Raw genomic sequence first — 51,611 nt, forward strand, 5'->3', positions numbered from 1 at the left:
AATTTCATATTTTAAGCATTAAAAGATACAAAGAAATGGACTATAGACAGTTCTTTGTTATTACTACAGGTCAAGGTCAATTATTTTAGATAAAAACTTTTCCCTTTCCATTGTTTCGAATAAACATATGAAATATTTTTAAAGAATAAATGACAATTGTTATATTTTACGTTTGAAAAGAATCATTATGTTTGTATTTTAAATAAATGAATGTTTTGAAGGTCTCTTTGGGTCATAATAACAGTTTTTAACAGAATTTTGTCATTAGCATATCCAAAATGGCGATGGCTTCGGAAAGCTTGTGTCACAATGATCCAAACTTTGCTGTTATATGTAATTTTTGGGATCGCTATGGGGAAATGATTGGTCTAAAAGAGATCTCCTACTCAGATCTCGAACGATGGCTTGAAGACACGAAGCAGGGTATGCATATAAGTTTGAAATCCATACATATATTTTACTGATAATATGCACAATGATCATAATTTTTGTAAGCAGTGTAAATTGACCCTTTATGCATTTTCATATACCTCGCTGATACTTCCATGTATTTGTATACAGTTTAAAGAGCACCTTTTATTCCTCAGTTATTTGCTGAATTTATATCTCAATGACTTGATAAAAATTAAAATGAGAAGGTTATAATAACAAATGGAAAAGAATGGCAGTGGCCAGTGCAGTGTTTACACCTAGAAATTTACTCACACTACAGACAACCCTGTGCAGCTGTAAAAGTTTCAAGGCCTAACATCCACTAAACAGCTGGATATAAAAAAAAATAAGATGCATTTATCTTTTATATATCATGTGGATGCTAGGCGTTAAGATTTGTTGAATTTTCTGAAATTTTTCATGCAACTAGAGCATGCACATGAACATCAAAAAAATTATGTATGCAAATTTTATACTTTCAGAAATATGGCAAATTAAAAATCAGCAAAGTTAAAGCACAATTATATAGAATACATGTCAATATTGCCAAATTGTTCAGCAATTTTTACTTTAAATTATTATATCTCCGTGTTCCAGCTTGAATCTCAGGGCAGAAGGGTGCTAGTTGTCTAAAAGGGCACTTTAGCGTTGTAACCCAGATTTTAAGGGCACTGTTGGACAGTGTATAAATTACATGTACCTTGAATATTGCTAGGCTCAGCTGGAGAACATTAGTTGTATTTAAACCATATTCAGAAATTAATGTGTTCTTGATGTTGGTTCCAGTAAGAATTTTTTTTTTATCAAATTATCATACTATGAAGCAAAGCATATCATTTTGATGTTAATGTAAACAAACTTTTGGTAAGGAAAATAATCATCAGAAATTTCAATGTTTTATAACTTATACCAGTCTAAAATAAACAAGTAGTTTTGAAAGATGGAGTTATATATGCAAAATTGAATGTTTAATGTATTGATAGACCACTTCACAGGAAAAAACTCGTCAATTATGCGCGCCTTTATGACGTCATTTACCAGATAGAGGGGATCGCCTGTATCCCTGCACTATTAACGTTCATCGAGCGTCTTAGTGATCGTCATTGTGCAGGATAAACTAGAAATAATGTTTGTTTTGTAAGTACTTAATCACAATTCCCTAATGACAGTAGTGTTGATTGTCAATTATGAGAATTTAATTTGCGGAATAATTTGTGCAATATAGCATTATAGTTTTCCAACCACTTGCTCAACATTGGAACAGAAGTGACGATGCCCCTAAAGCACGAATGATGTTCACTAACAGTGTTCCAGCTTGAATCTCAGGGCAGAAGGGTGCTAGTTGTCTGAAAGGGCACTTTAGCGTTATAACCCAGATTTTAAGGGCAATGTTGGACAGTGTATAAATAACCTTGAATATTGCTAGGCTCAGCTGGAGAACATTAGTTGTATTTAAACCATATTCAGAAATTAATGTGTTCTTGATATTGGTTCCAGTAAGAATTTTTTCCATCAAATTATCATACCATGAAGCAAAGCATATCATTTTGATGTTAATCTAAACAAACTTGTACATTTGGTATGGAAAATAATCATCAGGAATTTCAATGTTTTATAATTTATACCAAAATAAACAAGTAGTTTTGAAAGATGGAGTTATACATTCAAAATTGAATGTTGAATGTAATTAAATTATCTACATTTAAATTACTTGTTCAAACATATAGTATATATATTATTGAGAGTTATTTATTATCATTTGAATTGTTACAAAAAATTATTTTTAAGTGCACACCAAAGTGCTCCTCAGTAAGGAGTTTTATAAATATAACAGGTGAGACAGGAGATAATCATATTTTATATTGATGCAATTATATATTGCAGAAGGTATAAACAGTTACTTTTTTCTCCATCATTGTTAAAAATAACTTTGTTGAGTGCTCCTATGTCAGGAGGATTATAAAATACAAGAAGTATTAAAAACAGGAAGTGAATCTTGTTATGTTCAAAGTACAAATTTCTTTGATTCCTCTTTAAATTTCATACTCATGGTTATGAAACAAAACATTTTTTACCAATTAAGTCAAAACTATGTATGCCTTTAAAATTGTTTAAGATTTTATTTTTTATGTTATGCCTACTGAGATAAATTTTTTCAGGTGTACATGCTGTACATAAACATTACAAATGGATAACATGTGGACATTTCATTCTGTATTAAATATATAGTATTTGTTCAATTATCTTAAATCCACTAATTAGCAGTAAACAATCATTAACAAAGGTGATAAAACTGCCAAAGCACTAGGTATTTAACTTAATCCCATTGTCAGTTAATTAGTGTTACACAATCAGGTAACAATTTTACCGGAAACGCCGGTAGGCATGAAATTTGAAAATTTTATTTTTTTGAAAAGGCAGAGGGGTGCATTCTTTTACTTTGGAGGGCAGAAGGGCGGGGGTAAGGGCACCAAGGGCGGGCCGCCCTTCTATTTAGGGCAGGCGGGAACACTGACTAAAACCAGAGTATTTGACGGAAATGCATCGAACTCGAAAGTTGTCTATTAAATTATCTACATTTAAATTACTTGTTCAAACATATAGTATATATGTTATTGAAAGTTATTTATTATCATTTGAATTGTTACAAGGAAGTATTTTTAAGTGCACACCAAAGTGCTCCTCAGTAAGGAGTTTTATAAATATAACAGGTGAGACTGTAGATGATCATATTATATTGATGCAATATATTGCAGAAGGTATAAACAGTTACTTTTTTCTCCATCATTGTTAAAAATAAATTTGTTGAGTGCTCCTATGTCAGGAGGATTATAAAATACAAGAAGTAAAACAGGAAGTGAATCTTGTTATGTTCAAAGTACAAATTTCTTTGATTCTTCTTTAACTATCATACTCATGGTTATGAAACAAAACAATTTTTACCAATTAAGTCAAAACTATGTATACCTTTGAAATTGTTTAAGATTTTATTTTTTATGCTTTGCCTACTGAAATAAATTTTTTTCAGGTGTACATGCTGTACATAAACATTACAAATGGATTAAATATCTAGTATTTGCTCAATTATCTTAAATCCACTAATTAGCAGTAAACAATCATTAACAAAGGTGATAAAACTGCCAAAGCATTAGGTATTTAACTTAATCCCATTGTCAGTTAATTAGTGTAATTGGGTAACAATTTTACCAGAAATGCTGGTAGGCATGAAATTTGAAAATTTTATTTTTTTGAAAAGGCAGAGGGGTGCATTCTTTTACTTTGAAGGGCAGAAGGGCGGGGGTAAGGGCACCAAGGGCGGGCCGCCCTTCTATTTAGGGCAGGCGGGAACACTGTATCTTGAATTCTAATATGATGTGTTTCTTTTGCTTTGTAAACAACAGTGTGATAAAATTCTCTGTAAATCTTTACTTACATGACTAAGCGCAGACTCAGAGATGTACATATTAATGGCTGTTATTATTTACCTCCCACGTAAATCCACATGTATCGTAACCTATGTGCAAACACTATGTGGATGTTGTTGTGTTCAAATTGAAATTGAAAAAAGAAACTACAGAACCGTTATTCCTATTCTATAGATAACAAAAAGAATTAATGCATAAGATCTTAAAAAATGTATAAAATCAAAATAAAATAAAATTCCGTGAATTTTCATGAATGATCTTGTCAAAACATGACGTCATACGAATGAAAACTCTAAAGCTGAAGATTATTCCCTTACGTGTACGCTCTAAATTCCGATAATATCACATTTAAATGGAGTTTTGAGGTAGGAGTTGTTTCATTTTCTATTCTATTGCATCATTCACACATTCATGGATTTCATCAAGTCAACATGGCGGCTCACTCCTTAGTTACAACATGTCAACTGTGGATTTGACAGTAAATTGTAGCCAACGAAAAAAAATTGTTTGGGTTAAGAATTATAAGGATTGATCACATTTTTTCTAGTGATTATTTAAGAAATAATTCATGCAAGCCTTAGATTTATTTGAAATTTGTAGCTTTATCTTACAGGGGGTAAAATACATGTATAACAGATACACACTGCAATCTTACCCTTGCTTCAGTTTTTCAAATTACAGTATTTGTCCTATTAGAATCGAAATAATTCATGCAAGCCATAGTTTTGTAATAATTTTCACATGGCCGGGCCATGTGAAAATTTCAAACAAATCTATGGCGTGCATGAATTATTTCTTAAATCATGACCTACAAAAATGCAAGTTTTAAAAAAATTGATATTTTATTGCTTTTGAAGGGGTCACCAAATTTGTTTTTTTGAGTATGAATAGTTGAATCTTCTAAACAGTGTGAAAAACAACAGAAAAGGCAAAAGAAATTACAATGTATGACGACTTTTTAAATATTATAGAGACACTTAAATGATTTATATGTACAAAAACATATTGGTTGGACATCACACATACTGTACGGAAAGTTCTTTATTACATGTATTAAGATACCTCATTTGATTACTGCAATCACAGTCAGAGGGAATTTTTTGAAATGTAACCAGTAAATCTTTTAAACATATTAACATGATTAAAGGATAAAACATTGCAAAGCTCTTGACAATGAATTTGGTACATGTAAGTTAGATGCAAAATGTATGTACAACTGGTGGGGATTCAAGCTTTTGAGAGCCTCTACATAACAAATTTTTAGAATGGATTGAATCAACAAGTTTTTCTATAGTTGTTGCAACTTCTGTTGAATATGTATAAATGGCTGTTTCCATCATAAGTTTGTGTGCACATTACTTTATATACTCTCAATTAATGTTTTCACTGTATAAACAATTATTGAACTTAACTAAAAATGCCAAAATGCTGCACATGCTGTACTTTTTTGTAGGCCTGTACTTTTATTATCAATACTAACTTACAAATTGATTTATTTTCAAGTGCCAGTGCCACTTATTGACCTCCATGTACGTTTGTTACGGAGAATTGGAAAGACATCGGTTACTGCCAACAGATGGGAAAGATACATCATTAAGGTTTGTGTTTTATCTGGTTTTAAATACATTAATCCCAGGTGTTTATGTGGTATTTTGGAAAAAGACTTTTTAAGGCATTTTTCTGATTTGTTTTTTATGGAAAAAAGAATGAGAAAAAAATCCAAGTTGAACATATAATATAAAGTAAATTTTGTGAGAGCAGCTCAGCCATATTGATTATCATATTCCAAGTCTTTGTGAATGTAATTTTTAACATGAGAACAAGATATGATTGTTCAAAAAGACTAGATCTTGCGGAATATACCTACATTGTAATTATTGATGTATATTCTTCTTCAGACACTGGTATCCTTGACCTTCTTTCTAATTGCGTAAACAAACAAGATGTGACACTTCTTTCTAATTATAGAATCAATGCGACATCTTGCTTTTCTTGGAGAAGAAAATTATGAAAATTTTGTGACATCTTAGGCATGGTTAAACATATTAAGTTGTAAAAGCTTTGCTTTGCATGTACATGATGTAGAAAGCTATAAAAAGAAAAAATGAAGACTTTGTTCTATAACATTTCTTTTGAAACATTTTGTTTTATTTATTTCAGTTCTGTCACACATACTCAAATGTAGATGCATGGGAAATAGAGAAATTTGGATATAAGCATTGTAAACTGACAACAAAACTGAAGCTTTTGAAGGTAAGAAATGATTTGACATTCCAAGAATAACATGTGTATATCCTTTTGTATGTTTTGTCTCACCTGTGATGAAATTCACAGAAGTGATGCTTAGGCATGCTGTTTAACATGACAGACAATGACAGAGACAAACAATTGTTAAAGTTATATGATTTTGTTTCACAGAGTTACATATATATATCATTAAAAATACATTTGTAAAGTGGTTATTGTCCCCCTCGCAGGGGGACATAGAAATACCGGGCATCCGTCCTGTCTTTTTAGCACTCTCATGTACAATTCTTGCCAGATTTTTATAAAACTTATAACATAGGTTTATATCAGCAATGTCTTGATCGAGTTCAAAAATCAGTGCCCATGAACTATTTTTAAAAGAGTTATGCCCCTTGGAAACATTAATTATATGAAAAATTGCATCGTTAGTGCTCTCATGTGTACAATTCTTTCCAGATTTTTATGAAACTTATATATCATAGATTTATATCAGCAATGTGTCAGACGTGTTAAAAAAATCAGTGCAGATCAATAATTTTTAAACTATTTATGGCCCTTAGAAATATTAATAATATGGAAAATTGCATTGTTAGCACTCTCATATGAACAATTCTTGCCAGATTTTTATGAAACTTATATTGTTGGTTTATATTAGCAATGTGTCGGACGAGTTCGAAAATCAGTGCTGATCAATAATTTTTAAAAGATTTATGGCCTTAGAATTATTAATAATATGGAAAAATGTTTTGTTAGCGCTCTCATATGAACAATTCTTGCCAGATTTTTATGAAACTTATATTGTTACCTTTTATGTTCCATGGTTTATTCATTATTTATAGTTTACATTACCTGCATCCCAACGACAAAAACAGGTCAAGTAACCACTGTCATTCCGTTCATTCGTCAGAAAGACCTTGGGTAGAAAACTATTGTTAATGTCTTCCCTGTTTCTATCAAAAGGAATGCTTTTATATTTGGTCTGCAGCTTGATAATATGAGTTCTGGGGTGTTAGAAATATTAACATTTGCCATGCAGCCACTTCCTGTTTGCCAATAGTTTGAAATTTTACAACACTCATTGAGCAAGGAAATTTTCATCAAAGTCTTCTTGGCTTCAGTGATTTTAGGAAATGATCAGTTTTGCTTCAGTATACATGTTACCTCAATCAATTGCAAGCAGTGACATGGGTTCAGATATGGTATGGTCTTGTTTATTTTCTGTTGTTTTATCCATTTTTTATCATTTTTATTGTTTTACCCCTTATCGTCTATGGTTTTATCCATTATTTATAGGCTTTTTGGTCTGTTTTGTATTGTAGACTTAGGATTTGTCAAAATATATTTAAGTTAATGTGGCATGCCTTTGTCACTACAATTAGTACAAGAAATGTTTAGTGTATTGGCAAATAATTTTACATGTTTCACATGTAATTGTTTAATGCACAGTGAGTGAGTGTACATTTTATATTCATTTATACAAAAAGGCAAAACACTGATATTAGAGAAATATATTATGTATTATACCTGTCTGTGTCAATATTTAAAGCTATATATATAGGCCATTGTATTTCCACTACATATGCAGAACTCTTAAAACAGCATTGGAAAGTATGACAAGTCATTTCAACAAATGCTTAGTTGAAAGTCCTGAAATCAAAACAGACCCATACATAGCTATAGTAGGACCAGCTCTCTGGCAACACAAAACAAATAAGAAAATATCTATTCTGTCAGGAGTAGTTTTGCTATAAATAATGGAAATGACAAATAATAGCTAGATTACTAGCTCAGAGTTCTGCGAAAACTTTTTTTGACCTGTCAGTCATTGGACTGACAAAGCAAGATTATATGTCAGTCCTACAAAATTTTTGCCGGTCCTACAAAATCTGTCAATTTTATCCTGAAATAAAATTAATAACATATTTTATGGAAAAATGAGTTTTGTTTCACAGTCGTGCTTAAGCCATTCCCTATTCTCCTGCCAACTTGCAGAAAAAGACCGGTCGGGTCTTCGTTCCCCCTCATATTGCTTCCTTTTTATTTGTTTGGCTTTATCAGAAGGTTCCATCGCTGATCGTTTGCCAGGGACGGCTCCGTGAACAAATTTGATAGGCCACATGTAGCTCGCCGCTTTGGTTTGTTTATAATTAAATTCAGAAACCAGTTCTGGAAATTAGCCGCTTGTACATCTGATGACCGATGTAAAAAAAACGTCCTGGAAATTAGCCACGGGTACATCTGATGACCGATGTAAAAAACGTGCCGGCATAGGCACTGCAACAGCTGTTTTTGCATCAGGTCATCGGGACCGCCGCTAGTGATCAAAATGCCGGTCCGAGCCTCATTTTGGCGGACAGGACCGACAATTTTCGCGAACTCTGTACTAGCTAGGTTTTGATGAATCAAAAAAGAAAATACCATATTTCAAGTCACTATATATTAGATTTAATTTTATGATAGTAATTTAATGGTGTATGGTTTTACATTATTTCTCTCATTGCAAACAAATCTGAAGTCTTTAGAAAGAATGAATACAGTGCTCCCAGATCCTTTTTACAATGAATTCATATTTACAACATAGTTTTGAAAGTAGAATTTTCATAAGTTTCCTCAGCAAAAGTAGGCTATTTTATTTGGCAGACATATTCTTGACATTATACTACTATGTCTCCTAAAACATTTTATTTTGCTTAAACTTTTTTTAAAGACCTTATTAGAGAAACAGTTTGATCAGAATTCCACATTTAAAGAAAAGGTGAACAAGCTTGCTCCTGAAGATATGAGATTCCAGCCTATTGGCAGAGATAAAGATGGTCTGGCCTATTGGTATATGCTGGTATGTACATGTATATTGATTTTATTGGCAGAGATAAAGATGGTCTGGCCTATTGGTATATGTTGGTATGTATATTGATTTTATTGGCAGAGATAAAGATGGTCTGGCCTATTGGTATATGTTGGTATGTATATTGATTTTATTGGCAGAGATAAAGATGGTCTGGCCTATTGGTATATGTTGGTATGTATATTGATTTTATTGGCAGAGATAAAGATGGTCTGGCCTATTGGTATATGCTGGTATGGATATTGATTTAAAGGTATACACATAAAATAAATAATTTTTCTATAACCATTTACTGGCTGGCTCATCAGGTTTGATTTATGTTTATTTTTCTTCAAGGGGACATTGAAATATACTTGAGTTAACTGAGTTTTCCAATCAACCGAGTTTAACTCATCAGAGTAAGAAAGGCATTGCACAAACAGGATTTGTTTCAATTACCTCGACTTATCAGTAAGGCTATGATGGATAGCACTTGACGTCTTTCAATTTCTGTGTGCTGGTTCATATACTGGACGCCAGTCTTTGCTCCTTTCAATTGGAAACTCGCGGTGTTGAACACCCTTTGGTGGCCTTGGGCTGTTTTCTGCTCTTTGGTCGGGTTGTTGTCTCTTTGACATATTCCCCATTTCCATTCTCAATTTTAGTATCCAAGTTTTTGACACAACCTAGTTGAACGCTATGAGGTTCCACCGTATATTATCTATGGTTATTTTCTGAAGTTCTGTCTAGATTTACTTTATTTTCATGACTCTTGTCTTACAAATGTACCAATTGGCAAAGATAACATTAAGTTGAAAATTTTTCATTTACTATGAGTACTACATGTACTATGTCAACTTTATCTGGTCTAGAATGACTGTTAGCATGGTTAGGTGTACATGTTGTTTGGCAGAATTTCATTACGATGACCTCAATTTCATGGTTCAATGATCAACGATTCTGATTATATAAGAGTCAATCTTTCTTAATATCCTCAATGAATAAGGTGTATACTAGAATTACTAATGTGATTTCTCATGTGTATAAAGATTTAATTGTCTGGAAAAAGAGGCATGAAATCACCAAAAATATAAGAACTGGGAGAACTTATCAATCTTAAGAACATACCAAATTACTGATTTTATTTTTATTTAGAAAATGAGACATCTTCTGTTCAATTTTGATTTCAAGCAAAAATTTATAGTGAAATTTTGAATACTTTATAAGGGTTTTTGTCGAGCCTGCGATTTTTGTGGCAGAAAGCTCGACATGGGGATAGTGATCCGGCGGCGGCGGCGGCGTTAGCTAACTTTTTAAAAGCTTTATATTTTAGAAGGTGAAAGATCTGGATGCTTCATACTTTGTATATGGATGCCTCATGTTACGAAGTTTCCGTCAGTCACATGTCCAATGTCCTTGACCTCATTTTCATGGTTCAGTGCGCGTGACTACTTGAAAAAAAAGTTAAGATTTTTTGTAATGTTAAATTCTCTCTTATTATAGGTAATAGGATAACTATATTTTGTATGTGCGTACCTTGCAAGGTCCTCATGCCCGTCAGACAGTTTTCACTTGACCTCGACCTCATTTCATGGATCAGTGAACAAGGTTAAGTTTTGGTGGTCAAGTCCATATCTCAGATACTATAAGCAATAGGTCTAGTATATTCGGTGTATGGAAGGACTGTAAGGTGTACATGTCCAACTGGCAGGTGTCATCTGACCTTGACCTCATTTTCATGGTTCAGTGGTTATAGTTAAGTTTTTGTGTTTTGGTCTGTTTTTCTTATACTGTATGCAATAGGTCTACTATATTTGGTGTATGGAATGATTGTAAGGTGTACATGTCTAGCTGGAAGGTGTCATCTGACCTTGACCTCATTTTCATGGTTCAGTGGTCAAAGTTCAGTTTTTGAGTTTTGGTCATTTTTTCTAATACTATATGCAATAGTTCAACTATATTTGGTGTATGGAAATATTTTATGATCTATATGTCGGTCACGCAGGTTTTATTTGACCTTGACCTCATTTTCAAGGTTCATTGCTCAGTGTTAAGTTTTTGTGTTTTGGTCTGTTTTTCTTAAACTATAAGCAATAGGTCAACTATATTTGTTGTATGGAAGAATTGTTAGCTGTACATGCCTGCCTAGCATGGTTCATCTGACCTTGACCTCATTTTCATGGTAGTTTACTTGGTTAATGTTAAGTTTATGTGACAGTTGTAATAAAGCTTTATATTTAGGACTATCAACATAATATCAATGATTAGTAAAGAAGGAGAGACATTTCAGCGTGTGCACTCTTGTTCTATTTTAATGAGGTGTAAAATAGATATATCTGTTGTTTGATATTCCTTAAGCAGCATGCATGTTTTTTATGCTTATCAGAATGGATCATTTAGAATTCACTCTTGTAATTTATTATGATTATTACTTCAGGATAATGAATGCAATTTAAGGGTATATAGAGAAGATCTGGATGACAATGATGATGAAACATGGGAAATTGTTTGCAAGTAGGTATTACTTTGAGGAATGTAAAAATTTACATACAATTTACAAACAGTTTATATACAGATAAAATTTTGAAATGCATGGAAGATATTAAACAAAGTTGAAGTAAAAAGTTAAGATAGCTTTTGTAAACAGTTGATAAGAAATTATGAAAGTATTGCAGCAGAATCATAATCTTTGCAGAAGGTATCGAAAAAAGGAAAACAGTTTCAAGCTTTGTATTAAAAACAAAGGGAGACAATTCAATCTCAGATACATGTAACCAAAATTATTACATATAAATTAAGTAGATGTGGTATTATTGCCACTGAGAAAACTTTCCACCATAGACCTAATAATGTAGGTGTAAGAAACTATAGGTCACCATGTGGCCTTCAACAATGAGCAAAATCTATGCTGCATAGCAAGCTCTAAAAGGCCCTGACATGACAAATTGTTAAACAATTGAAACCAGAAAATCAACAGCCTTATTTATGTACGGCATAATGTAAGCTTTACAACATGAAATCCAAGTTTGTAGAAATGACTTATTTTAGGAGTTCCACAGAGTATTTCTAGAAAGTTGGAAACCCAAAAGCTCAAACAGTTTACAATGGAATAATATATATATGCAAATTGACTGAATTGCTTCATAATTTTTACCCACTGGGAATAGATTATTATGCCCCCGCCGTAGCGGAGTGGGCATTAAGTTTTACCTTTGTCTGTCCACCCATACGTTCGTCCCGAAATTGGTTTTCGTTCTCAAACTTAAGTTTGCCTCAACCAAATGTTATGAAACTTATACACAATGCTTATTACCACAAAACACAGATCAAGTTTTAATTTTGGTGTCATCACTTTCACCGTTCTAGAGTTATGCCCCTTTACAAATGAAAAAAATTGCTGAATTTTTCATTTTTTTCCGTTCTCTAACAAGTTTGCCTTAACCAAATGTTATGAAACTTATACACAATGCTTATTACTACAATACACAGATCAAGTGAACTTGGGTGGCATCACCTTCACATTTCTAGAGTTATGCCCCTTTACAAATGGAAAAATTGTTGAATTTTTCGTTTCTGTTCTCTATCTTAAGTTTGCCTCAACCAAATGTTATGAATCTTATACACAATGCTTATTACCATAAAACACAGATCAAGTTTGAATTTTGGGTGGCGTCACTTTTACCGTTCTAGAGTTATGGCCCTTTTAAAATGGAAAAATTGAATTTTTTCATTTCCGTTCTCTAACTTAAGTTTGCCTCAACCAAATGTTATAAAACTTATACACAATGCTTATTATCACAAAACTCAGATCAAGTTCGAATTTGGGTAGCGTCACTTTTACCGTTCTTGAGCTATGTCCCTTTAAAACGTTATATGCAAGTGGGGGCATCATCTTTGTCCCATGGACACATTCCCCATTTATTTTGTTACATATATTACCCAGCTTCTGTGACATTGAGAGGATGTGTTTTTGGTATACCCGCTGGGAATAGATTATTTTGTTACATATATTACCGGACTTCTGTGACATTGAGAGTATGTGTTTTTGGTATACCCACTGGTAATAGATTATTTTGTTACATACTGTGGATTCATTATTATTCGTTGGATACCAATTTTCGTGGATTTTGTTGTAACCCAGGAACAACGAATTCAAATTTCCAACGAATAACAAATTTTGTATAGGAATTTATTAAGATTTTTGAAAAACCACGAAATCAAATATCCACGAAAATGCAAGTTTACCTCAATCCACGAAAATTGGTACCCACGAAAATAAATGAATCCACAGTACTGTAAATTCAGAAATTATTGTGTGCATTTATTATTGCAATTTTTCAAGAATTGACAAAAATGAGAGTTTTATTATTGTGATTTTGAAAAAAAGTGCATACAGGTCTATATTTCAGTTATCAGAATGCGAGTTCTTATTATTGCGAGTCGCATTATTCGCATTATTAAAAACCTCACAATAACTTCTGAATTTACAGTATATTACCCAGCTTCTGTGACATTGAGAGGATGTGTTTTTGGTATTCCCACTGGGAATAGATTATTTTGTTACATATATTACCCAGCTTCTGTGACATTGAGAGGATGTGTTTTTGGTATACCCACTGGGAATAGATTATTTTGTAACAAATATTACCCAACTTCTGTGACATTGAGAGGATGTGTTTTTGGTATACCCACTGGGAATAGATTATTTTGTTACAAATATTACCCAGCTTCTGTGTTATGGAATGAGTAGATATTTTGTCAGGAACTTTATGATGTTAAATTGTACTGTATATACCATTTTCAGATCTACTAGGCAGTAACTTCTGGTTTAATGACACTTTGAATATTTTATATATGCACTGAGAATGAAATGTTTTGTCAATGTTTAATAAGTAGGGGTATACTTTACATTACATCACATGACTTTACATTACATCACATGATGCTTATTTCTTTTTTTTAAATTTAATGTTCTTTGAAACTATGACCTCAAGGAAGACAAAGGAGAAATGTTTTTTGTTGAAAATAAACTTTTATTGGAATTGTATTTGATTATGACACATTGTAACCTTTATGTCAGATGATATGACTGAAAACTTGTTTACTAAATAAAAAAAGTGAACACGTATAATGCTAGTGCATCTTGAAATTTTAGCCAGGGTGATCTTACTCAACATTTACAATGTAAGTCTAAGATGTAGTGAAAATTAATGTGTATAATGACTGATCAATGAACCTAAAACTATATTAAAAATATTTATATTTCGTGTATTTATTTCAGAACAAGAAATGATTTAGCAGAATTAGTAGCTCGACTAGATAAAGAAATAAATGGAACAACTAAAGATGTAACAGATATACACAGCAGCACATGTAAGTTATATAAAGACAAGATAAAAAAAATAATATCAAATTTTATTATTGATAATATATTCCTTTCAATGGGAGTCAAGACACATTATTATAGTTTATTGGTAGAGTACCGCTACAGTTTATTTTTAGTTCTCCCTCCACGCATCATTAGAAACCATGATGTACTCTTATTATACAGAAATGATATATCATGCTGATAGCAGGGCTTCCAAAATTATTTTTAGCCAGCCGGACATTTTATATATTATCCCGATTTTAATCCCTTAAGACTAAATAAACAAAAGGCAATTATGGTAATCAGTTGCCGAGTTGGCCATCCCAATGATTGATATTTAAAAAAAACGATATTAAACTTTCTTTGATTCAAATTCGAAGTTCTGACGTAAACTGTTAAACTGGCAGTGCATCATCCGAAGTGTGCAACATCAGCGTACTTATATCTGCATTTATAGACTCTTTATTTGTGCAAAATAATGTTGTCAAAAACTTTACTTTCATTTTTAAATCTGAAACCGGATGTTATCTTGACAATGGTAAAACATAGACCAGAGACGGATACGTAAATTCCATGTACGTTTGCAAAGCATGAATGAGTGTAAGTAGCTCATTCTACGTTATTTCTTCAAGAAAATATTCGAAATAAACGTGAGATAAAGGTATCAATGACAATTTAAGCATTTTTTTAAGAAATTAGGATGCATAATTAAATTTCACACCTGCGCACATGCACATGCCCACACGTGTACTAGTTCAAACAGAGAAATGTCTCTGGTTCAAACAACGTGGTTATGACGATTTTTCATTTTCACTTCTTTAATTTTTTCATCAAATCTTATTTGTAAATGTATTTCTGATAATTTAAATCTTTTTGACTAAATTAATTAGATGCAAACCGGTGAAATGTAAGAAAATAACTTTGAATAGACCGATCAATGTCCGGTTCAAAATAGTTTACCTGTCACCTGAACAGGTAAATTTCAGCTGTTCGACAACTAATTAGCCTTGATTAAAATGAGAAGGTATTAAAGTAGGGGTTGTTTTGATAGTACTTAATGATCATGTCATTTTTATGACCGGAAATGTGTGGCTGTTAAAGGCAAAAGGTTGGGTCAAAAAGATCGCGAATTATGTTAAAATTACCGTCTCTTAAGAAAGCCATGAAATCTAAAAAGTAGATGACCGTTTCATGCTTTGCCCAGCCGGACTTTTACCGGACTTTATACAAATGTCCGGAATATATGACCGTTTTGGAAGCCTTGGCTGATAGTCATTCATTTACCTAGTCCATTAACCAACCTTGAAATTTTTTTAGGAAAAAAGGGGAGATAATTCCAAAGATTTGACAATCTGCAGGCATAAATTTGTTAAAATTACAAATAAAATTAAATGTACTCAGAAGTAAATTGAACATAATTTATCCTTATAGTCTTCTATGATAAATAAATGTTGCAATACATATTAATATGGATATATGTAAATTTGTATTGATAAAGTCTTCTAATTCTGAATGGCACATACATATATTTTACCTGTTTATCTTGTTTTAAATGTTTGTTGTGTGTTGTGAGACTTGAATAAACTATTGGAACTGAAACTATTGAATTTGTACCAAGTCTGGAATTTGAATTGTGTTTATATCATCATTTAGTTTGTTTCATTGATAATTTCAAGATTTTTTGCAATAAGCATATTGTGATTTTTTTTTTACAAAAAAATGGAAAGGAAATTTTGTACTTTGTAGTACAATAAAGGTATATCTCCTTACAAAATAATTATGATTAATATTAAAAATATGATTTTACTCATATGCTTTCAGCCAAGAGTGTTAAAAGTGAAGAGGCTGAGGATGAAAAGAAATTAGCAACATCAGACGATTCACAAGATTCTCTGCCAAATGTAAAAAAGGATCCAGAGAAAAAAACTGATCTTGAAAAACATGATGAAGTAGATGGTGTTGTAAATAAAAAGGAAGAGAATGATGAAAAGAAAGATGTTAAAACAGAAACAGAAGAAAGTAATGAAAAGAAAGACATGAAAAAAGAAATAGTAAAATGTGATGAAAAGAAAGACATCAAAATAGAAATAGTAAAATGTGATGAAAAGAAAAACATCAAAATAGAAATAGAAAAATGTGATGAAAAGAAAGACATCAAAGAAGAAACAGAAAAATGTGATGAAAAGAAGAATACTATAAAGGAAACAAAAGATTGTGAGGAAAAGAAAGATTGCAGAGTAGACACTATAGATAATGAGGAAAAGAAAGATGTTAAAGTAGAAATTAGCAATTGTGGTGAAGAAAAGAAAGAGGATAATACAGATACAGGGGATACAATTATTGTTAAAACTGAACCAGTTGACAATAGTTCTGATGAAAAGTTAGAAGTAAAAAATAAGGATACTACTGCTGAAAGGCCTTCAATAGATGTTAATGTAATTACTGTTAAAGATGACAATATTGAAAATGCAGACATTTCACTTGAAGAGAAAAAGAAGGAAATTAAATGTGTTGATGAAAACCAAAAGGAATCGAAAGAAAAATCTCATTCACCAAACATTCCATCTGCTGAAAATTCTGTAATTGATAGAGATGCAGAAAAGGATCTTAAAAAACAGACAGATTCTGTGAAAGATTCACAAAGTAAGAACAAAAGAGAATTGATCATCGATAAAGAAAATGACAGTGACGAAAGTAATGTGTTAAATAATTCTAATGTTGATCGTAAAAAGTCAGAAAGTGAAAATGATAATTCTGAAAACTGTGATATTAAATCCAACAAAAGTTCTCAAATTTCAAAAACTGATACACAAAATTCAGCAAGTGATAATAAATGTACTACCTCAAAATTTCATGGTGCTATATGTGATAATGATGACGAAAATGTAGAATCTACAGAGGAAATTAAATGTGGTTGTGATGACAAAAAGGGAGGTAAGCAGGATATTCAAAAAAATGATTCAGAAATAAATAAAGAAATGAATGATATATCAGAAAACAATGTGAGGAGAAGTAGTAGAACACGTACTACAAGAACTCAATCACAAGATTCACAGGCGAAAGATAATAAATGTGAAAGTAAATCCAATTTAGAAAATACAGAGGTTTTGTCAAAAACTGATGACACTATACCGGTAAATAATGGGGATTTAGAAAAAGAAAATAACAAAACTCCTATTAAATCTAAGTCAAAGGTTAAAGGTAAGAAAAGACCTTTATTGTTTGAGGATAATTCGACAGAGGATTCACCAACAGTGGAACCTGAATCAAAGAAGTCAAAACCAACTAAAAAAATATTAACAAAGAAGTCTCCAGCTAAAGTGAAATCTTCCACTGAAGATACAGACGATAGTGATGACATTCCACTTAGTCAGATCAAAGGAACACCCAAATCCTCTGGGAAAAAGACACCTAAAGCAACTCCTAAAAAACTTACTCCTAAAGGGAAGAAGGGCAAAAAATCTGAACCAACACCTACCAGGAAAAGTTCTCGACCAGTAAAGGTTGGTGTTCTTATTTAAAGATGACAAAGATTTATTTTGAATTTTATTATATTCTGTTGATTTCATAAAAGATATTGATATAGGTGAAAGTTGTTAATCATGTTATTAAAGGGGTGCTTAATATAAGTCATCTTCACCGATTTGACTCAAATTCTCATATTTGATTTATAACATACATGTACTAAAAAGTATATCCAAATAACAAAAAGTCTAAAAAAGACTATTAACAATGCATGGACTCGATAATATGTATCAGCATTTCCTGTATATTTTAGTTTAAAGGACATCTAATTAACCATGAGATGACCTTCAAAGACTGCCGACCGTCATATAACCGGATATAATTGACATAGATATAAATATAAATAAAGAGGGAGCACGTGCAATTGGATTTTTCTAGGTCTGTTTGATTTCATATTATAGGTTAAAAAAATTAGTGAATCATCGTACATTGTACATGTATTTACCTGTAGAAGAATGATTTTCTGGATCGAATTAGTAAATCAAATGGTTCAACCTTGTTTCACTTTCAATGTTGATATTCTTTTCCTAATAATAGCTGAACACGCCTAGTACATGGGTAACCCATCTCCAGCTAAGGAGTTCAATTGAAGTCAGTTATACAATAGCTATGTTTGTGAGCTTATTTTGACAAATTTTTGCCAAACTGACTGCTTATAACGAAATATTTCATAATCCCCTTTTTATTAATACTTAACAGCTTAAAACAAAAAGAATCATATTTTAAATATTTGTCTAAATCGTAGCTAATAATGCCCCTTTAAGTCTCATTTTCAGTCACTTCAACTATTAGAACAATGTAGAATGAAAGATAGATTGGGATGAAACTTAAGTGTAAGCCTTGAATCACGCAGCAGTCATATGCATTGTGGTTGGTAAAAGTTATTTTTTTCTGAAGACTTTATGTAACAATATACATGTACATGTAAACTAGAATACTGTAAATGTACACTCCTTGTAATAATACTATGTACACAACCAGATGTATATTCATTTAAGTGTATTTCACTCAAAATTCCTGAATGAAAACATGTTATACATGTTGTATTTGTGTAAAGTCAAAACAAACATTACAAATGTCATGCTGAAATAATCTTAAATTATAATTTCATTAATTCAGAAAAAGAAATTTGACAGTGATGAAGAGGGAAAAGAAAGTTCATCAAAGTCTAAAAAGTCTTCATCTTCTAAAAAGTCAAAGGTTAAATCTACTGGTGCAGACAGTGATGATGATGATGAAACTCCTCTTAAAGCCTTGCAAAAATCTGAGTCTGAGACAGAGGAAGAGGAGGAAGATAAAGGTGGTCGGAGGCGAAGTTCAAGGGTTAAGAAACTAATGAAGAAGTCCAAGAAAAAAGAAATTACTCCACCTCCATCAAGTTTTGAAGAAGATGAGGAGGAGGAGGAGGATAATCATAGTGATTTTACTGTTACTGACTCTGACGACTCAGATGATGAATTTAATCCAACTCCTAAAGGGAGGAACGCTAGAAGACAGGCTGCAATACAAGGTTTGTAATGTTTTATACATAGTTTAGCTTTACCCTAGGAGTGAGGGCTATATTGCAGAGGAGGGGGCATTAAGTTTTACCCTTGTCCGTCTGTAGGTACGTACATCCCAAAATTGGTTTCCGTTCTCTAACTTGAGTTTGCCTCAACCAAATGCTATGAAACTTATATATACACAATGCTAATTAACACAAAAAACACAGATCTAGATTGAATTTTGGTAGCATCACTCTAACTGTTCTAGAGTTATGCCCCTTTATAAATGGAAAAATTACAAAATTTTTAGTTTCCGTTCTCTAACATAAGTTTGCCTCAACCAAATGTTATGAAACTTATACACAATGCTTATTACCACAAAACACAGATCAAATTTGAATATTGGTGTCGTCACTTAAACCGTTCTAGAGTTATGCCCCTTCATAAATGGAAAAAGTTTCCATTCTCTAACTTAAGTTTGCCTCAACCAAATTTTATGAAACATATACACAATGCTTATTACCACAAAATAAAGATCAAGTTTGAATTTTTGTAGCGTCACTCTAACTGTTCTAGAGTTATGCCCCATTATAAATGGAAAAATTTTTAGTTTCCGTTCTCTAACTTAAGTTTGCCTCAACCAAATGTTATGAAACTTAAACACAATGCTTATTACCACAAAACACAGATCAAGTTTGAATATTGGTGTCGTCACTTAAACTGTTCTAGAGTTATGCCCCTTTATAAATGGAAAAATTGCAAAATTTTTAGTTTCCGTTCTCTAACTTAAGTTTGCCTCAACCAAATGTTATGAAACTTATACACAATGTTTATTACCACAAAATACCGATCAAGATTGAATTTTGGTAGCGTCACTCTACCCATTCTAGAGTTATGCCCCTTCATAAATGGAAAAATTGCAAAATTTTTAGTTTCCGTTCTCTAACTTAAGTTTGCCTCAACCAAATTTTATGAAACATATACACAATGCTTATTACCACAAAATAAAGATCAAATTTGAATTTTGGTAGGGTCACTTTAACCGTTCTAGAGTTATGCTCCTTTATAAATGAAAAAAAATGCAAAATCTTTAGTTTCCGTTCTCTAACTTACAAAAATGTAAGTTGCCTCAACCAAATGTTATGAAACTTATACACAATGCTTTTTACCACAAAACACAGATCAAGTTGAATTTTGGTAGCGTCACTTTAATCATTATCAAGTTATGCCCCTTTATAAATGGAAAAATTGCAACATTTTTAGTTTCCGTTCTCTAACTTAAGTTTGCCTCAACCAAATGTTATGAAACTTATACACAATGCTTTTTACCACAAAACACAGATCAAGTTGAATTTTGGTAGCGTCACTTTAATCATTATCAAGTTATGCCCCTTTATAAATGGAAAAATTGCAACATTTTTAGTTTCTGTTCTGTAACTTAAGTTTGCCCCAACCAAACATTATGAAACCTGTACACAATACTTATTATCTTTAAACTCAGATCAAGTACAAATTTGGGTAGCATCACTTGTATAGTTCTTGAGTTATGTCCCTTTATAATGTTGTATGCAAGCTGGGGCATCATCTGTGTCCATGGGGACACATTCTCCATTTATTGTCTCGCCTGCGACGAAAGTCGCAGAAAGTGAGACATAGGTATTACTATCCGGCGACGGCGGCGTAAACTATTTGTATAAAGCTTTATATTTCAGAAGGTAGAAGACCTGGATGCTTCATACTTTGTATGCAGATACCTTATGTTACGAACTTTCCGTCTGTCATATGGCCAATGTCCTTGACCTTATTTTCATGGTTCAGCGACTGCTTGAAAAAAAAGTTTAGTTTTTTTGTTATGTAAATTTCTCACTTATTATGAGTAATAGGATAACTATATTTGGTATATGGGTTCCTTGCAACGTCTACATGTCCATCAGACAGGGTTCACCTGACCTCAGCCTCATTTCATGGATCAGTGATCAAGGTTAAAGTTACGTGATTAGGTCCGTTTCTCAGATACTACAATCAGTAGGTCAGCTATATGTGGTGTATGGAATGATTATAAGGGATACATGTCTGTCTGGCAGGTGTCATTTGTCCTTGACCTATTTTCATGGTTCATTGGTCAATGTTAAGTTTTTGTGTTTTGGTCTGTTTTTCTAATACTATAAGCAATAGGTCAACTATATTTGGTGTATGGAATGATTGTAAGGTGTACATGTCTGACTGGCAGGTGTCATTTGTCCTTGACCTCATTTTCATGGTTCATTGGTCAATGTTAAGTTTTTGTGTTTTGGTCTGTTTTTCTAATACTATAAGCAATAGGTCAACTATATTTGGTGTATGGAATGATTGTAAGGTGTACATGTCTGTCTGGCAGGTGTCATTTGTCCTTGACCTCATTTTCATGGTTCATTGGTCAATGTTAAGTTGCTCTTGTTTGGTCCTCTTCTCAGATACTATAAGTTATAGGTCAACTATATGTGGTGTATGGAATGATTGTAAGGTGTGCACGTCTGTCTGACAGGTTTCATCTGACCTTGAGCTTATTTTCATGGTTCATTGGTCAATGTTAAGTTTCTGTTGTTTGGTCTTCTTCTCAGATGCTATAAGTAATAGGTCAATTATATTTGGTGTATGGAATGTATTTTATTATTTAACTGCTGATTACTTACATTGAAATAGAATATTTTATAAAAATCTTTAAATAACATTAATAATGATAATAAATAATAAAAACTTTTAAGGGATCATTACTAAACCGTGATTAACAAAAACATTGGAAGGTGTGAAAATGTTAAAATAAGGTCACTCATGCATGATTGTTTAACATAGAATACAGTTCACTCCAGTCCCTTCATAAAGATTAATTGGCTGAATATGTACAGATTGAAGAACTTTTGAAATTTTGTTTGCACAACAGAATCACATTTACTGATTTTTGATACATATGAAATAAGATAAGTATTGAGATAAGTAAAAAATATTTTAGCATAGCAACATAAATAGATAAATAGATAATATGAAAATATGACTTTTTACAATATTTTGATCAAAGATTGAAGATAATTTTAGTTTTTTTTTTTTTTTTTTTTGGGGTGGGGGGGTCTTTCAGGTTCATCTCAAGGAATTGACAAATATTTATCCAGTTTCTGCAATGCCTTAAAACTTTTCCTTGTGCACAGGTTTGTCTGTACTCAAGAGGAAATAAAAAAAAAATGGCCATATTTGTCAATCCCTTCTGATGAACCTTAAATCTAGATGAAAAATTATTTCATAAGAAATTTCAAAGTTTGCTTTTAGTAGTCATTTGACTTAATGTTTCAAAAAAAATTTGTATAATGTGATTTTATTTACTCAAATGTTGTTGCTATATTTGCCTGTGATTTATTAGCCAAAAGTGTATCCCATGTTCATTCATCATTAAAATGTTAATTTAATGTAAAGCTTATATAAACTTATTTTTTTTACTTTCAACATTTATAAATTCAATTATGAACACTAAAACAGGCGAGACATTTCAGTGTGTCCACTCTTGTTTAACTCTGTCAGACACCAACTTTCTGTTTTCCAATAGTTTGAAGTACAAATGGGGATATGCTTAGGAAGACAATACATGCATTATTGTTCTAGCTCTATTTTCTATAAAATGAAATTTTATCCACTGAATGTTTTTATGAAAATCATGAAAAGATTTTCACTGATTTTCATGTCACTATATCTTTAGTCATATCATAATTTTTAGAATTTTGTGTTAAACATGTTTAAGGAAGATCTTTGATAGACTTTGTTAAGTTAGCATGATTAGCTCTTTTTTTATACGACCGTAAAATTTTGCGGTCGTATATTGCTACATGTGTATTACGTCATTGTCGTCCAAAGACATTTGGTTTCCGGACAATAACTTTAGTTTAAGTGTATGGATCTCTATGAAATATAATCAAAAGGTTCAATACCACAAAAGGAAAGTTGGGATTGTTTTTAGGGGTGATGGTCCCAACTGTTTAGGAATTAGGGGCCAAAAAGGGGCCCAAAACAAGCATTTTTCTAGTTTCAGGACAATAACTTGTGTATAAGTATTTTGATTGCTCTGAAATTGTACCACAAGGTTCAATACCTTAAGTTGAAGGTTGGGATTTATTTTGGGGGTAATTGCCCAAACCGTTCAGGAATTAGGGGCCAAAAAGGGTCTAAAACAAGCATTTTTCTAGTTTTCAGACAATAACTTGTGTTTAAGTGTATGGATGTCTCTTAAATTGTACCACATTTTACAAAAGAAAATGTCTTCAAATATTAGTTCTTATTTGGGGGGGAGGCATTTTTTTTCCTCAAGATTTAAGAAATTTAAGAAGAAAATTTCTTCAAATATTAGTTTTTTTGGAGGGGGGATCAATTTGTTTCCCCTCAAGATTTAAGAAATTGTCAATTTTCCCAAGAAACATTGGGGTCACAATTTATTTTGCTAATTCTTTGTATATAGTCTGAAAACAGATTTACTTAGTATTGCGCAACAGCACAGTGTATTGCACAACAGCAAGAATTCTTCAATTGAATATAAATTCAAATCATATAACCAATTTCAAGTTCTTTGACTACATTTATTCTGTGTCAGAAACCTATAATGTGTCAAATATTTAATTACAATCCAAATTTAAACCTGTATCAAGCTTGAATATTGTGTCGATTTTTGCCCCAACTGTTCAGGGTTGGACCTCTGCGGTCGTATCCAGCTGCGCTCGGCGAAGCAGTTTATTGTTTAATATCAATGTAGTTTAGAGCTTGACATATTGTATCAATCTCATGTCTTTAGTTGAAGTTCGAGTGTGGACTTCCAGATAAAAATAATTTAGTCTGTTGGGTGGATATCTCATTGAAGTATACACTACAACCTATCTTATTCATAGTGATATCTGATGAATAATTGATTCGATCAAATGACCTTCTATAATGATATTTATTTTCAGATACACAAGAATGTCTAGTTGAAGAAATCCCAAATGATACACCATGTATACATTGTCATAAAACAGACAGACCTGAATGGGTAAACATGATTGTAGTGATATATTTATTTTAATTATTATTATTATTGTTTGGAATGCACACACTTATGGTCATTTGCAAAAAACCTGTAATAGTCAAATTACATTTCTATGTTGCCATTTAAATTGGTATATTAGTAGCCTTGAGAATTGAAAGGTCAGTTGATACCCCATTCATACAAAAGAAGTTGATTAATTTGGCTTAATGTCATTTACCATGTCCAAAATATAGGACAAATCATTGTTATTCCATGACCAAACTGACTGAGTAAAAGTGCATGGTTTATTGACACTGAATTGTGTATGTGTAATCTTGGTACAAAGGTAGCTTAAAGAGGCAGTATCTATGGGTTTCACAAAAAAATCGGTTGACTTTTTTTCAAGAATTTAGTAAATTGTGTATATAAAATATGAATGAAAGCTGTTTTGGGGCAAATCTTGACGACTTTTTGCGATAATTAACTTGTTATCAAGAAGTTGAATTTTTGTTGGTCCAACAAAAACTCGCTTGAAAACTGGCCTTATACACATAACCCTGGATTAACTTGATTACAAAGTTCTATTGATTAAGAAAGCAGGATGTAATTGAGGTAGACCGACAACTTTGACAAATTCGGTTAAAAAAAGAGATCCTACAGAATTTTTAGTGAGTTATGCCTGGACCACAATAAATGTAGGGAGACCGAGTAAATGACAAGTTAAAAGGCTTCAATCAACTGAAAATGGTAACAAATTTTTAAAAAACTCACCTGAATCATAATGTACGCAAGGGGTTAATGAGTCTAGAAAGTGTTTACTATTATTTGTTTAGAGATTCCATTGAATAAATAAGATTGTGAGTGTGTAGTAGAAGTCATATTCACAAGTAAAGCAATTTTCATACTCAAAACTTAAGATAAGTGTGGAAAATGAGATTTTGCAGGATAATAATTCACTGTAAACAAATGTGGTCAGCCAAGAGGCCTAATAAAGGATACGTGACAAGACAGTCAGAGGTACTACTTGTACAAGTAATCTTTATTTTCTTGAAGAAGTAAAAAAAATATACTTATATAAGTTAATTATAATGTTTGAATAATCTCCCCTTAATTTTCTTGTATAAGTAAATTTTTTTTATAAAATCCCACAAAAATTCTCAAGTTTTGAGATGTAAAACCATGCCTTTAATGATTTTTCCCAGGTTAGCTAATAATTTTTTATTAGAATTCAATGTTTCATCTCATTAATTCAACAAAGAAACTGATTGCGCAAAGATCATTAGTATTTGTGCAAGGCCTTCAAAAATTGCTCCTTGGGGGCTTGTAAATGAGCAGTGTTCTGAAGATAACAGACACATGAGATTTTCATTGTCCATGAAATTACACTTAAATGATTAGTTAAGACATCTGCAAAGGACAAACAATTATTAATTCTATTAGAGCAAAGAAGTCCCAAGAATTCAAGAAAAGAAGATAGGATGACTTTTTCACTTATATAAGTAAAAAAATGTGAATGACTAAGGGACATAACTAAGCCAATTTTTTTTTTACCTATACAAGTAAATAAAATACACTTGTATAAGTATCCTACAAATTTACTTATATAAGTATATTAATATTACTTCTTCAAGTAAATAAAAATTACTTGTACAAGTAGTATCCCTGACTGACAGAAGAAAACATAAAATTGAATAGACACAATAATATAAAAAACTTAAGAAAATGATATTAAAAGTTTGCGAGGAATTTCAAATAGCTCTATAGTAAGAATTACCCCTTCTGTGCCTTATTAATTCTAAATAAATATCCTAACTGATTGATATACTGCACTTTTATTCTACCTTTTGATTATTAAAAATCTTCAAAAAAAGAACAAATGAAATTAATTCAAATCGAACACTGAAGTGAAATTAAAAGTTATTATAACTTTTTATACGCCCATTTACGGGACGTATTATGGTATGTCCGTCTGTCGTCCACATGTCAGACAATAACTCAAATACACTTTAACCAATTTGCATGAAACTTACGTGAACTGTTTATATCTATTGAAGTGAGCTCCCTTTCGTTTTTTATAAATTTTAGATTTATGTTTCTGAGTTATGGGGGTTTTATTCATTAAAAAAGGGGGATTTTCTAGTTTTCGGACAATAACTCAAAAAAATTTCACTAATTTGCAAGAAACTTTGGTGAATTGTTTATATCGATTGACATGAGCTCCCTTTCGTTTTTTATAAATTTTAGATTTTACGTTTCCGAGTTATGGGGTTTTATTCATAAAAAGGAGTGATTTTCCAGTTTTCAGACAATATCTTTAAAGTGCTTTGAGCAGTTTTCATGAAACTTTGGTAACTGGTTTATATCTATTAAGATAAGCTCCCTTTAGTTTTTTTTTGAAAATTTCTGATATGACATTGAGAAGTTATTGAACTTTATTCTTTGAAAAAGCGACGGGCATATCATGCGCTCATGGCTCAGCTGTTTATTGTATTTGTGAACACGTGCTTCAAGAGGGGGTAGGACAAAGTTCATGACTTGAGTGTACATTCTTGCATGATTTTGAGCCTTGGTCTTACAGATGACAAAAAAAATTGGGTTTTTGCCCTAATTACAATCATTCAATTCCTGAAAATGACACAAAACATGTTTTTGTATAGATATCTATAAAGTTACTGCATTTTCATAACTTTGAAAATTCATGACTTTCGTAGATACTGCCTCTTTAACAATATCACAATAACAAGAGAGTGACCTAAAATTTTGGACAAGGTTAATAGCTTGAAGTCAAATTTATTAACTCTTTATTGTTCGATTGGAGTAAACTGACATTTCAATTATCAAGGCAAAATATCTATTTTCTGTAATAATATATATGATAATTTAAATGGCAACATAGAATTGTGATTTGACTGGTACAGGTATTTTGCAATTAGCCATAACTTGAAGTGAATGATGATCATTGGTTAACAATTTGATTTACCCAAATTCAGAATCTACTGATGAACACTTGTGTAACAATGCTTTTTTTGACATTTTATTGGAAATTATAAGTAATAAATTCTTTGTGGAGTTTATTGAAGTGTATAGACCTCTTGTTACAATAATTACTAGTTGATTTATACATGTATGATGTATATTTTTCATTATTTTTACATATGATTTCTATTTATAGCTACTCCTCTGTGATAAATGTGATAATGGGTTCCACACAGCATGCTTACGTCCACCTCTAATGATAATACCAGATGGAGATTGGTTTTGTCCGCCTTGCGAACATGTATGTTTAATATTTGGATTTATTTAATATCCATGTATTTCATTTTTTATGATATTAAGATATAGCTCACTTGACCAATCATAAATCATTCAAATGTTTCTCCTAAAACTATTGCCACATGCCCTGATTTAATTTAAAGGGTCTACAGGAAAAATTTCAAGACTAACTTAACTAGATAACCTTCTTTGCCAAAAATGGTTCACAAAGGTTTGACCTTGTACTTTATGGGAAATACATGTAAACAGCTTCTTTTTGTTTTTGACTCGCCTTGATGGAGTCAAAAAGTGAGACATAGGTATGCTGTTTCCGGCGGCGATGGCGGCAGCGGCATCAACAATGTATTAGTTTGTGATTAGGTCTAGTTTAAGGTGAACCATTAGTGGTAAGTCAATGATATTTGGTATGCAGTTGTATAAGCATTGGAATATCTAATTTCCATGGAGATTATTTGGCTCCCCCCCCCCCCCCCCCCTCAGTCATGGTCTATTGACTTTAAAACTTTTGCTTAGTTTACATGTATTAGTTTGTGATTAGGTCAGTTCAAGGGGAACCACTAGTGGTAAGTCAATGATATTTGGTATGCAGTTGTATAAGCATTTGCATATCTCATTTCCATGGAGAATATTTGGTCACGCCCCCTCAGTCATGGGCTATTGACTTTAAAACTTTTGCTTAGTTTACATGTATTTGTTTGTGATTAGGTCAGTTTATGGGGAACCACTAGTGGTAAGTCAATGATATTTGGTATGCAGTTGTATAAGCATTAGAATATCTAATTTCCATGGAGATTATTTGGCTCCGCCCCCTCAGTCATGGTCTATTGACTTTAAAACTTTTGCTTAGTTTACATGTATTAGTTTGTGATTAGGTCAGTTCAAGGGGAACCACTAGTGGTAAGTCAATGATATTTGGTATGCAGTTGTATAAGCATTTGCATATCTCATTTCCATGGAGAATATTTGGTCACGCCCCCTCAGTCATGGTCTATTGACTTTGAAACGTTTGCTTAGTTTACATGTATTAGTTTGGATTAGATCAGTTTAAGATGAACCGCTAATGTTAACAGTCAAGGGTGTAACTTAAATAAGTTATTAGAGAAAAAATAACACACATTTGTTATTGTGGGCTAAAAAATAAGAAAAACTCTGATAACATATGTATGTAACATGTTTCAAAGGGGCAATATACATCCTTTATTTTTTAAACGACCGCTCGTATATTGGTATCACGTCGTCTGAAGACATTTGGTTTCCGGACAATAACTTTAGTAAATGTAAATAGAAATATATGAAATTTAAACACAAGGTTTATAACCACAAAAGGAAGGTTAGGATTGATTTTGGGGGTTATAGTCCTAATAGTTTAGGAATTAGGGGCCAAAAGGGGGGGAGGACATTTTTTTCTCATTTCAGATTTCAGAAATTAAAAAGAAAATTTCTTTAAATTTTGACTACAGTTATTCTGTGTCAGAAACCTATTATGTGTCAAATATTTAATTACAATCCAAATTCAGACCTGTATCAAGCGCAAATATTGTGTCCATTTTTGCCCCAACTGTTCTGAGTTTTATGTCTGTTTTGCTGAACTGTGATACTGTAAATTCAGAAATTATTGCGTGCATTTATTATTGCGATTTTTGAAGAATGGACAAAAATGTGAGATTTATTATTGTGATTTGAGGAAAATGTGCATTAAGATATATGGATCAGATATCAGAATGCAATGTTCTTATTATTGCGATGCTCACCCAGTCACATTATTCGCATTAATAAAAACCTCACAATAATTTTTGAATTTACAGTAGCACAAACATCAAATTCCATCACACAATATTTTAACTTCTATAAAATTATGTTATTTCTTTGCAGAAAGGACTGTTGGAAAAATTGCAGATTAGTCTTAAAGATTTAGATATAATTATGAAGAAGAAAGATAGATTAATAAAAAGGTTTGTGATACCTTGAGTAGAATGCAGACATAGATGTTGTATGATGATAGCTTATGGATAAATTGTGGCCTCTTGATGTTCCTTTTTGCTACCTTGAGTTTTTTGGGTCACTGAATCATTCATATTGACACTATATCTCCTTTGATTCATTTTACACAAAATACCTTGAAACTTCATGTACTACAGTCACTTTAATACACTTAAAACAACATCAACAATGTCAGCAGCATCAGCAACAATGAATTGTGATTTCCAAGCTCATTTTGATAAACTAGAGGATAAAACTATGCAGTAAGCTTAGAAGTGAATCAAACACTTTATTGGACATTATTACAAAAGTTTGTTATCTTCTTAAATGTAAGCTAGAAAGAACTTTCTTAATGTTTGTGTGAATGCATGTGTGTCTACAATGTAGGTATTTATATATTACAGTATAGACACAGTATAATAATAATCACCACAAAAGTAAGAATATGAACATTACTTGTAAATTAGACATGTAATTGTATTTATCTTTTTATTCCATTTATTTTCAGGAAAGAGAGATTAGCATTTGTAGGAATAAGTTTAGACAATATCTTGAAGGATGTAAGTATATGTGTTTAACCTTATAATTGATATCAAACGACATTTTACATTTGTATGTCAATTACCTGTAAATGAGACAATGGCAAATAATCTGTTGGTTTGTTCTTATTAAACCTGGAACACATTCAAATTATAATTTTCTTTATTTAATGGAACATTAACAGTGAAAAATTAAATTCTCAAGAAATTTCTTAAAAATGCATGTCAAACTTATCTCTTAAAAGGGTTGGGGGCTCGCAGAGGGGATAAGACTGTTGTCCATTTCTAAATTTAAATTACAAGCTAAGTCAATCTCTCAAATTTTTGCATATTTTGACATTCTATTTTCAAGTTTTTCTTTAATAAGTACACAAAGTTTTTAAGCCTAAAGCAAATAAAGCATATATATAATGATATATGACAAATTAGTGTATTGTAAAAATGAGAAGAATATTGTTTGATTGATCTTGAACTCTTTTAAGAGTTTTTGAATTCAAGGGGTGTGAAAAAAGTTGCTTTGTTATACCTTCACTTCCCCTTGTTAAGAAACTTGATGAACATTGTGTCAATTTGACATGAAATTTTGTTTCTATAGGAACACAAGGAAAATGTAGACCCAGATGAGTATGAACAGTACAGTCCAGAAGAGGAAGAATATTATAAGCCAAAAAAGAACAAATCATTTGTTAAGAGGTCTTGTCGGTCACGTAATGTAATCAGCTATAAGTTTGATGAATTTGATGACATGATAAATACAGCTATCAAAGAAGATTTAGAAAATCCTCAGCCTTATAACCCTGGTAAAGGTATGTACTGTACACATGGAAGGAGGATTTTTTTTGCTTATTTAGAGATGACATAAAATGCTCTAAAATATTTCTTTTTGAATAGCTATAGATTGAACATATCAACAATATTGAGTGTTATAAATGTGCACACTTTTCCTTCTGTCATGTCTATGCACAAATTTAAATCAGGAAAATAACAAATCACAAAAATATCAGTTAATCTAGCGTGACTTCTTTCTTAAACAATGATTAAAATTGGGGATATTTATGCCCCCGCCGTAGCGTATACGTACGTCCCAAAATTGGTTTCCGTTCTCTAACTTTAGTTTGCCTCAACCAAATGTTATGAAACTTATACACAATGATTATTACCATAAAACACAGATCAAGTTTGAAATTTGGTGGCGTCACTTTTGCCGTTCTTGAGTTATGCCCCTTTACAAATTGAAAAATTGTTGAATATTTATGTTTCCGTTCTCTAATTTTAGTTTGCCTCAACCAAATGTTATGAAACTTATACACAATGCTTATTACCACAAAACACAGATCAAGATTAAATTTTGGTGGCATCACTTTTACTGTTTTAGAGTTATGCCCCTTTACAAATGGAAAAATTGCTTAATTTTTTGTTTCTGTTCTCTAACTTTAGTTTGCCTCAACCAAATGTTATGAAACTTATACACAATGCTTATTACCTTAAAACACAGACCAAGTTTGAATTTTGGTGGCATCACTTTTACTGTTTTTTTTTTATAATTTTGTGGATTTACTCCAAATTATATTCAAGATATTTTATAAAGAATGTATGTACCATAAAATAAGTTGCAGTACCTGAGGAAAGACAGTTTTAGAAATATTTATAGTGCAAATTATGTTTTACTAGAAAATTTCCAGAGAAGACAACAAAATTATCTTTTAATAGAAGGCATACAAAATATGTCTGACTGTAAGGAATAAAAAAATCAAATCAAAGAATAGCCATTAACACTGAATTCTCCAAATGACAAAAAAAAACAAACATTATTATATGACAAGAGAGGACCACTGACTTTGGACAGGCTCACAGACCTTTGACAGAGTTTTTGGACAGGCTCACAGACCTTTGACAGGTTTAACATCTTTTAGTGTAGACCAGTGGACTAAAATAAGGTACACGAAAGAACAGACAACAAAAATAAGTACAAGAAAATCACTTAACACTAGAATAATAGATATAAAAACACATCTTTAAACGTAACAGTGATGAGTTATACTTTCATAAAACAGCTAAATATTCTTTTAGCATGTTTAGCTTTGAAACTTTCATCACATTTGATGGCATGTTAAGTTTTGAAACTTTCATCACATTTGATAGCATTGATATAAACATGACCATTTCCATAATACCTCAATTTATGATATCAGATTGTGATTAGATCCTTGATTAGTTCAACGTTATGAAAGGCAGTGAAATGAAAAAAAGAAATTTACTTATGACTATTCTTCCCACAAGAATGAAATTTCAACAAAATTTCTTGTTTTAAGGACGATCACGAGGTAAAGACATGGCCAATATTTACATGGCAGAGGGTCGGGAATATGTCAGTGAGGAGGAAGGAAAACCATCACCTGTGGGAGGTCGCAAAAAGAAGAAGGGCCGTCGCCTAACAAATCTTAGTGATGAAGATGACAATGATGAGGAAAGTGGAGATGAATACAAATGTTCTGAGTAAGTCACATGATTAATATCCTCCTCCACTGTTAAGTATTAAAGAAGCATTAGATATCAAATTTGTGTTCACTGATCCGCCTCAAATTTCATACTTATTGTGAACCAAATGAAACATTTCCACAAAGTCATCTCCTCTTGGTCAAGGTATTTAAACTTTTTTCAGTTCTATTGACCCATTGAATAAATACAATAGCTATTGTTCTCTTTGTAGTTTATTCACTTAGACCTTTAAATTTCTTCCAAAAAGAAATACATATTTTCAATTGTGTAGGAATGTGTTATTCCTAAAACCACAAATTCGAAGTCCTTCGAATCAACAATGTTTTAACAAACCAATGAAACTGAAACCTTGAAATAAAATTGATTGATTGATTGGTGATTGCTTTACGCCGCATCACCCTTAAAGAAAAGTACTTAATTATAAGTATCATAGATCATTAACTTAAAGACACGAAAAACAAGTAAACCCAACTATATTATTAATCGAGAAACTCGGTTACTTCCTTTCATATAAATCAGAATTTCCTGCTTATTGAAAAAAATGACAGCACTTATTAAGACAGGAGTGCATCAGCAGTTTTGATCTATAAACTGTGGAAATTGATTCAAATCTTGTGTTATAGAACTACATATAAAAACAAGAAGATGTGGTATGATTGCCAATGAGAGAACTATCTGCCAGAGACCAAATGACATAGAAGTTAACAACTATAGGTTACCATATTGCCTTGAACAATGAGCAAATCCCATACTGCATAGTCAGCCATAAAAGGCCCCTAAATGACAAATGTAAAACAATTCAAAGAAGAAAACTAACAGCCTGATTTATGTACAAAACTATGAACGAAAAACCACTGAATTACAGGTTTCTGACTTGGGACAGGCACATTCAGAATGTGGTGGGGTTAAACTAGTTTGCTGGCACTAAACCCTCTCCATAGTCTGGGACAGTTGTATAACAGTTCAACATAAGAACAAACTATAAAAAGCAGTTGAAAAGGGCTTAACTCATCAGATGGAAACAAGCAGAAAAAACATATCTAACAATAACACAGACTGGAAGTGGCAGGGCATTTATACATCCCTCATACATCCCTCACAACAACAAAAAAGACACCTAAGTACAGATCTGAGAGAACTTGCAGTTACTGACAGCTAGCTATTATATAATTTGCATATGTATAAAAACTTAAATAGGATTGGTCTGTTAATTTTTTTTCCATATTTTAATGAATAACAAAAAGAAATAAAATGTATTGTAGAGCATAGAAAAATGTATAAGATTCAAATAAAATAAAATTCTGCAAAAAGTTCATGAATTATATGACGTATTAAGGTCATGACATCTTTAGAATGAAAAGTCTCATATTGAAATTTATTCTGTTACTTGTAAGCATCAAATTCGGTTAATGTCTCATTAAAATAGAGTTTTTGGGATAGGTGTTTCATTTTAATTTTATGGCCTTGATCAAATATATGTGGATTTCAGCAAGTCAACATTTATATATATATACATGTAAGAGTTTAACACATTTTTTTCAGAGGTTATTTATTCAGTTTCTGAGTTAATCACTTATAATATTTATCAGGTAGTATTCAACTCCTAAAATGGAAGATAACTCTAAACCAAAACCTCCCTTTAGAAAATAAAAGTAGCTATAAGACAACTGACTCCATATAATAATAACGGTGTGTCTGAAGACTTGCAGGATTTACTTAATGGTAACATCACTTATGGAATGGATTATTTCAAGGGTTAAGATAAGCTTGATTACAATTCTTGGCCTATAGCTAGTACTTCTAAAGTTTGTATGAATATAGTTCAAATTATAAGATGTGATATTACATATATCAAGTCAGCATATTAATACATGTACAGTTGATTCCGGTTATTTGCATAGCCTATTTGTCAGACAAAATTATGCAATAAAGCGGAGTATGCTTATATCCGAAATGCCAAATTACGGAGTCTAAAAACATCGATAGAACAGATGAGTAAAGGAAATCCCTGAAGAAAGATGAAAGTCTATAATCACTTACAACATATTAAATGTTGATTTATTCTATTAAAAGTTATATGTCTAGTGTCATACATGTTATTTTATTTTGTATACTTTCAATAAAGATTATAAACACATTTTGTTTTAGTTTATTTGCGTACTGACGTTTCCTTTACCTGGGATACGAAAATAAAATAATTTGTTCCAAAAATAGATTCGTTTCTATGACCGGTATGTACAATGTACATTGTTACGCTTTGATTGAAATATACTGTTTAACAATACTACACAGTTTATAATCATTTTAACAATAGATGTGTAATGAACTGCCTTTGATATGCAGTATTTACAGCTTGCACAGTGATGTAACACTGTTTATTTATCCTTGTTAGTTTCGTATATGCAAAGCAGTAATGGGGCCTTGTACGGGTAATTTGCTGGACACGAGTGTTTAAAGTGAGAAAATATAATAATTAGAAGTAAATGCTCTTTTCTTAAAATATTAAAATTAAATGATTGATGTATAACATTCTTTAACCATATATAAATACCCTGAAATATTTAACATAAATGCAGATCACCCCAAACCCAATTACGATAGTTCACATGGGATAATGATCGATAATTAGCAGGCATTATTGTTTTTAAAATTCACCCCAAATGTAATCTTTGGACAATGTTTGAAATCCAATCAATTATTAACACCTTGTGATATAGAATGGTCAGTGTTTTTACAACAATTACCTGTTTGACATTTTTATGACCTCAAGGCTTAAAATAGAACATGGGAAACTTTACCTGTGTAGACATCGAGGTTTATTTTTAAATCAAATTCCATCATATAAACACGAAAGAAACTGTTTTAAAACTTTATTTAAATAACACAAAAGTAAATTTGAAATAATAACGAAAATAAGGATGCATTCAAGAAAAATATACTTACCAAATTGCCGTTTCCGGTCAAAAATCTCGTCAGTTTTAACTAAGCATATCTAGATGGCGATTATTTTCTATGCAATAAACCGAAAGGCCACTTGTAGAGCTATGCGTATAACCGGACAATTTAACATCAGATGAATGGGAAATGGTTTTGTGCAGGAGAAAACTATTCAATTAACCGAATTATGCTATTAAGCGGTATGCAATTAAGTGGAATCGACTGTATTACCCCAAAATTACAAAAAAAGAGTGTTTCATGAATAAATACCCAGTATTACATTCTAAACATCTGTCTATTCTATTTCAGTGATACTTCAGAACCCCCAGAAGAGGTAGAGGAAGATGATGATGATGTCAGTGATTATAGCCTAGACGGGGAAGGCTGGTGTCGACGGGGAACAAGACGAAGTGCAAGACGTAATGCTAGATCTAAGCAATATAAGGATTTTGGTAAGTTCTGGTGATTATAGCCTAGACGGGAAGGCTGGTGTCGACGGGGAACAAGACGGAGTGCAAGACGTAATGCTAGATCTAAGCAATATAAGGATTTTGGTAAGTTCTGGCGATTATAGCCTAGACGGGGAAGGCTGGTGTCGACGGGGAACAAGACGGAGTGCAAGACGTAATGCTAGATCTAAGCAATATAAGGATTTTGGTAAGTTCTGGTGGTTATATCATAGACAGTGAAAGTTGTGATCAACAGGAAACAAGACGGAAGTGCAAGATGTAATGCTATATCTAGGCATTATAAGGATTTTGGTAAGTTCTTCAAGTTGAAACCTAGGGGGGGAAGGCTGGGGTTGAAGGGTAACAAGACGGAAGTACAAGCTGTACTGCTATATCTAGGCAATATAAGGATTTTGGTAAGTTTTGGTGGTTATAGCCTAGACAAGGAAGGCTGGGGTCGACAGGTAACAAGACGAAGTGCAAGATGCCATGCTAGATCTATCCATTATAAGGATTTTGGTAAGTTCTGGTGGTTATAGCTAGAAAAGGGGATGTGGTGTTAGCAAGGGACAAGACACAGTGTCAGACATTATGTAAGATGAAGGAAAAAAAGAAGTGGGAAGTCAACCTTATGATTGTCAGGAATAAAGTTACTTGTAGTTCATGAGTTTCACATGTTGAGTATTGCCAAAAAACTGATTAAGAATGAAAAGAACATAAATCCATACATAAACATTTACCATTTAAAATTACTAGGATTGTGTTCAGCATACAGTATATACAACACTGATTAAGAATGATAAGTATATAAATACATGTATTAACATTTGCCATTTTAAAGAGCTTGGATTGCATTGAGAATATAGTATATAACAATACACACCAAGCCAGTATGTAATCTGATTGAAAGTCTGACAGAATGTGTTTAGGAGGGTAGATGCTGCCAATTTTTTTAATCAAATAAGATCTCAGAGTTAAAAAAGACTGCTTGTGATATCAGAATTGATGTCTGATCAACAGAATTAAATTATTTTAGATATTATAGATTGAAGTGTGTTCATGGAGTGCTAAGACAAATTAGGAACTAAACTGTTTACATTGTGAAAGAAATCATGCATGATCTGGATCAGCCTTTATTGGTAGGGTAAACAAACATTATGAAACAACCAAATGTCTAAAAAGGAAATAGATGAATAGATGACAATACCAACTGTTTAATCCTAATAAAATTGTCTTTTACAGTTGTTGATGAAGAAGACAGTGATTATGGTTCGAGAAGAAAGTCTGCTCGTTCTACGAGAGCTTCCACACGACAAAGGAGAAAGCACAAAGAAGTATGGAGCGACGAAGAAGAAGAGGAGGAAGAAGAAGAAACTGATGAATCTATTGACACGGAAGACTTATGTTCTGAGGATAGTGGCCCAACAAAAAAGAAGAAAAATAGGAAGGAAATAGATAAAAAAGTGTTCAGAGAAAAAGAGAAAAAGAAAGGTAAACATTCTGCAAAGAGAAGGAGAATTGTTGATTCAGAGGAAGAAGGAAGTGAAAGGACTGAAAAATCAGAGGAAAGTGAATCTAAATCAGAAAGTGATGATAGTAGTGTAGATATGGGAAAAATTAAAAAAGCAGCAAAAAGAAAATTGTCCAAAAGACGATATTCTGAATCCAGTAGTGAATCAGAAAAATCTGAATCCTCCGAGCCTTCAAGGAGTAGAAGGAGAAATATAGCTAAAAGAGTTAACTACAAGGCTATTGCAGGTTCTGATTCTGAGGCAACTGAGGTATCAGAGGACAAAAGTGGAAGTGAAAAAGACAAAAGATCTAAAAAGAAAAATATTATTAGAGATGAATCTACTGATACTGATGATTACTTTGACAACAAGTCTGAAAATGCAGAGGAAGGGGAAACAACTGAAGAAGATGAAAAAGAACCAGTTAAACCAAAGAAGCAGAAAAAAGATGAAAATGAGGATGAAGAAGATGATGAAACTGAAGATGAAGCAAAAGAGGAATCTGGGGATGAAGAAAGTCAGTCTCAAATTGTGGGACCAGATAGAGAAATCACAAAGAATAAAGATAAAGATGGTAATACAAATGAAAAAGGCAATGAAAGTTTTCCTAAAGATTCTGTAAGTGAACATGAGACTGACACAGAACCAATCAATTCAACACAGGGTAAGACTGACACAGAACCAATAATTGAATCTCAGAATCGGGCTCAAATCTCAACATCAAGTGTTACAGTTCCAGATAGTAGTGAACAAAACACACCAGTATGTCAGAGCAACATAGGAGTTATAAGGCCAAGTCCACAATACTCAATGGGTCAGAGTTTTTCTGATGGAAGCTTTACCAATCAATCAGGGCAACAACAATTCCAGGGGAGATCACCTCCTTACAGTTCACCACCTCAACAACAGTTCATATCCTCACCTCCTCATTCATCATATCAAGCTCAGCAACCTGGTCACATGATAAGGCAAGGTCCTCCACTCTCTCAAAATTATCCTCCCCAGATGAGGCAAGTAAACTTTCCTGTGTCAACTTCCAGTCAGCCATTTACATCAATGTCTCCAAGCCAGGGGACAATATCATCACCACCATACCCTACAATGCAAGAAAGGCCACAATATTCATCACAGGTTCCACAAAGTCAAGGTCAAGTTTTTGGAAGATCAATTCAAGGTCAACCAATGATGAGAGGTCCACATCCAGGCCAACAGAATGGAGGTCAGATGCAGCAAGGCATAAGACCAGAAATAATAGGGCAAATGAGAGGTCAAGTAACGCCACAACAAGATGGCCAAATGATCAGAGGTACCTTTTATCCAAATCAGCAGCAGATGATGGGAGGTCGTTTCCCAAACCAGCAGCAAATAATGATGCAGGGCCAGTATTCTAATTATCAGTCGGGTCAAATGATGAGATCTCCATATCCTGGTCAGCCAACAATGATGCGAGGTCCATATCCAAATACCAGTCAGCAGGATAATCTCAGAAGTAGTCATTCAAACCAGGAAGGGGCGGTGACAGATCAAAATAGAGAAGAAAAAGATGGAAGAATGAAAAGTCCTCCAAGTTCCCAACCTGGACTTCCAGAAAGGTCAATGATGCCAGGACAACAGCCTGGTTTTCAGTCTGCGCCAATGATTAGGGGTTTGTTTCCAGGACAACCACATAGACCAATGGCTAGAGGACCTTTCTATGGTCAACCTGAAAGACATATGATGCCAGGTCAAGAAGGACATTTTAGACCAGGTTTTCCATATTCCGCTCAGCAGAGACCAGGTTTACACCCCAATCACATAGGATTTCCACATAGACCACTTCAACCAGGACAACAGATACCTCCTTCACAGATGTCTGGTCCACCAGTCAGCAGTCCAACAATTGGAAGCCCACCAGTACAGGAAACAAACCAACAGTTCTTTCCACGACGACAGTCCCAACCTAGACCACAGATGTCACCTTCTCATACTCCTCAGGCCATTGCTTCAGTAGATAGAGCCCATACAAAAGATGTTCACAGTGATCAAAATGTCAAAAATGAATTAGATCAAACATCACAATCAATTTCTGCAAAAGATGTTCATAAAGCTGCTTTGCCAGCTAAAGAGGATGTTGAATCCACTTCTGTTAAGGAAATTGACAGTCCAAAGAAGAAAATACCAGAGGATTGTTTAGAAACAAGAAAAAATACAGATACTGTCGTCTTGGATACACAGACATCCTCTGAAAAAGATAGAAAAGATCAAGTAGAACAAGCTGCAAAACATAAAAAGGAAAATAATCTTGATTCAAATCAACCAAAAAATATTGAAAAGAATAGTTCAGAAAGTGAAAAACATGATGGACAGATTGTTACTGAATTGCTGTCACAGACAAACTCTAAAATCCTGCCACAAAATCAGGTGACATCATCCAGCTCTGACACAGAAACAGATAAACAAGAAGTCTCACAAGAACAAACAACTGGAATTGAATCAACTTCAGGTAATGAGTCCAGTCCAAAGGTTCCTAAATCTGGTATTGAAATAATGCCTGGACCTCAATCTCAACAGACATTACAGTCCCCTCCAACATCACAACATTCTGGCGCACATCCTGAAGAGGAGACCATAAGAGGACCACAGTCTAATCCTCCAGAAGGGTCCATGATTAGAGGTCCACAACCAAATCCTCCAGAAGGGTCCATGATTAGAGGACCACAGCCTAATCCTCCAGAAGGATCCATGATGAGAGCACCACAGAATAATCCTCCAGAAGAGTCCATGATCAGAGGACCACAGCCTAATCCTCCAGAAGGGTCCATGATTAGAGGACCACAGCCTAATCCTCCTGAAGGGTCCATGATTAGAGGACCACATCCTTACCAGCAGGGAATGTTCAGAGGACAGTTCAATGAAATGATGTCACAAATGAGTAATCAAAGAATGCAGTTTCAACAAGGTTCAATTGGGATGCCACAAAGGCCTAGTATGCAAGTGCCACCCAACTTTGTTGGACAAGTTCCAAGAAATGTCATCCCTAGAATGAGACCAGAGCATATGAGGCCTATGAACCCCAATTTCCAAAGGCCTATGTATGGACCGGGTCCAATGCCTTATCAGCAGCACTCTGGAGTTCCAACTGCTTTTAGCCCAAGACTTGAAATGGGAATGAGAATGCCAAAGAGTTCTGGGCCTGATGAGACAAAGGCAGATAGCCCCAGTAAGTCAAAAATGCAGGAAGGCTCTGATAGTTCTGCTACTTCAACGAATGAACCAACAAAAGCAAAAAAACCAAGAAAACCAAGACAAACTAAAAAGGAAAAAATGAAGGCTCAGGCAGAGTCAAAACCTCAAGCTTCTTCAGGTCCTAATGTACCAGGACAAGAATTTCATCCTCAGCAACAACCTCAGATGGTCCCAGGACCACACTATCAAATGCCAATATCAAGACCGATGCATCAACAGCAAGGACCTTATATGAGACCCCCTTTTGATAACTATGGAATGAATGGGATGAACCAAGGTCCACCAGATTACAACCAGATGAATCCTGGGATGTATGGTCCTCCTCAGATGATGCCTGGGAATGGTGGGCGGGGATTCATGATTGACAACCTGTTAGATAAGCATCCAAGAGTCCAACAGCTAGAACCAATCATCTCACACGAAGAGGAAGATGAATCACCAGTAGAACCAGACCAACAGACATATGAGGGAGAGCAATCGCCTTCTAATGGGGAAAAAGATATGGATGAAATGTCTGACATTGGAGATATTGTTAAATATGTTATGAATCATTAATGAGAATTCTATATTTGAAAGTTTATCATTAGTGAATATTTGTCAAAATTAAATTTTGAAAGAAGTATGAATTAAAAAATGTATAAAGTAGATAAACTAAAATTAACAGCCAAATTGGTAAAGAGCACAAGCATTGCCAAAATGATTTATTTTAAGTTACTAGAAAGACACAAAATACACTTCCTATGTAAATATCTCATTGGGCAAGGGTAGTGCTCTACATTATTGCTCAGGATCTCGTTTGTTGAAAGGTCACGATATTTGGCAAATTTGTCGATTGAATTGAATTTTTTTATTTTCCATCACAGCAATATTTATGAAGAAAACATATTTTAAACTTTTGTTTTTATGGAAAAATCTTAAACATTACCATAAAAGATATAAAAAACCATTTAAAACTTAACCAAAGTTATGAAATGTCTATATTTAGCCTATTCTCAAAATTTTATGTGATCTTTTTGTGTAATTTTCTCATAATGCAATTATTTTAGAAATATCAGAGTGAAAACATTGTCGGTTATAAAGAAATAATCATTGTGTATTAATAAAGAACAAATAGCATATTAGCTCACACACAACTTTTCATTGCATGTGTGTTTCATTTCATAGAGATTGATTTATTGAAAGGGATTGATTTTCTATGAAATTACATGTTCAATCTCTTCATTCATTTATTCAGTAAAATATCATTAATTACAATGTTTCTGCTCAATTTAAGTTGACTGTCTCTATTTATTTTGTGTTTTCTAAAGGGTGTAAATATTTAATGAAATTACTTTCAGTCAAAGTAGATTGATACTTTGAAAATAAGTAGAATGGAAGAATAGAATTTCCTATTAACTGATAGTTAGCAATTGCTTCCTAATATGTACTGATTCACAAATCAATTTCTTTTTGTAAAATAAAATAATTAGTTTTTTTTTCAAAAAGTAGTAGAAATGCCATTCATTTTTTAAGTCGTTTTTAATTTTGCATACTGTAAATTCAGAAATTTTTGTGATGTTTCATTATTGTGAAAATTGCAACAGGATAGGTGTTGCAAAAATAAAACCTTACATTTTAAATGTTGATAGCATTATTTGTATGCAGCATTTTCTAAAATTGCAATAATTTATCTCTCGTTCTTAATCATTGCAATAATTTATCTCTCGTTCTTGATCATTGTTCAACAATCATTATAATAAATGGGTGAACAAATTTCTGAATTACAGTATTTGATTCGGCTTACAAAACAGGTCATCAAAGTGGAGAAAATTAGTTTTCAATGCTTTCTTATCAATATTTCATATTTTTACTGGTAATGTTGTAGTCAGTTTTATCCTATTTCCACTGTCATGAAAAATAAACAATGTTGACTGAATGCCTTTAATTCGTTTCTAAGTTTTTCATAGATAAATGTATATACCAGAAGTGCATTTTGTAATTTATTGATAAACTTGAAAATTTGAACTCAATTAATTTTTGGCTTGCAAATTCAGTCTTTTGTGTACTTTTTATGTAATGTAGGGGGCATTATGGTCAGGTCTGTCTGTTCATCCATTTTTCTATTTGTTTGTCTGTCCGTCCCGCCATTGGTCCTGTCACATTTTATAATTGTGAAAAATAAAAGTTATATAATATTAACAAGTTGATAATGTACCATTATAATGGTAACTTATGAAACTAGATTTTCTACCATTTTGATAAAAGATCAGAAAGACATTAATTATTCTGTTATGTTTTTTTTTATATTTTGCTGCATTTAAGGAGAAAGCAACAAAGCAGGTTTTTAATATGAATATGACTTGTTTTCTTCTTGTGATCTTTATGAATTAAAAAGGATGTATATATACATATATCTATATAAATTAGTCTTATTATTAAATCCATTCCTAGTGTTGTACTCTATATTATTTTGTATTTATAATATATAATTTTTAATAGAAATGTACTCTTGATTCCTTTTATATATCTATGTTTTAAAGACATGTATGTATCATAATCCTATCTCAGATTGTTATTTTAAACACTGTAAAGTTTTCTTTAAACAGTATAAGTTCTAACAATTGATGGGTCTAGATAATCAAACACCATTCATTGTGAAAAGATGATTTTATATTTTCATACTTAATGTGCATGAAATATTTGCTACTGGAAGTTATATACATCAGCCAGAATTTTATACATGTATTTCAGTTATATTATTGAGAAGACAAATTGACCACAACCATCAGGTGGTCAATTTTATTTCAAAAGTTAAAACAGGTGTCTGTTAAAACAATATTATTCATAAGTCCCAGAAATATAGCTGCCCATAATTTTGATGAGCTAAATATCTTCCAAAGAGTTTATGCATTTGTTTGTGCAATACTACCTATACCAATTTTATGAACACACATTTTACAGCAATGCCTGTTTTTGTTATTTTTTTTGTGTTGAGTTAAATTTTCAAACCCTACCAGTCACCGAATAACAAACTCAGACCTTCAAGAGGATGCAATACAAAACAAAAATAATGTAAGTTTTGTTATGTTTTGATTTTTTTGTTGTTATAGTATTTGATTGTTTGTTGTATTTTATATTAAGCAGATGTTAGTGGGTAGAATTTTTGAGTACCGGTATAATAAAATATGAATTATAGTATATTTTTCAGGGAGAGGGAATAAAATTTTAAAAATAAAAAGAAAAGTACAGTTCAGTTAAAAAATCTCTCCATAAGTTTAATAACAACTGTCATGAATGTTAATAGTAAGAAAAAATAAGCACTTGATAGACAAAGGTTAAAGTTCAATTGAAAAGTTTTCTTTCTACTAGTTCAGTACAAACCATAGCATAAATGGCATTTTTTTTCTCATTTGAATGTATTTTTTCATAACTTGAGTTTATGGCATAAAAAGTACCCAAATTGTAATGCATAGTTTGAAGTCTATTACATAGAAGATCGTATTACAATCCTTATACAACATAATCCTTCATCACTATAGCTAGTTACATAAAGTTTGAACATGAGGCATGTCAGTAGTCCTGTAAATACATTTAAAATATTAATGCAGTGCTACTAAATAAATAACAGTTTAACTAAACAAGTACATTTTCTTCTCATTGATTCAACAAATGTTTTTTTTTCTACAATTGGTTATTTAAAGATTAGCACATTTCATTTTGTTCACTTAAATTCATCAAAATATGTAAAAATTAGGAATTCATATTTTCATACCATTGTACTTATATTTCACAAAATTATTTAATTCACTTTGTCACAAAATGAAAATAATTATATGTTGTGATATGGTTTGAGTGTATGTATGAATGTGTCAATATGATCTCAGTATGTAATGTGTATAACAGAGGCTTTTTATTGCCTGCATTGTCATATTGTATATTTCACAATCTCATGTATGTAAAATCTTTTTAAAAAACCAAAAGTAAAGAAATAGTAATTTTTAAATTGTGTTTATTTGTTCTTAATAATGACTTTTACACATTTTTAATTCTGTTGATTTGCACCAATGGAAGTTAAATATATAGTGGGATCACTGTAATAATCTCTGTGAATTTAGAGAAATCCCAGACCATTACCTACTCACATCTTTGTATTTGTTAATGGTATCCATATCTAACAGACAATTCCATTCAAATTGGTGCTAGTGTTCATCTTCAATATGCAACAAGGCGTTCAGTTCTGTGTTGAAGACCTATCTATGCTGTGAGATAAAGACCAATAATAAAAGCAATGTTCATTTGCCTTTGGTTTTGTCAAGTGTGAATAAAGGTTTTGTGTCCTGATATGATACAGCAATGTTCATTTGCCTTTTGTTTTGTCAAGTGTGAATAAAGGTTTTGTGTCCTGATTTGATACAGCAATGTTCATTTGCCTTTTGTTTTGTCAAGTGTGAATAAAGGTTTTGTGTCCTGATTTGATACAGCAATGTTCATTTGCCTTTTGTTTTGTCAATTGTGAATAGAGGTTTTGTGTACTGATTTAACACAGAACTGTTCATTTTCCTTTGGCGTTGTCAAGTTAGTGTGAAGAGAGGTTTCATGTCCTTATTTAACACAGCACTTCATTTGCCTTTCGTTTTGTGAAGTGTGAATAGCGGTTTTGTGTCCTGATTTAATATACCACTGTTCTTTTGCCTGAGTGAATAGTGGTTTTGTGTTCTGATTTGATACAGCACTGTTCATTTGCCTTTGGTTTTGTCCTGCGTACAAAGAGGCTTTGTGTCCTGATTTAATACAGCACTGTCCATTTGCTTTCGGTTTTGTCAAGTGTAAATAGAGGTTTTGTGTCATGATTTAATACAGCACTGTTCATTTGCCTTTGGTTTTGTCAAGTGTAAATAGAGGTTTTGTGTTCTGATTTGATACAGCACTGTTCATTTGCCTTTGGTTTTGTTAAGTGTACATAGAGGTTTGTGTCATGATTTAATACAGCACTGTTCATTTGCCTTTGGTTTTGTCCTGCGTACATAGAGGCTTTGTGTCCTGATTTAATACAGCACTGTTCATTTGCTTTCGGTTTTGTCAAGTGTAAATAGAGGTTTTGTGTCATGATTTAATACAGCACTGTTCATTTGCCTTTGGTTTTGTCAAGTGTAAGAATAAGCTTTGTGTCCTGATTTAATACAGCACTGTTCATTTGCTTTTGGTTTTGTCAAGTGTAAGAATAGGCTTTGTGTCCTGATTTAATACAGCACTGTTCATTTGCTTTTGGTTTTGTCAAGTGTAAGAATAGGCTTTGTGTCCTGATTTAATACAGCACTGTTCATTTGCTTTTGGTTTTGTCAAGTGTAAGAATAGGCTTTGTGTCCTGATTTAATACAGCACTGTTCATTTGCCTTTGGTTTTGTCAAGTGTAAGAATAGGCTTTGTGTCCTGATTTAATACAGCACTGTTCATTTGCTTTTGGTTTTGTCTGTAAGAAAAGGCTTTGTGTCATGATTTAATACAACACTGTTCATTTGCTTTTGGTTTTGTCAAGTGTAAATAGAGGTTTTGTGTCATGATTTAATACAACACTGTTCATTTGCTTTTGGTTTTGTCAAGTGTAAATAGAGGTTTTGTGTCCTGATTTAATACAACACTGTTCATTTGACCTTTGGTTTTGTCAAGTGTAAATAGAGGTTTCGTGTCCTGATTTAAAAGAGCACTGTTCATTTGCCTTTGGTTTTGTCAAGTGTGAATAAAGGTTTTATGTCCTGATTAAATACAGCGATATTCCATTGCTCCATTATTGTCTCCTGGTACTGGGAGTTGTGTCCTGATTTAATACAGAGATTTTCTACCTGGTATCATTCAAGATCATGTTATGAGGGAAGGATGAAACTCCCAATACTATTTACATTACAGTTCATAATTTATGTTCTAGAGGTATTTCTTTGTCTAAGCAATGATGATTTCTTTCAGTTTTTGGAGACAAAATTAAAAACATTTTGAAATGTTTAGTGTCTCCATCTACTTGTACTATTAACAGTTGGGTTTTTTCAGTACAGCTTTTGCAATACCTGTTATTCCTTTCATGTTTTATAATGAAAACCACATAGTGTCTCAGAAGGTTCACATGTCTCTGTGTCTCGTGTACAGGTACAAATGCATTCCTTATTTTAGGACAAATTATTATACAAAAATAAGGAGATGTGGTATGATTACAATGAGACAACTATTTACCAAAGTTCAAATGAAGTGGATGTAAGCAATGATGGGCAACCGTACGGCTTCAACAATGAGAAAAGCCCATACCGTATAGTCGGCTATAAAAGGCCCCGACATGACAAATATGAAACAATTCAATTGAGAAAACGAACGGCCTAATTTAAAAAAAAACAATTTACTGAAAACAAATATGACAGACGTCAACCAACGACAATCATGAACCAAAGGCTCCTATTTGAAAAGAATTGCAAAAGTTCATATTTCTGATATAGACATTTATCCAAAATGGGCCAAAATATTTGACTAATCAATGTAGAATGTTTCCAATGTAGTTGTATTTACATGAGGGGAATAAGAGTTTTTCTTAAATATCTTGCAAGATGAAGAACAGCAGAAAGAGTACTGTAACTTTGATATACAGCTATTTTCAATATTTATTGTGTAAAATAGAAAATACATATTAAAGGTGAAATTACAAATTAATAAGATACTGTAGTAGAAGCTAGCAATTCAATGAAATCCTTACAGTAGTTTGGTACACTTTGCTGGAAAATGAGTTCCCCAAGTACGGAAAAGTGTGGAAAATTACTCAAACAATTCCATAATAGCAGTTGCACAACTTCAACATGAGTTTCAGGTATCTTGGTTGAAAACTGTAGAAATTGATTAACCAAAACGTGTTCCCTCTTTCATAAATGATGATGAAAAATGACCAAAAAAGTTGTCAAGTCTGGAAAATGAGGGGGGGACCCAAAACAATTCCATAATAGCAGGTGCACAATTTCAACATATAGGCGGTCTTCCTGTGAAGTTTCAGGGATCTGGGTTGAAAACTGTAGGAGGAGTTGATTACACTTAGTTATGTATCACCCCCCCCCCCCCCCCCCCCTCCATCATTACCCGACCGACCGCCCTTCAACACCATACTATGCGCCGGTTTTGGACTTCTTCAAATTCCTCTTTATCATAGTTTTTATTTGATCTGATTTTCACATTATGATGCTTAACCACACACTTCTATTTTATTGTACAATAGGTTAAAAAATTATCACTAAGACCAGTACTGACAACCCCTGACTGGTAGATCTTTTAACTTGAATTACAAAGGATATGGTCAAGGAATTAATTAGTCTTGTTAGTTACCCTTGTCGCTTCTGTGATAATCTGCTTCAATCTGAACATGTTGATAACTGTTGTATGCTTGGAACATATATACAGACCATAGAACAGATGTTAAAATATCCCATCATGATTATCTCACAATAGAATCGACTCTGGGCGTTCAGTCAAATTTATTTGCTTAGGGGGCGATAACATGCTCCATTAGTTGGTATACATCGTTATTGCTTTCCTTGCCATTTCATTATACACTTGTGCAATTTCAATGTTGGTTAAATCCTTGAAAAATTGGCATATAACGGGAACGTAATATCGTTGAGAATTCAGTGCTGATTAATCTTTGAAAAGAGTAGGCTGGTGGTTGTGTTATGCATCTTTATCAATTTATTATTACAGTACATAGATGTTTCATAAGGATTCCATCATTTGGAATTGAAGACATCGAGATTGTTTTGAGTTGAAAATTGAATAGAAGACACGTAAAATCTGTGACAAACTTTCTAAAAATTATTTTTATCATCATTTTTCTCAATTTTACCTTATTTAATGATTTTACTATAAAAATTGATATGGTGTTGCCAGATAAATTTCCCGTTTTTTTAATGTAAATAATCACACCCTTTTTTACTCTGCTACTACATCTCCTTACTTTTATTTAGGTTCACTGGCTTCCTTGTTAAGGTATATGAAGAAATACCGCAAAAAGTCGAAATAATCCAAACATCTTTGCCGTTAATTAAGCTGTTTCTTTCAAACTTAATTTAAGAAGTTTTCGCTTCCAACACCATAACAGACGGGAAAAGACATAATAAAAAATGACGGCGATTGACCGTATGATTATCCTATGTTAATCAAACAGAAATTAATGTATCAACAACATATAATTTTTAAGAAAAAAATACATTCTTTGGGGGATTTTTAAAATCATTCAAATATATTTTAGAAAATGAATGAGGGAATGATATTTGGATTTTTTTTATCACTTTAACATGTTTAACATGCCGAAGTTTTGATTATCAGTATAACATGCCAAAGGTTTAATTATCAGTTTAACATGCCGAAGTTTTGATTATCAGTATAACATGCCAAAGGTTCAATTATCAGTTTAACATGCCGAAGTTTTGATTATCAGTATATTAAACATGCCCAAGGTTTAATTTATCAGTTTAACATGCCGAAGTTGATTATCAGTATAACATGCCGAAGTTTTGATTATCAGTTTAACATGCCGAAGTTTTTTTGATTATCAGTATAACATGCCGAAGTTTTGATTATCAGTTTAACATGCCGAAGTTTTGATTATCAGTATAACATGCCAAAGGTTTAATTATCAGTTTAACATGCCGAAGTTTTGATTATCAGTATAACATGCCAAAGGTTCAATTATCAGTTTAACATGCCGAAGTTTTGATTATCAGTATATTAAACATGCCCAAGGTTTAATTTATCAGTTTAACATGCCGAAGTTGATTATCAGTATAACATGCCGAAGTTTTGATTATCAGTTTAACATGCCGAAGTTTTTTTGATTATCAGTATAACATGCCGAAGTCTTCTGCAGTGAAATTCCAGCATTGACAGTTTGTTTACTGATAGCTTCTGTGTATTTCTCATAAGTTCCTTTTTGTGTGCTATTAGGACTGAGCAGTACAATATAATTTGTATTTTCTCTTCATCTGACATCTGAGCTAGTTTCAATTTGCATGTTTTATATAGTTCGTTCTGTTTCTATGTTTTTGTTTGTAGCATGCTGTGTTGATTCTAATAAAGTACAGTTGAGTAGAAAATGTTTCATATCTTCGTCATCTTCTCCACATAGAAGCATTTTGCATCTACTTGGTTCTGATTGAATCTTGAACGATTTGCTTGAAATATGTAAAGTCCACTTACTATTTTTAGCTTAATAGGTATTCTATATGTGTCTCGAGCTGATTGCGTTGGAATAAATATCAGGTGGTGTTGCTTTCCCGGATTATAAGACTCTTAATTTAAGTATCTCAAATGTTTGTAAAGTTAAGCTAAAGTTATCATTTGATCTTTCCAATATTTGAATACCTTTTGATAGATCAACTGTTTCCATTGCATTTTTTTGTATGATATTTCCAATAGTAAATACATGTCTGGTATATTTTATTTCCAGAATATCTTTTTGACTATGTTGAACCAAGAGTTACTCTGCACTGATTTTAAGTATAACTACCTCCTAGCAAGTTGTTTCTGTGGATGTTTCGGGTAGTAGAAATAGATTGTATACAAATGTCAATATTCTAAGATGGATCTGTCCTTCTATTGCATTCACCCAGATATTATATATGGTACAACGTCTGGAGTGTTTTGTGGGAGAGATAGAATTTGCTGGATCATTCGTTTGTGAAATTTCTCTAGTTTTTTATACGACCGCAAAAAATTTTGCGGTCGTATATTGGTATCACGTCGTCGTCGTCGTCAGCGTCGTCCGAAGACATTTGGTTTCCGGACAATAACTTTAGTAAATGTAAATAGAAATACAAGGTTTATAACCACAAAAGGAAGGTTGGGATTGATTTTGGGGGTTATAGTCCTAACAGTTTAGAAATTAGTGACAAAAAAGGGGCCCAAATAAGCATTTTTCTAGTTTCCAGACAATAACTTGTTGAATGGTGTATGGATCTCTCTGAAATTATACCACAAGTTTCCATACCACAAAAGGATGGTTAGGATTTGCTTTGGGGGGTTATGGCTCAAACCGTTTAGGATTAGGGACAAAAAAGGGGGAAAAACAAGGGTTTCCTGGTTAATGGACAATAAAAAAAAAAAGTACAATGTTATGTTTGGATTACCTCCCTTACACTGCTTTTAAATTATGTTTAAAGAAATGTTGTATTGTCTTGAGGTGATTAACTGTCAATTTATTTTTGGAATTTACTATTTAAAAATGCTGATTAAGGAATATTAATTTTAGCCATGATTATGTATGTCATTTTCTATTTTATGACTTTTATGACTTTTATGATGTATTCAGATGGGTAATTATGGTTGCAAACTCCATTGGAAATTTGAATTGAGATTATGACCATATCTTTAGGGAAAGATTTTTTTTTGGGGGGGTTGGCAATTCGCAACAGCATAGTGTATTGCACAAAAGCAAAAAATTGAATATAAATTCAAATCCTATAACTAATTCTAAGTTCTTTGACTACAGTTATTCTGTGTCAGAAACCTATTATGTGTCAAATATTTAATTACAATCCAAATTCAGACCTGTATCAAGCGCGAATGTTGTGTCCATTTTTGCCCCAACTGTTCAGGGTTGGACATCTGCGGTCGTATCCAGCTGCGCTAGGCGAAGCAATTTATCCATATTGGTTTTATCCGGAACTATAATTTCTAGCCCATATATTAAGGTTGGTATAATATATGTTTTCAGTATATGTATACAGGTGCTGGGGTCTAATCCATTATTTCCATGAAATCCGGCAGACATTAGACTGTAAGCTGTTCTTGCTTTTGTGATGTTATTTACAGTGTTCTCCATTGTTTCCTTATCTGTTTTTGATCTCTGTATGCCTAAATATACTGCTTTATCTACATT

General features: G+C 32.5%; 1 protein-coding gene across 1 annotated transcript; it reads left to right on the forward strand.

Moving 5' to 3' along the window:
• Nucleotides 1-270: 270 nt before the first annotated feature.
• Nucleotides 271-44,717, forward strand: LOC127737375 (remodeling and spacing factor 1-like). Its single transcript, XM_052247990.1, has 16 exons — nucleotides 271-423; nucleotides 5,361-5,455; nucleotides 6,018-6,110; nucleotides 8,812-8,940; nucleotides 11,366-11,442; nucleotides 14,210-14,301; nucleotides 16,118-17,799; nucleotides 18,941-19,331; nucleotides 24,267-24,346; nucleotides 27,495-27,599; nucleotides 29,468-29,547; nucleotides 30,084-30,135; nucleotides 30,710-30,920; nucleotides 32,427-32,610; nucleotides 35,860-36,002; nucleotides 37,242-44,717. Exons 1-16 carry the CDS (start codon nucleotides 279-281, stop codon nucleotides 41,288-41,290), a joined length of 7,608 nt encoding a protein of 2,535 aa, XP_052103950.1. The 5' UTR covers nucleotides 271-278; the 3' UTR covers nucleotides 41,291-44,717.
• Nucleotides 44,718-51,611: the final 6,894 nt, after the last annotated feature.

The sequence above is a fragment of the Mytilus californianus genome, unplaced genomic scaffold (genome assembly GCF_021869535.1).
Source record: "Mytilus californianus isolate M0D057914Y unplaced genomic scaffold, xbMytCali1.0.p SCAF_4, whole genome shotgun sequence".
In the NCBI taxonomy this organism is placed as follows: Eukaryota; Metazoa; Mollusca; class Bivalvia; order Mytilida; family Mytilidae; genus Mytilus; species Mytilus californianus.

What these genes read in the sequence shown, in the direction of transcription:
- LOC127737375 (XM_052247990.1), top strand. Translation starts at nt 279, where the DNA reads ATGGCGATGGCTTCGGAAAGCTTGTGTCACAATGATCCAAACTTTGCT. An exon ending in AGATATACACAGCAGCACAT is followed by an intron (nt 14,302 to 16,117) that starts GTAAGTTATATA and finishes ATATGCTTTCAG; the next exon opens with CCAAGAGTGTTAAAAGTGAA. An exon ending in AAGACAGGCTGCAATACAAG is followed by an intron (nt 19,332 to 24,266) that starts GTTTGTAATGTT and finishes ATTTATTTTCAG; the next exon opens with ATACACAAGAATGTCTAGTT.